At 43.2% G+C, this 55,431-nt stretch overlaps 2 protein-coding genes across 3 annotated transcripts; one reads left to right on the plus strand and one right to left on the minus strand.

The window, feature by feature from the left end:
- Positions 1-11,203: 11,203 nt before the first annotated feature.
- Positions 11,204-44,130, minus strand: PRCP (prolylcarboxypeptidase). Of its 2 annotated transcripts, none has more exons than XM_074149127.1 (9): positions 43,954-44,130; positions 26,702-26,842; positions 25,491-25,592; positions 24,987-25,168; positions 24,090-24,247; positions 22,682-22,854; positions 20,309-20,473; positions 18,358-18,545; positions 11,204-13,728 (listed from the first exon to the last, which is right to left on the minus strand). In XM_074149127.1, the coding sequence occupies exons 1-9, from the start codon at positions 44,071-44,073 to the stop codon at positions 13,524-13,526; spliced, it is 1,434 nt and encodes a 477-aa protein (XP_074005228.1). In that variant the 5' UTR covers positions 44,074-44,130; the 3' UTR covers positions 11,204-13,523. The 2 variants fall into 2 exon arrangements, with proteins under 2 accessions (XP_074005228.1, XP_074005238.1); XM_074149137.1 differs by lacking the exon at positions 43,954-44,130 and adding an exon at positions 31,262-31,288.
- Positions 44,131-46,651: 2,521 nt separating this feature from the next.
- On the plus strand, positions 46,652-54,194 carry DDIAS (DNA damage induced apoptosis suppressor). Its single transcript, XM_074155999.1, has 4 exons — positions 46,652-46,774; positions 47,515-47,676; positions 49,544-49,661; positions 51,463-54,194. The coding sequence occupies exons 1-4, from the start codon at positions 46,662-46,664 to the stop codon at positions 53,950-53,952; spliced, it is 2,883 nt and encodes a 960-aa protein (XP_074012100.1). The 5' UTR covers positions 46,652-46,661; the 3' UTR covers positions 53,953-54,194.
- Positions 54,195-55,431: the final 1,237 nt, after the last annotated feature.

Consider the following 55,431-nt stretch of genomic DNA (forward strand, 5'->3'; position numbering starts at 1 on the left):
AACCCAGCAATTAGCAACGGGAAAACGGCAACAGTTTTAAAACGGTCTCTTCCGGATTGATGTGGAAGGTTATTTCATGGTAAATGAATAGCAGCAGGAAAGAAGATGAAAAGGGAAAAGAAAAGGAAAAAAAAAAAAAAAAGAAAACCCACATAAACGATTTTTTTAACTCTGAGGTCTTTTTTTAGGAACCGGCTCAGCTGTGGCTTTCAGGGCAGAACAAGCTGCTCGGTCTCAGCACCGGGCAGACGGGAGATGCCAACGGAGCAGCGTGGGTGATGGATCAGGCCCCATGTACCTCCCACCCAGATTTGGTCACTCCCAACAAACATCTCTGGCTACCTTGTGGGCTCAAAGACCACAATATGCAGCCAGGTCCATGGGCTCAGCAGATTCAGGGGACCTTGAGCCCCTTTGGTGGACCCAAGTGGGGAAGCAATTGGTGTCCCTCATCCCTGTATGCACTTTGCCAGCCCTTTGCTTGGGTTTAGGGACATCCTTAACACTAAGCCCATTGCAAGAACATTTCAGTAAGCAGGAGCTGTTCATGTGCTCAAAGTTAAGTGTATATTGAAGCTCTTGGCTGATCCAAAATACATAGGAGGGAGAGATGGATCCTGACCAAGCCGGCGGCTGTGCCTGGCAGCGATGCTCAACCCAGGCTTGCAGGACCTGCAGGCTGCCTTTTGCTAGAGCTGGATTTTGATGTCTCTTTTTAAAGATTTTTAACTTCTTGCAGTAATCCTGTGTGCATTCTACATCACCCACTGATCTGTTCAGCTGTAGCTTTACATGCCATTAAAAATAATTTCTTTTAAAAAAGTCAAGGGACCCTAAGGGCACCAAGAGTCTGCATCCATCTGAAATTTGGGCACAGAAGAAAATGTGCCAACTCCAGAAGAATAAATGGCAGGCATGGCTTTGACCCAGCAGCCTAGTCTACTGGCAATTTGTAATTTTAAAAAAATAGTGCCTGAATTTTCTAAGTGAGTAGACACCTGCTTCAGCCTAAGGGTGTAGAGCACCAGCTACTCTCACCAGCTGGTTAAAATCCCACTTGCTCAAATCCCACTCATGGGGCATTTAGGACTCTCTCATTTAGGTATTTTATTACCTAAAATGCACTGACCTATTTAAAGTGATGGGAAAGTTCAGAGCCACCTTTTACCCCTCATCTTGGCTCCCACAGGTGTGATCTCCTACTTGATTTTTATCTAAGAGATGAAGCCTGCTCAGAGGCAGCAAAGCAGGAACATAAAATGCCCAAATGTTCTCATTGGTGTGCCCCACCTGACCATTATTTTAGGGAATTTGAGCAAGTCCGGGTTTACTTTTAGCCCTTCAGCTCTTTCTGCTTAATAAACTAAAAGGCCTTAAACAAGTTGGGCAACAGGAGGAAGAGGAGGAGGAGGGCCGAGGTGTGGGAACAGAGCAGGTCTCTGACCTTCCTGGGGACCTCGCTTGGGACACACCGGCTAAAGGAAAGGGAGGAACAGAAACAAGTGAGAAAAGACCTGCCAAGGGATGCTGGGCAGCTAGGAAAAAAAAAAAAAGAAAACAACAAAAACCAACCAAGCCAAGGTTTACCGCCGGGGGTTGATTTGCATTTGTATCGGGCACTTGGGGAATACGGATAAAAACCCCTTTATTTTTCAGGGGAATTCAGGGAATATCAGCAGCAACATCCATGCATCAGCACAAAAGGGAAAACAGAAGTATTTTGGCGATCCCGCTCTTAGGCAGCGACAATGATAACGTCAGAATAACACACCTCTTGCCCTTTTTTCATGGGTCCCACCAAGAAAAGCAGCTCAAGCACAAAATTGCAGTCGCTTCTGGTGGTGGCACGTGTGGGAGAACTCAAGGAGGGAGGTTAGATGGGGGTGGATGTCACTAGCAATGTATTGTTAAATTGTGAACAAGAGTCTAAAACTAACATCAGAGCCCTCTGTATCTCCTGCTACCGATGTCCATGGAGCTCCGTGGCTCTCCCGCCTGCCTGCTGGGCACTGGCAGTGTCAAAGCAAAGCAAAACTGAAAATTGTAAAGAGCATTGGCCAAACATTGAAAAAGAGACCTCTCCCCTGGAAAAAGGCCAGTTGTCATTTGTGGCCACTGAAACATTTTCTGTGGCTGAGCTTCTTCTCACACCTCAGGCTGTGGCTGCTCACTGTGGGTGCAGGACACGCTGGTCGATCCTAGATCCCACCAGCTCCCAGCTAGAGATCCCATCCGCATGTGTTTCATAGAACCACAGAACCACAGAATGGTTTAGGTTGGAAGGGGCCTTCAAAGATAATCTAGTCCAATCCCCCTGCCGTGGGCAAGGACAACTGAGCTTGAACACTTCCAGTGATGGGGCATCCATCCGGTTATGGAACTATCTATCTCTGTATCCCCTAAATACATTAAATGTCTTCCTGCTGAACTTCTGGAGGTCTCCAGTCTGGTGGCTTTTCAGGTTCAGGGGCACCTCTCCTGGGCAGATGAACATCTATGAGCTGCTGGACCTCTGCTCTAATTCTGATTTAGTTAAACAGCCATCTGAACTCTACCTAAGCTGTGAAAAAGCAGTGAATTGGCCAAAGTTGTGACAGATGGGAAAAGGGAGCCACTCTCCACACCTGGTTTTCCAATAGGAGATGTGAAGACTGGTCCCAGACACTGCTCTACTCTGTCTCTACTGGGGAGGTGACAGCCTTCCAGACCATGCTCTGGCAGCTCCCAACCCAGTAATACAGTTATAATTTGTTTGTCACTAGAGCCAGTGACTCTTATTACAGCCGTAAGTGCTTTGCTGGATCACAGACCCAGACAGCTCTGCAGGTAGACCCGTGTTCGCTTCTTGTGCCTGGCACTCCCAGTGAAGGAGGGACTGGTTCACCAGTGCACTGGTCCAGGGCATTGCCTACCACTGGGCAGCTCCACATGGCCAGCTTCTTTCTGCTGCACAGTTTTGTGGAGATTTACTCATTTTGCAGTTTTAAGGACCAAAGAGAATCACTGAGCTCCTCTCATACCCCAAGTTAAGGTGTTGATGCTACTTCTCCCATAACAACCTCAGCCTCGGTCTGTGGCCGGAGTGATGCTGTAGGAGGGCTCCATGCACAGCTGGTTCAGAGGAATTGGGGACAACAGTTGCTTCCAGGTCACCGGCAGTGACATCTCTCCCATGCACATGGTGGATCAGGTGAGGACATGGGTCTACCACCTCAGGTAGTGCCTGAGGCCACAGCCCAGCTCTGTTACTGTGTTACGGGAACAGCTCTGAGGCAAAGTCTCTTCTGCTATAAACCAATATCTGCTGTTCATCCCTGAGATAATGGCGGGGAAGCCTTCCCTGATCCTTTAAATGCCCTTGAGAAACATTTTTCCCCCTGCTTAAATAAACAACGTGATCCTCTGGAGACGGAAGGGTCAAAACCAGGATGGTTTTGCTTGTCTGTTTGTTGGTGGTGTGTACCAGACCAAAGCAGTGCAGTACGTGGCCCTCCGCTGCCATTTCCCAGCTGAGGAACAACTCACAGGTAACTTCGGGCTTGGCTCACTTCAGGCTTTGCCCACATAATTCCTTATTGCACCTTTGCAGCAAACTTTAGGCCATGTAGAGCTTCAGTTGGGTGAGGAAGGGTCACAAAAAACAAAGCGGTGACATAAAATGGTTTAAAATTGCAGCTGTGGCAGCACTAACCTGTCGACACCTGCATCTCCTGGCACCCATGTGCCGGGGGTTGTTGGCGTTGCAGAAGACATTGCCCTCTACACTCACCATCGGGTTTTATATACGTCCTCTTCATCCAGGAAGTCTCCATTCACAAAAAGAAGCTCCCAAAGGGAATTTGCTGCCATTTCTAGATGTTTTGGAGGATGGGGGGGGTGGGAGGAGAAGGGAGGGACTGAGATAGCAGAGGTCGAGCCCCTGGCTTACTCTGCTGATCAAATCCCGGGCTGCGGCATTACCTTCCTTTTCAGCTGACCCAGTCCCAGCGCTGTGACTGCCTATTCCCACGCCATGTCAAAGGGAAGGTTTACATTGTTCACTGGATATTAATTTAAATTATTCTGGGGCGCTTGGAAACCACCTCTCTTCCCTCCCCCCCCGCCCCCCGGCCCCTTTCAGTCTCCATGGGGACTATCGCAGAAGCTGGGATATATCAACGGGCAGCCACCGACACACCAATCTTCCTCCCCTTCTGCCGCAAACTGCCGCGAGCCATTTTCACTGTCAGCATGAGGGGACACACTCATATTTTGCTGAACGACTTGCTAGGACAAGAGGGATAGAGAGAGAGAGAGAGAGATAGATAGATAGATAGATTTTTGCTCATTAGGGAGTAGTACAATAACCTATTAATACCGGTTTCCATTTGTTCCTGAGGTTCACACACTTGTGTTGTGGTTCTTTTCTTCACACCAACATCCTGCTGCTTGTTGATGGTATTAATAATACACCCAGCGGGAGGCTGTGCCCCCTGGGGTCCGGGCTGTCTGAATAATTATTGAATGACATTAGGGTTGTTCTGTAAATTACTTTGTGACCCAGGAATTCAGCAGGTTACCGCTATAACTCAGGCTCTCGCACTTGATTGCACTCACCTCCCGCTGCCCCGACATTTATTAGTCTAGTTTGCGTAGCAAGGACTGACTTCATCCGTGGGGAGGAAAGGTGGGAGCCTCTGCTCTCCTCCAGTGTGACCTGGGAGGGCCTGGCCTCTTTTAGTGGTCCTGTTTGTGGTGATTGAGAAGAGGGGACTGGTCTTTGCAAGGAAATAACATCCTTTGCTTCCTCTCCGGCACATGCTGAAATGTTATGGGGCAGCTGAAGAGCCCAGTTTGCAAGGCTGGACACATCAGCAGGCTGTAAGCAGGGAGGAGGAGGTCGTTCCTTTCTTTCTGGAGGAGGAACACTGTTTTTTCCCCCCGCATGCTCATACATATATACACATTTCATGGAGAGGGGACCACCGTTTTCCTCTTGGACCAGAGGAATGGGGCTCCACATCACCAAAGCCTGCCTCAGCCAGGAAGTTAAGGGCAGGCAGTGGATGAGGTGCTTGGAGGAACACCAACAGGCGTTAAACACAGCAAGGTGTTGAGCTGCTTCCTATCAGATTGATGCACGTGCAGGTGTGGAAGCAGAGCTCTGGGTGCTTGGAGAATCTCAGTGTTGGAAATAGCGACCCACTGGACCGTGCCTGCCATGACTCCTGAACACCCCCCCCAGCATCTGCCCAGATGTACTGGAGAACTTCCCTGGGAGCGGTGGGCAGCCATGGAGCACTGCTCAAGACTAGGACAGTGATACCACATTAAAAGGCTATAATTCCTCCTGCAGAAAAACAGTCAAGACATGTCTGGTCTTATTCTGGTTCAAATTCCTCACTTATGAAATGGTGATAAAGTATCTGCAATATAACAACAGTGACCCAACGCATAGTTCTCTCAGACTCATTTGACCATATGAAGCATCCTCCAAAAGAAATCCTTTGCTGCTTTCAAGGAGGCAGCCCAGGCAGTTCTTTTGCCCCATCCCAGCTTTTTTGACAGTGCATAGCTGTTAAAAATGCTCCGCAGCCCCTCACAGAAATGACTGGGTTCTGTTTTCACAGCAGCACGGTGGCTGTGGTCACTGAACGTCACTTCTAAAGCTCATCTGTACGACAGCATTGTAGCAAGGCACACCTAAAGGCCCTGCTGCACATCAGGGCTCTGAGGGCAGAGCGGTGTGGGGCTTTCCTCCCTTGTCCTGGCAGCCGGTCAGATCTCAGCTGCAGGATCCATGGCAGAATTGATGTAGGGATGCAGACAGCAAGAAGGTGATCAGAAAAGATGAAATCCTTTCAATGTTGCAAGTATTTTAGAGAACAAGTGCTTTCAAGACTAGTCCAAGCATATCTTCTACACAGAGACCAAAAAAGAAAACATGTTCTCAGGTTTCAGGTTCTTCTTTGGCATTTCTTACCCTTGCAGATGACACCAAGTTGGAGGAAAGAGTTAATACACTCAAGAAAGGGCGGCCATTCAGACAGATGTGCTGAAGGAAGGAGACAACAAGAACCTCATGAAATTCAACAAGAGCAAGCACAAAGTTCTGCCCCTTTGGGAAGGTAGGGCTCATTGCAGTGATGTAGGCTGGGCACTGACAGCCTGAGGAGCAGCTCTGCAGAAAAGGTCCTGGTGGACATCAAGCTAGGTACAAGCCAGCTGTATGTCCTGGGAGCAAAGAGACTAACAGGAGCAGAGCCAGGAAATCCAGGGAAGGGATCATCCCCCTCTAGTCGGTGCTTGGTGACCACAAATCAAATGCTGCATCCAGCTTGAGGCCTTGATTGTCTGGAGCAAGTTTAGGGGAAGACCACGGGCATGGCTGGGGCTGGACCTCTTGGCCTGTGAGGAGAGAATGGGGGAGATGGCCTTGTTGAGCCTGGAAAAGGAAGAGCTTTGGAGGCACCTAACAGCTGCCCTCAATCCCTATGAAGGTCATCAAGAAGACAGAGCCAGGCTCTTCATAACAGTGGCTGGTGGGAGGATAAAAGAGCATCTAAACTGAAACAAGAGGTTCAGACCCGATGCAAAATTTTTCCACCACGCCAACAGTTGAGCACAGAGAGGCTGTGCAGCTTCCATCCCTGGAGGTTTTCAGGACCCAACTGGATACATCACTGAGCATCCTGGTCTGACCCCGTAGACGACCCTGCTGTGGGCAGAGGGTTGAGACCAGAGGCCTCCTGAGGTCCCTCCAACCTAAACCATCCCATGATTACTGGTCGTTCAGCAGCCTGCTGAAGGCCTCGGCTGCACAAATTGCTTTCCCCTCCTGAAGAAAATCCAGAGTTTGACACAATCTGGGACTGGTTTTTAGGTTGTGCACGAAGTCCTTGGGTATTGTCCGTCTCCACAGCAGAGATCCCAGTGTCATCTCCATGAACCGGGCAGCCAGAGGGGCATGTAAGGCTCCAGCTCAGCGCCTGTCTCCGTGGAGAGACACTGATGCTGAGGTGCCTCTTGTCCCTGAGGCACAAGGGACAAGAGTGAGAGGAGGATGGTGGTGAGAGGAGACAGTACTTTTCACTTAATCTGGGAAAGGCAGCAGCTCAATACCCTTTTCCTCCTTACATGCTGTTTTGAGGATGTTTGGATAACAAATTACCAAATACAACATGTTTGTGTCTGCTATAAAGCCAAATCCACGTGCTAAAAGAGTCCCAGAGCCACTACTTGATTTTTTTAAACACTTCCACAGGATAGGGGGTTCTACCTATCTTGCTAACCGTTGCAGACAACAGGATTTCCTAATGTTTCTAAGATCCGTGTATCCAGATGGACACAGGGAAATGGAAAATTCACAAGCACAGACCTACGAACAGTGGAGGAGCTGAGTAACGCCAGGCTGGTACCAGCCAAGGTCCAGCCATGGCTGCATCCCGCAGCATCACCCCTCGGTGCTGTCCTCCCTGTCCAAGCACGGCCGTGTTCTCCCCTGCTCGGGTGTCACCCTGCCATAATTTTTCCAAACCTTTCCAAAGGGTTATAGGGAAAACAGGACCTTCGGGGAATTCCCCGAAGCCCAGGATCCACCCAGGAAGGGCACAGACACAAAACCAGGCAGGGTCCTGTCACCCCAGCAGGCTCAGAAAGGAGAAAGCGCTTCTGCGTGTCACGTTGCGGGGGACGTGATTTTGCAGGAGGGCAAAAAGGAGGATCCCTCTATTCAGGTCGCAGTCAAAGGGAGCGGAGGGTGCTCGGCCGCCTGCCGGAATTGGCCTCGTATTGGTTACACCCCCGGCTATTCGAGGAAAAACTTGGCCTCTCAAAGCTCTCTGCCTCTCTCCTGCGCCTTTGTATTCTCTAGAAGGTGAAGCATAAGGGTATAAAAAAGCTGCAAACAAGTTCCTACCTCTGGAGACCAGGCATTTACTCTAAGAAAGAAAGACCAATTGCTTCCCAGAGCATTGTCCACCCACATTAGAGAAAGGATTAAGCAGATACATTCAGCTATTCTAACAGATTTTCTTTAAACCTTGAATACGCCTCTCACACTCGGTAAGATAATCACATTAGTTTTGTCATTAAAAGATCCCTTTTATAGAAAGTACCTAAACCGCTTAAACCACCCAGAGAGGTCGCATACATTAGAAAACAACAAGACAAACGGAAGGGATTTGCTATTCCCGGTCTCAGTGTTTCGCTGCCCTTACTTTCTAAACTGGGGGATTGAACTAAAAGATTTTGCAAATCGCCAGCGGAGGGGAAAGCCCCCGAGAGCTGGGCAGCAGCAGCCGCCCCCTGCCCTACCCCACCCCCTGCCCCAAGGAGCCCTCGCTCCCCACCGGGGAAACACTCAGATACAGCACTGACACCTTATAGAAACTACAACTCCCAGTACGGAGATGCCCACGTTACACCCAAAGCACCTCAACCGCCAGCCGGCACCCAAAAGTTCACATCTGGCACCCAAAACCCAACTGCAAGATAAGCAACGGCTGGTTTAGCTCATTACCACCTCGGGGAACACAAATATGGGGTAGTCACCCTAAAGGAACGTGCTCTCGCTCTTCACTGCTGTGGGCATTTGATGTCTCCGCATCGCGCTCCAGGACCATGGGGACCTCCATCGTGGGGGTGCAGAGGGGACAGAGCGGGTCCCCGCCTCGGCGAGGCTCAGGGGAGCCATACAATTAGCTGTCAGCAATGTAACCCAGGCTAGAAAGCAATTTCTTCACTGGGCCTCAATTATTGAAAGGACACAGAGAAGGAAAGTGCCCTAAAGCACGTGGATCAAATAATTTCAGATTTGCTGGTGAAATTGAGTTGGGGGGGGAAAAAAAAGAAAGGTTGATCCGGGGCTCCAACGCTCATGTCTCTGCAGCCAGAGGCAGTGCTGGGAAATCAAGGAATCAAAATAATATAAGAGCATAAAGCTAGTGATATCAGCAGAAGCTGCAACCTTTAAAGAAGCCCAGCATCTTTAAAATGATAAAATAGGGATTTTTAACAACAGAAGGGGAATTTTGAAAAGCACTTAAGCACAGTGAATTTATCCCAGATATCATCCTTAGTTCGGATCTTTTGCTGTTTCTTCACTGCTCAGGTAACGCAAGGTAACACATTTTCTGCTATCTGCACTGACAAACCAGACCATTTTAGGTTTTTTAACATGGACTTTGAAGAAGTTGGACTTGTAAAGAGTTATTTTTGTAAGATCAAGGTTTTGGTTTAAAAACACACAAAGAAGCTAAACTATAAAAAGAATCTAGACGCTACAGTAGTAACACCTAGTGACGTGCTAAACATCAACACCGATGACACTATCAGGGCAAATGAGAGAGACAGAGGCGCGACGGGATTCAAAGCAAGCTCTCCAAGTGATCATTTATGAATTGTTCCTAGGGAGTAAAAATGCATGGTTTCGACTTCAGAAAGATTTCTATTTTAAGGAGAAGCTGCATATTTCAGAAGTATGAGATGAATGTGTTACTTACACAGCTCTGTGAAGACCTATTTTATTGTTCCAACACCAGCACAAGTCTGTCCGCACAGTGGTCTTTTAGTACAGGCAATTCCTTCAAGCTGGTCAAGGCTGTGCATTCGAGTATCACCAGGTCACAAGTCTGAGCAGTTTCAGATGTATTAACTCAAACTACCATAGAAATCTTCCTTTTTTCCCCCTCTAAACACGTGAACGCACGCCCCCAGTCACAGCACAGCAATGAGTTCTGAATCAACAGGGGAGAGCAAAAAATGTGGGTCTGGAGCACGCGGTCCCCTGTCCTCTCTCAACCCCCTGCTTATGGGCTCCAGAGCATCCTCCTGACCTCGGAAAGACCCGATGATTCCACCATGAGTCCTGGAAGGAGCTAAAGCGTCTGTCAACGTGCAAATTTTTAGCATGCAGAAAGCTCTTGAGGCCATTCAGGATTCTTTCCCACTCCTTAGAGATTAGATCCACAACAGCTGAACATCCTCTTTAAGAGCAGAGGTAGAAAAAAAAAATTATCCTTTTATTTAAAGCATACTGACATTCGTCTGCAACACGGTGGGTGGACAGCATGGGAGACAAAACTTGAGTCTCGCTTTGCATACACCTTTCCTGTGATTTAGAAACCATGTTCCAGGTTCCTGGAGGGACTTCCCTTTCTACAGACTCCTTTCACGATGCAGTATTTGATAATCTTCGGAATTAAAAATACCTACAAACACAACAATTTATTGGCAGAAGATACTTAGCTCCCTCCCAAGACTACACACCTTTTACCCTGCATGATTAACTCTTTGGGCTACACAGTTAAAACCTCCGCTTGCAGGGTCACAAAGTGCTGCAGAGCCATCCACACAACCTTCATCCTCACCATCTGACATCTTGTGCGTACCTTGGGGACTACCTCAACTAGTTTTCCTCCCACTCCACCTGAGTCAAGCAGAAACAAGACACCATATTTGCAGAACTCCGAATCTGCCAAGGGATTAAAATCCACATCCTTGCAAAGCAAAATCCAGTTCCAGAATCTCACATTTGATTATTTTATTGCATTTTTATTGAAACAAACTGCAGTTTCACCAGTAACATTCATGTTTTGGGCAAATCATTCATTTTCTTTCCTTCTGGATTTTCCCCAGTGAGTAGGAAACATACATTTTTAAATTGCAGTCATTCATGACCCGTGCCAAGGACACACAAGCCCGAGATGAAGTACGGCCCATCATCATACGCCCAGAAGGAGGAATCAGCCATTACCCGTGGCCCATTTTGTTCTCACCACGAAACAAGCAGAGAAGCCAACGTTCAGATGAGGTAGCCAAACACCACAGACAGCCCCTCGGTAGCATACAGAGGTGTCTACACAGATTTTAAGATGAAGTCTGAATGCTTAAGGTAAATAAGACCTAAAGTTTCAACTACTCAACTTGAGGGGTAAAAAAAAAGTAGAAAGGAAGAACAATTAAGAATAACAGCACGTCAGTCATCTAATTCAGAAGCTGGTCCAAGCAGTAAGAACCTGATCCAAAGTGCACTTGAATCAGAGTCTCACTGAATGGAATAGTAGGATTAATAAAAAATAATAATAATAAAAAAGAACAACAATCCACACAAAAAAAAAATCCACAAACAAAACCACACTGGACAACTTCTGTTTTAAATGCAATTTCTCAAAATTCAAAATTGCATGTTTTTTTTACTAAAATGGCTTTTTTTTTTTTTTTTCTGCTTATGGAAGGAATAAAAAAAGCAAGAAAAGAAGAATAAAATTTTAAATTACTTATGCGGATCAAAACTAAAAAGCACTTTTCAAACAACAAAGAAGCTATTTCCTGAGACAGTAAGTCAGCCAGCAGGGGAGAGAGAGCAGACTCAAGCTGATTACAATATCCAGTGGCTGTTAACAGCCCAGTGCATGGATATCCCCACATCCTCCTCCATACAACATGGAAATGTTTATCCCAGGACTTGCACTTGGAGCAACACCCTGAACAACCAGTGGGAGCAGCTGGACCAGGCTCTTGCTTGCTCAGTTAAACCATTTGTGATTCTCAAATTTATATTTACTCTTGCAGATTCCATTCCTTGCAGTAAAGCAGGACATCACCATACATCTATTAACATGTAAGAAGATACAAAGGTATTTCTAAAAACTTGACTGTAATTCACTTGGTTAAAAAAGATTTGTTTCCAAAAACTCAAGGCCACCATGTCATTATAAAGTACATGAGCCAGAGACTGCAGTGTATTTACAGCAGAATACCAAGATCTGGAATTACTTGAAAAGGGATTGCCAACAGCTTTCAGTCAAGAAGTTTCAGGCAGGTTCTACATAGCTCTTCCTTCTCCCCACGTGGCTCTTCTCTGGCCTTGTTCTCTACAGTCTCTTAAGAAATTACCTTGCTCAAGAGCATGAGAGGTTCAGATTGCGGAGTATGAACATAAATGCCATGTTTAACATAAGATGAGGGAATGCCAGGAACTCTGTTGGAAAGAGGATGCACAGGAGTGTATTAAGTGATAAAATTTCAGTGTTGGGTTCGCTTTGTTCCCAGAGGATGGGAGGAGACTGGGAACAGAAAAGGCCACCTGGCGCCTTGGGAAAATACTCCACTATCAGGCATATCATCAAAGCCGAGAAAACTTTTCAACAGAATTAGAATTTTAAGAGTCTGGGGACAAGAAGCCTTCCCCGACTCTTTCTGAAATGGGGTTGTCCTTTAAACTGCAAAGAATCCTTTCTGAAGAAGGGCTCCAGTGTGAATGAAGCCAAAGCTGGAAGACGAGGGGACTGCCCCAGCCATTTATTAATGTCAAATATGCTGTCTCATGAATCAGGGCAGTTTGTCTGGTTTGGAAGCCTTACAGAAAGCCCAGTGCACCTGGCTTGTTGAGCTCAGCATCAGGCTTTAGGCTGATCCAAGAGGATAGCTGCATTCTGTGTTTTGAATAGTTTGTCCTGCAAACAATTTTTTTTTTTTTTTTTAAAAAAAAGGCTTTTATTGAAGAGCCATCAGCAAACAGATCATGCAGAATTTGAACAATACACAGAATGGAGGGGAGGGGGGAATCCAAACAAGGCACAGCCCCAATTATTTGTCACTTCATAAGATCTCGCCAGGACAAGTGTCACATTCGCTCTTCAAGAGAATAGCTTCGAAAGCTTCCTGATTTGAAAAAGCAAAGTGTTTGGGGGGGGATACACACACATACAAAATACACGCAGAGTTTTCTTTGGCAACCATCATCACAGTGGCAGGTATTTTGGGATTAGGACAAACAGCGGAAGAAGAAATAAAACCCTGCTGCAGATTGTGCATGCTCAGCCAGCTATCAGCACAGTGAGTCTGGGCCCAGCCCTGACCATTCAGTACAGCGCAGAATGGAAAAGCCACCTAAGGCAGCTTTGATTAATAAGCTGCCAGAAAACTAAAGAGGGAAAAAAAAAAATATTTACTTCTTTTCCAGCATCAGTAAGGGCTGGGGGTTTTTTTGTTTGTTTTTGTTTTTGTTTTTTACAAACGGCACAGCTGGTTTCCCCATGCCTTCCCCACCTCTCCACCAAGTATCACAGTAAGATGTGATTTCTCTTCCCCCACCATCTCCATGCTCCTGCCGTGACAACTTACACCAGCTGAGATTGTCTGAAATTCAATCCCACTGAAGGCAGCAGGATTTTTCGTCATTAACAGCACTGCCATTTAATCCACTGTATGTACCAGCGGTCAGGACAACCACCCAGCACAGCGAGGAAGGCATCAAGCCTACAACAGGAACTCTATGGTAAAATACAGCATTTAAGAGCAGAAGAGGAAAGCAAGCCAGAGCAGGCAGCTCAATCTATGCGCTTTGACTAGTTTATCATCTGGGAAATGCTCTCCATCCATCTGCGCCTGCTTCTCTCAGGGGCACAAGCAATGGTTAGCTCTGCAACACAGGCGAGGAAGCGGGAGTGAAATGCTCAGACGACCGTGTGATAAGGCCCGGCCCTGTTCCCAGCAAAGCCAACAGAGGTACAATGGCCACAGTTGTTGCAGTACCACCTTCAGTGGCTGTGCCTGGCCTTTTCGATCCACTGCTTCATGTAGCAGATTTCCAAGGCTCGAGCTTGCTGCACAGATTTGGGGTCCGCGGGGTTGCGGCTGCGCAGGTCCAGGTGATGGGCTCCATCTGGGATCATGATTGCCACAAGGGAATCAGTGATGTTCTGGGTCACCCCACCGGCAGACCATGGGTCCAGGCCACCATTGCTGTAAGGAAAGAACATCTCATTAGGGTACATCTGCATGGTACAGGGTAAGGTACAGCCCCACGGCAGTCAGCAGTGGAGCTGCAGCTCACATTGACGTATCCCCATTGACTTTCAACTATTTTTGCGCATAATACAGGCAGAAACAGACCTCAGCCCTGTCTTGATGTCTTGTGCCCACCCCTCTGCTGAGAGGAGCCTTCTCAACAGAGGTATGGAGCTATTAGCAGCTTAAGCAAAGCTATGCTGTCATTAATTATCTGCTAATTCAAATAACCTATAATAGTGCCACAGGCTCTGGAAATAGATCTGCTGCCACCCGTCATTGTCAAAAAAGGTCCAAGTTCCCCTGTACTAAGGCATGTCCAAATTCCCAAATCAAAGCACTTTGCTTCTCTTCTTCACAGTCTGCCATAAATGAATAACCAACTGGGACCCTTTAGAACTGAATTTTCAGGAAGTTCTACCTTTTGCTGTCTCAGCTGGGTGCCAACCTGATTTTGCAAAGAAATGCTTGGACCTTCCTTTACACAGAATCTTCATGGTTGGAAGGGACCTTTGAGATCGAGTCCAACCACAAAAAAAAAGAACCAACACACCAAACAGACAAACAGTCCCCATATTTCTAATAACCACCATATTAAAGCTTTTATCCCTCAAGAAACTGTCTACAATGACTCTTCCTCTGTGACAGGGTAATTTAATGCAATTTACTTCCCCCTCCTCCCTCACCTCCAGTCAATGAAAGGATTCCTTGTGCTGTAGATCTGGCTCCAAATAACGCCTGGCTCATGGAGCAAACCAATGGCTGATCGGGGATGAGAGTTTTGCCTCTCTCATTCCTGGCTTTGGACTTCACCCAGTAACCCCTACTACCTCTTATTTTCCTTTACTGCAATCTTTTTCCCACACATGGTCCATCTTTTCATGTAGAAAGCAAGCAGTATCTGTATATTTATGGAACTACACAAATCTAGATCTGGTCCTCTTGTAAAACACTACACCTACCCGCAAAAAGAAACACTGGAGATGGACTGTTGTATGTCAGTGTAAATTTCTAGGAGGCTCTAAGAAATTAAAACATCCTTGGGCGATAAGAGGTATGCAGCTAGAAGAATACCACAATGGCAGCTCCAGAAAATAACACAAAGAAATTATTTTTTAAAAAAAGTTCTGTAGAAGTAACTAAGAACCTGATGGGGCCTGAACTAATACTTTTAGTTTTGCGTAAAAAAAACCAAACACACACCACCAAACCCCAACAAGTATCTTGAATTGCTGTAGTTCTTTATTTTCAGTGGTTCTAAATATGACTTGGGAAGAGAAACATTTTGTACCTGCAAAACAAAAAGCATACAGAGCTGACCAATAAGCAAAAAGCATTTGATTTAAAAGGTCGCCTGAATCAGCAGAGCACCTTGGCAACAGGGGGATGAGTTGCTGAGAGACTCAAGATGTACATGAGCTTGGAGCTTTTGGTCCCAGTCATGTGGAAACTAAGCATGCCACAAGAAAACAACACTGCCTCTGGCTTCTCTGGGAGCTTCTGGCTGAGTCCTCTGCAGCTCCTGCCAAATGATGGCACCAGAGGCACTGACGCAGTTTGGGAAACTATACTTGCTGGAAGGAGGGGGGATGGAGGGATCACCACAAAATAATCATAAATCTTAAGCAGTTTTACGGAATAAAGCAAGTCAGTACTAACTGGAATGGGCTATTTATGTGTTAGAGCTAAGCATGCATGTAAGTACTTGTTTGCCCATCTTACAGGGCAGGATCTTCCCCGATGTAAACAGAAGTAGTGAAAGGAAAGAAAAAAAAAATAAAAGAGTCAGCCCTTCCTTTCTAGCTGTGGCCAGGCAAATAGGGCTTCAGAAAAAAAAACTAATGCAAAATACCAGCACACTAGTCCTGTTTAAGTCATCGTATTTCCTTGGCAGCACAAATAGGGTCCCAGAGCAAACAGTTCCCTTTCCTGTCACCTCTTCAGAGCCTTCTCAGCCCTCCAGTCCTGCCCAGAACAAGGAGGTTTTACACAATCTTAACAGCACTGTTTGTACACCCTTTAACATGCCCACTCTCCACAACTACCAAATTTCCTTTTATTAACTTTTTTCCTCTCACCTTTTCTCTTCAGCCAGCCATTGTTCTGCCTTCTCTTCTTTTCCTCCATTCCCTTCTTTTATGCTAACAATCCTCCCTTCTGCACATAGCTCCAGTGTCTCTCAAAACAGAGCCTTCACTTTCTGCCTCTCCCCTGCCAGTGCACAACTGGATAGATAAGTGCCCTTAGAAGCACACAACCTAGGTGTGACCCATCCAGACTCAAAATTATCAGTTATTGGACTGTGCACACTAAATATCATAACATCTGATATAACCTGAGCTGATTTTGACTACCACGGTATGTTGATGACGAGACACTACCAACTCTCCGCCACCACATGCATGAAAAGCGTTAAAATGCTGTTTCCACCGCTGTGAGGCACTTCCACACCAAGCACACAGCGTGTTCCAGTAAGCGCATCAGGAGTGGAAATTGCTGGAAGAGAAAGGGCAAACAGGGTTCTGAAAACCCCAATTTCCTCAAACTAGTGTTTAAATAAAGATGCACTGCCCAGGACAGGCAAGTGATGTCTGCCTACAGCCTGAGTAACCACACACTCCATAACTCCAAGAAGGTACCAAGGTGGCAATGGAGATTCCTGCGTCGATATCATACAATCTGTACAATACAGCGTGAATCTGCAGAGCAATGCGCTGCTGGCAGAGGGAGAAGCAGCAACACCAGTTCAAGCATCCTGGCCAAATCCCACTGTGGCTGGATAAATCCACCCTACAGTGGATCTGGTTAGATGGCGCATGCTTCCCCTCCTGCGCTAAACTCTTGTGGAAGTTGCCCGACACTTGAAACAGTGCTTTTTACCCCACAGGGAGCCGCATCCCCTGGTAAACACAGGGATATTTTTTGTAAAGCACTCCGCATTGTTCGAGGATAAAAGGCTCTTATATAAAATGTACAGTGTTGACAATGTATTTGTTTGAAGAGAAACAACCCAGCTTGAGATCCAAAGCTTTGTGCGTACAGCACTACTTCTTCATTCATTTGGTTGCTTTCAAGCTTTTCTCATTTCAAGCTCCTTCAGCTGGCAGAAATTCTTAAACACTTTGATTTGTTTGCTTGTCTATCGCTTACAAAGCGGATTTCTACTGTACAGAGCTGTGAAGCCTTGGAAATAAGCAACACTGCAGAAATTAAGTTAAACCAACAAGATATTTTATTTTTTTTTATTAAAAAGTTTTCCCAAAAAGGGTGGAATTTCTCACTCTAGAGCAGATATCCTGCTGGGACAGAAACAGCAAGAGACAAACAAAAGGAAAGCAACAGGCCTTTGGAGCCAAACGGACCAACACTAACAGCTGAAAGCCAGAGAATAATCCCCAATTCAAGTGAGGACTTTCTACTTTTAAAATACACACCTATTTACCAAGTCCAACAGGCTAATTTTGTTTAAAAAAGTGGCAGGATGCTGGTTTTTGTTGTGTGGGGGTTTTGGGGGGTTTTTTTTTTTGTTTGTTTGGGGGGGTTTGGGTTGTTTTTTTTGTTTGTTGTTTGTTTGGGGTTTTTTTTGGGTTTTTTTGTTGTTTGTTTTTTTTTAAAAGGCCTTGCACAATTTTAACCAGAGCAGAGAGGAATATATATCCAGGAGCTGCCTGCAGCGGGCAATCCGTACAGCAAGTCACAACTCCCAAAGCACCGGCTTCAGTGGGTTTATTAAACGCCTCCCTACCACGTAACAACCTGATGAACAGCCAGTATTTAGCTGGTCAAAATTTTGTATCATCTCACAGCAGGAGTACAGTTACGTGAACCCCCCCTTCAAAGAAAGCAGAGTTAAACTTTAAAGCTAAGGAAAGTGAAGACTGAGTAGAAACAAGCAGCACGAACTAGTTTTTGCACTAGACTGAAACATTTCTTTCACTTTTTGTCCATATACAAAGGTGTTTCAGAGAAACTTCTGCTGTATTACCAGGATGCCTTGCTAGAGTGGAAACATCTTTGTATTTGGATCTTACACAAGTTTGTTGAAACTTGCCTAATTACCACTAAAAGAAAAGGGTAATTGGCAGACAGGAAAGCTCCCCAAGTTACTTCCCTCTCTTTTCTGTATCAAAGGGAAAAAGGAATGTCACGCCAGCCCCTCCACAAGGCTATCACCCAGAGCAACAATTTTAGTGACCAAGATCCTGTGTTATAGCTAGAGCTCGTTTAGACTTTCCTTTATGTGGAAGAGACAGTGCTTTGGCTTCATAAAAGCTGAAGGGATTTACCAGCATGGGAAACCTGGACTTTGGCCACAAGATAAGAAGGAATCCACATGGAAAGAAAATTACATTTGGCAGAATCCCAACCAAGATTCTTCTTTTAGAGGCACACAGTGACAGAACAGTTGGCTTCTTTGGCTACTGCACATTGACCATTTTACCCTCCAGAGCTCCAGACACAAAGCATGTCCATCATTTATTCAACTGGAGTGTTGGAGACAGTTCTTTTTGCTACTTAGGACAGGTTCCCTGCACCAACAACCCAAATTGATGAAAGACTCCACTCTAGAAGCTGAAGGCTCACCTGAAGACAATGTTGCTGTGTGAACTAATGTTTTTCCCTCCGTACATAGAAAGGATCCAAGAGGGGCGAGGCCTCACTCCCCACAGCCTGTAACACTCTTCTGAAAGTGCATCAAAGTCCCATTTCTGAGGCTCGAACATGTCATTGACACCATCTGTGCACATGGGCATCACCATCTCAGTGCAAGCCTGAAAGAAAGAGCAGGGTAACAAGATGTATTCCCAGGAGACTGCCCAACAGGTGTAAGAGCAGTATTTAAATAAAAAAGCTCTGATCAAGACAGCATTTGATTAGTAATTACTGTCAAATTATCATAGAATCATTTAGGTTGGAAAAGAGCCACAAGTTCATTGAGTCCAATCCCTAACCTAACACTACAAAGTCCACCACTAAACCATGTCCCTCATCACCACATCTACACCTCTTTTAAATACCTCCAGGGTTGGCAATTCAACCACTTCCCTGGGCAGCCTGGTCCAATGTTTGACAACCCATTCACTGAAGAAATTTCTCCTAACATCCAATCTAACCCTCCCCTGAAACAACTTGAGGCTGTTTCCTCTTGTCCTATCGCTTGTAACTTGGGAGAAGAGACCAACACCCACCTCTCCACAATCTCCTTTCAAGGGAGTTGTAGAATAGCGGTAAGGTCTCCCCCTCAGCTTCCTTTTCTCTAGGCTGAACAAACCCAGTTCCCTCAGCTGCTCCTCATAAGACTTGTCCTCCAGATCCTTTAATAGCTTTGTTGCTCTTTGGACATGCTCCAATGTCTTTTTTGTGGTAAGGGGCCCAAAACTGAACACAGTACTTGAGGTGGGGCCTTACCAGTAGGGGGGTGATGATCACTTCCCTAGTCCTGCTGACCATATCGTTCCTGATACAGGCCAGGATGCTGTTGGCCTTCGTGGTCACCTGGGCATATATCCCTGCTGACCAGGCCTGATCACCTGGTTGTCCTGTACCTGCCATGTGATGGCACTCAAGATGATCTGCTCTAAAACCTGCCTCAGCACCAAGGTCACAATGACAGGCCTGGAGTTCCCCAGATCCTCCTTCCAGTCCTTCTTGTAGATATCAAGTAAAAGTTTCATCTTTCACACAAACTATTCTCTGACACCTTAGTGATACTAGCAAAAAAAAAAAAATTAATTATATGCTGGAAGCAATATAGATTAATTGCCATGGTGGAGGTTAACTCACAATCAGTTCTATTTGCCCCCTTTCCCATGTGCCTTCAGAAACAGGCAGGGAACAAGCTGCAGAGTTGTTTTGATGAGCCCAGCTGCCATATTCTTTGCTACCCATATGGTGTTTCCCTCCTTTCCAAGAGGAGAATTTACAAAGCCCGCATATCTCCTGAGGCTGTGCAGAACAAATACATAGGAGACAGCAGCCAAGAGCAGATGATCAACATCAAATTCTTAACACCTTGCTTCTAGAAGCAGCTGTCCTGCTCCTCAGAAGAGGCTGCATATAACTGTATTGCATGTGCTTAGTAAATGGGATGGGGAGAGCAGAATGATCTGGACCCCTTACCGTAGGGATTTTATTACCTAATTCATGGGAAAAGTTGGATCTCGGTGAGCTACAGGATAAACAGCTTTAGTTGAGAGAAATCAGTATCAACATATCCTGATATATTTGCATGCACAAATTGGGGTGGACAGCTGGGATGGGGGGATTAGAAGACCAAGATAGTTTTCCACTCTATATAAAAATCTGAAACTCAACAATTAGCTAGATAATGAAGAGACAACCTAAATCCTCCTGGGAAAGCTGCTTCTCTTTTCTGCCTTGCCCTCTCCTCTACAACCATACTCATTTTATGATTACATTTGTGATCAATTACATCTGATGCAATATATTGACAGCTAAGTGACCTGACAATTCTCATCAGCTCTAGCTCAAAAAATCTCACTGAGTTGCAATTTAGAAAAGATAGAGCGCATACCTGATAGTACCAGCCCAACTGGCCGAGATTTTTGGTTGCCGTCTCAGACATGTCTAAGCATGAGGCTTCTCCTGAATAATTGTAGTATAAATTTACTGCCTGGAAAACATTCTGCAGCAGCAGTTTATCAGAGAGACTGGGATCCTTCAAGAACTTGCAGACTTCCTGCAACAGAGAGAAGGAGTATAAATCTGTAAGAAATAAAGATTCATACATGATACCTGATAGGTTATCAATTTCTTTTCAGAGAACAGTCAGACCCCTTTTCCAGAGAGTGATCCTATGCAGTGATATTCCCCAAGCATTATCATAAAAGCAGTATTCCATTTGCACAGTGCAAATCTGAAACTTTATGTGTCCTGATTAAAACTTTAAAAACAGTGCAACATTAACATTTCCCAATCACCAAGCTTTTCAATCCATTTCTCATTCTAATAAAGAGTATTTAGCTCCTCTAATGAAAGATAACTCATGCAAATATACAACAAAGGAGCTCCAGATATAGATTTGGGTTCCCTGCAGTTTGCTGTAATACAAATGGAAACATCCATGTAAGGAAAGCTCAAATATTAAAGTCCTTTTGTACAGCACATTGCTCTTAAGTTTTCATTGGTGAAATAGTGCCTTGTTCCACCACCTCATATTTTCCAAACATGAACAAGTAAGAATTTTGCAATTTCAGGTAGAGTTTAATTGAAAATCTCAACTGACGACACAACTAGTAGAAAAAACAAAACAAACAGAAAACACAAAAGCTACTGCCCCAAAAGTTTTTTCATCTTAAAACATTATTACTTTTTTTAAATTGGCAAGGCTTTCTCCTTGCCCTGCTCTCATGGAGTTGGGACTAATAGAAGAATAGTGAAGGGCAAAAGCTGTGAATCTGAGCTCCCAGTCCACTAGAAGAATCCAAAGTTACACTCTGCAGGGAGCAAAGAATGCACTACAACTCCAGTGCTGTTCAAGTACAGGGGCACCGGGACAACTCACGTGGATGACGCAAACTGTGCATCTTCTGAGAAGAGAACTTACTGTCCTTAACTCCCCTGCATAATCTTTTCTGTCATTTTCATTATGGAAGCTAGGAAATGGATCCCTCCCTTGTTCCCACAGCTTTCACATTTTGCCATTCCAAGTAGATTTGATAGTTTGGCCAGCTCTGCCATCAGTTCTTCACTCAGCAGTTAGAAGTTTGGAAAGCTCATTAATTCACACAAATATACACTGCAGACAGATGGCAGAACCCAGGGCTGCAGACAGCGCTGTATCTGAAGCTCAGATTGGGTGGCAGATCAGTATTTCTGTAGTAGTACTGGCAGCCCGCAATAGAGAACAGGTTAAGCCACATACATCTACATCCAGCTACTCAAATACATTTTCCCCTGCTTTCTCACCCTCAGAGTCAGATTAGAGCTTCTACTTCAGAAAAAAAAAAAAGTATCTGAACAGCTAAAAATCACTCAGAGTTCATGCACTAGCATTGTCCAGACGAGCAGCAGCCTTTTCTATTTTAGGTCGATATCTCAGTCAGAGATAATGTGGACATTGGTGAAAACGAGCACATTTCTTAGGTTGCATCAGATTGATAACAAAGCAGAAATAATCTTCAAGGTGTTCATACCACCCTTTGCAGGCAGCCACATCAGACAGATGAATGTCCCTCCCCTCCTCCATCAGGCAGCTCTACACAAGGGAAATTTTTTATTTTAACTACTGTTTAGCCAAGAATACTACCATTTTATCTACCTTGCCTGCCATACACAGTAACACAAAGCCATACACAGTAACACAAAGCCATACACAGTAACACAAAGCCATGCAGGGAAATCCAGCCAGGGTCCTAAAAGAAAAAAAAACACTCCAAGAAAATAAAAATCTTGGAGAAAGCAGTGCAGATGAATAGAACTGCACACGTGAAGGTTTACAAGTGTGAAAAGAGGTTCTGCTTTGAGAAGTGATCCTGCAAGTAATACATTTGTGGGGATTCCCATTTCCTCTCTCACTAGTTCTCCCACATCAAAAAAGGACATAAGCTCAAAACTTTCTCTTTAATTGCAAGATCCACATTAGAAGCTCTATTTGCATGTGCTTTTTGTGCAACATTTCTGCTCCTCAAGAACAACTCTGCAGGACATCTGAGTTTTTTCAGTCACCCCTGGCACTTTTCTTCTGGGCTCTTGATGCAAACTATTAGTCCCCAGTTGCAGTTAATCAACAAATCAGTTGATGCACAAGAAGATATTGCCCTGGTTCTCCTTTCAGCCACGTTGGTTCTCCAAGGCCAAAAATAAAGGAAAAGGTGCAGGCTAGGAGAGAAAGACAGGATTAGTTAAACCACGTGGTCAATTCTACAAGACACTGGTTCTCAATTACCTTTATAGGCCAAGCTGGCAGAGGCTGCAAGAAGTCAGCTTTATAAGGATAGTTCACCATAGCCAAGTTTATCCACGTTTCACTCAGCCAATTTTTCAATATAACAGCATCCTGACGATTTTTTAATGGGCTACACAAATGAAATGTGCTGGAAAGCCACTGTAAACCTGCATCTTTAATTAAAAAATGAAATATTTAATGTATTGCGCCATTAACACATAGGTCAGTTGTGCATAGCAGATCAAATTTTAGACAGAACCTCTAAGTGAAGGGAAATACAATCTGCATACTTCAGCATATAGGTATGTCACAGCTAAGATAACATTATCTTAAAAAACAAAGATATATTTTCAAGACATTTGGGATTTTTTTTTTTTTTATAGGAAGGAACATCAGGGCACACTTCTTCCAATGAAAGGAAACTTCAAACCACGTAGCTCACAGTGCAAGGACTATTAATATAGATAGATCTCTTGGGACTCTTCTGGCCTTTCCTTTCATTATTTTATCTGGTATAAAACTCCTCCAGTTCAGTTTCCTTGATTTTAATTAGCTAACTCATCATACTTCTTCTTAGGACACTGAACTGAACTAACAAATTATTTATTTTACATTGAATTCTTTTGCTGTACAGTAGCCTCATCTGATATAGAATCATAGAATCATTTAGGTTGGCAGAGACCCTTAAGATCAAGTCCAACTGTAAACCTAACACTGCCACATCCACCACTAAACATGTCCCTCAGCACCACATCTACATGTCTTTTAAATGCCTCCAGGGATGGTGACTAAACCACTTCCCTGGGCAGCCTGGTCCAATGTTTGATAATCCTTTCGGTGAAGAAATTTTTCCTAATATCCAATCTAAACCTCCCCTGGCACAACTTGAGGCCATTTCCTCTTGTCCTATCACTTTTTACTTGGGAAACGAGACCAACACCCACCTTGTTACAACATCAGTTAGGTTGGATAAGACCCTTAAGAACATTGAGTCCAACTCAGTCCCTAGCACTGAATCCATAAGGATTGCAGTGATTTTCTACACATGATTGCCTCAGTTGGTACTTAAACTATTATATTTTTTAGATTAACTACTGTCTGGCCTAGTTTATCAGAAAGCAATACAAGCCTTGAGGTTCTGATCTGGAGTCAGCTCCTATCTGACCTTAGGGATGTTTGGACCTGGATTCTGAATCACACCAGGTGTGAACTAAGCTTGTAATCCAACAAAACAGACATTTAAAAAATAACGTTTAGCTCATTTGGCAGTTTTCAGTACTAAAAGTATAGTTTCAAAAAAATCAATACATATACAGGTGAAAGCCATAACAAACTTGCTGATTTTATGAAGTCATAAACACAATCATGAACTTTACAGCCCTCTGAGAAAGTATTAGTGAGGTCTCACCTGTTGAGGAAAGCTGGTTAATGGCATTCCAAGAATTCCGGATGCTTTCTGAGCAGCCTGTCCCACTCTTTTTGAAATCATTAGTCACTATGCTGAAATAAGTGCCACACGGAACCAAATCACCAAACTGCCAGATTGGGGCAGAGGCTGCCAGAGCTCTGCAAAGGGACATAAAAAGATAGTTTGGAAAAAACACATGCACTCTAAACCCCTACAAAGCGAACTTCCATCCTCTGGTCAATACCCTCCCCACAGCCACTATCTAAGTAGCATTTATAATTCAGCTTGGACACTGAGCCATAGGCAAATGTTGCAAAACTATTGCATAGGTCTGCATGCAAAGGCTGTTGAAGGTTTAAGTCTTGGATACTAGTACAAAGACACCAGTAAATACATAAGGTAGAAATTCAGACTTGCTTACTTTATTATTTTTCGTTCTCATCTAGCAACTAGGTCTTTCTCACTAAGCGTTGTGCAAACTCAGCTGAAGAGAGCCCCTACCCACAAAAATCTACTCTCTAGCAGACAAAAGGGAATTACTAATCTTGCTTCCCAGAAGGGAACTAAGGCATTGAAAAGATTAAAGACCTGCCTGAAGTCACCAGGAAGTCTAGTGACCCTAAAAAAATTAAGTGCAAAGTCAGTGTTCATAATAATTGTTTTTACAAAACTAACAGATAGCTCTGAAAATACGCACCATCCAGTACCTGCTGACCTACGGTTGTCTTTATTAGGCAAACAGTACCTCTTCCCAAATTCAGGGTTACTTAATTCCTCCTCCCAGTAGTGGAAAACTCAATCCAGTTTGAATTATGGTACTTCTCCCAATGCTGTAGTATTTATATCACAGAAGTAACAAATGCCTGCTCTGTGTTTGAGCAGGATGAGTACACTCACCCAACTACCACATGGGGGTACTTCATCCTAAACCAGGCTGCAAGCATTCCTCCATAAGATCCTCCGATAGCTATGACAGGACTGTAACGAGCTCCTGCAATGGTCGTCTTTAAGTACTCAATCAGTACTGCGAAGTCTGCCAGAGCTTGTTCTGATGTCAGATAATTCAGATGTTTGGAATCCTGAGACAAAGAAAGCAGGTTATATACAGCACAGAAGTGATTTCCAGCAGCAGACTTTCTACGGCCAACAGCAGCTGTCAAGTTCTACATCTGTGCCTGACAACAAATGAAACATTCTTTGCAGGTGTCCCTCAAAGTCCTAGAAAATCTCAGATTTTTTTTTTTAATGCTAGAATTGACAATTACAAAAACAGGATGTTTGTGTGTTTCTAACACATCTAAATCTTACTCAGTCTAACAGTCATTGCACTGGCAAGAAGTACAATAGGCAGAAAAATGTTTGTATAGAACACATTTAAGGAAGACAAAAGAAGACACTTACACTGAAAGACTCATTCCCAAAGGGCAAAGATTCTCCATAATATCTATGTTCAGCAAATACTAACATGGCATTAAGTTCTTCAGCCACATCCCACATAAAACCCTGGTTGGAAGAAAACAGACCTTTAAATAAGTTGAATCAATTATTTTCAAAGTCTCTACTTTCAGTCTAGTGTATTCCAACTTTCATTCTTTGATTAGAAAGATATCACTATCAAAATACAACTACAAAGAGTGAAATTTGGTTTTAAAATGTCACTGAAGTAAGAAACCAGAAAAACAGATCTCCACCCAGAGACAGGGACAAGTACAAAATAAATATGAATTTTTATAACACTGCAAAATAAGCAGTATTGTTTTGTGGGTAGACACAGGCAATCCTGCCAGAACTCTTATGGCACAAGCTTAATCTATAGGAAACAAAAAACATGACAGGAAAAAGAGCATGCATTTGAGTTAGGACTACATTACAGAAAACATAAAATTTATTTGGCAATCAGCAATAATCTAGAGCATTGCAATACACTTATTTCAACTAATAAATAACTACAACTTCTTATTGCTTGTTGCCAGCAGCTTGTTACCACCAGTTATGGAAACAGGCAGACAGAGATCACCTGCTGACAGAACAAAGTGTGCAAGCATTCCTTGGTTGCTTTGAGCCCAGCACATGCCACCTCCTGTTGTGTTACTGGACTTTGTATTGAAGTGGCTGAAAAATGCCCACACGCGCCATTCTGCATTCCTATCAGTCAAGGAAGTAAACTTCCACAGGTCTTGTCAGAGAACAAGAATCATCTGTCTTTGATTTCCAGCCCCCTTCATTCACTTCACATTTTTCTTATGGAGGAAAATAAAAGTTAAAACCTCTCATTTTACCTGGGGAATCTAAAGTACTGGGACAGGTGTAATTTGGTCCAAAATTGTGCATTCTTAGCTTCAGGCACCTTATAGTGTTTTCTCTAGTAACTTTCACAAGGAAGTCAATACAAGTGCATTCTTTTGATTTCTATGGGCTTCAAATAGGACCCTGAACCCCCTAAAACTTTTTCCGTGCTTCTGTTCAGCTTTCTCTTCCTCCTATAACAATCATAACCATTACAAATTTCTTCTTAAGTGATATGTGATTTTTGACACTGTCTCCTTGTTCTTCCACTAGTAGGCCACTAGTGGAAAGAAGGACTATAATTTAAGAATTTATTTTCGACATACCGTATTGTTACAGAACCATGTGATGTCTCCTTCATTGCCTGTATAAAACAGTATCGGTCCATTATCTTTCTTCCAGTACTGATCTGCTACTAGATACCGCTGCTGGAATGTAAGATCTTCATCAAATCCAAAGTGATCAACCTGTAAGAACAAGGAACAACATGTTCAGAAAGCTAAAATTGATCATGGAGTCCACTGCAAGTGCTGAATCACTTTGCAGACAAAAAAATAAAGTAAAAAAGTTTTACTAAGAAAAAAATATGACACTGAAGTAATTTATATTCCTAGATTCCCAATACAGCAAAATTTTTCTGCTTTACAAAAGTAACCAGCCAAAATTACAGGTGCATACACTGAAGGAGAAATGTTATTTTCAGCCATAAAAAAAAAAATCCATGTCATTGTAGTATCATACCTAACATGAGATATTCTAAATATATTTAGGAAATCAGACAAATCTGCTGAGGAGTCACAAAGTATCTGATATAATAAAACTGTATCAACAAGTAACAAGAGTCACTTTCCCACAATGTTTTGAGTCTTAGAAAGATTCCTTATTAGCCTTATTAAAAAACAAACAAACAAAAAACACCCCAAAAAACCCCCCAACAAATAATCCCACCTCTTCTCTCCCCCTTTTGGCATAAGATCAAAGTTTACACAGATGCTTGTGAAGAAAATGTTTTGGGTTGTTTTTAATTCTTGGAAAATACTAATTGTCTGTATTTCTTGTGCTATTGACAGTTTCATGGAGTGCTTCTCCTTCTATCCTTGCAATTTTCACTAATTCACATCTCCTCCCCAATTCTTTCCACTGCCCTGCAAGTACTGCAAACCCATACATAACCCAAACCCCATAGTGTTAGCTGTATTCCCTCATTAGAAATTTTTTCTTCATTCCTAAGGTGAGTTTTACAGCTTTTATAGTTTTTACTGGTTTGTACACACTATTCCCCTTGACCCTTCCCCAACCATTCATCCATAGTGGAAAGTTTATCAATTGCTTTTACAAGGTAATTCCCTGCATGGGCATAATCTTATTCTGGAATACCCACACAGGCTTTTACTATAATAAATAAATAAAATAAATAAACAAACAAAACCGAAACACAGAGCTACTCCAGAAGAGCTATGCTGCTTAATTACCATTTATTCACCAATCATCATTACTTTTATTCATCAGTTGAAGATGACCTCTAGCTTCCCTATTTTGACTTCCATCAGCACAAAGTATCACCTTTTCCTTTCATATTGTTTCCTGCTGGTGGTAACAGCCTGACATCTGCTGGCTTGAACATCTCTGCTCACCCATCTGCCTTTACACCAACAATTCTGCCAAATCCCTCAGAAGCTCCAGGAACCAGCCTTTCACATTTCCCATTTTGAGAACATCTGTAAGTTAATGTTAAAAAGCAGCAAATCACACACAAATCCAAGAACTCACTGCTAACGTAGTGCCTTAACTGCAAGGCACATCTCTCCAGGCAGCTCAGGAAAGCCTAACTCTCGACCTGTAGGATCCAGTTACTCCACACCACATACTTACACTTGCTTTGAGTTCACAGAGAGCGCAGGAACTTATTTAAGATATACAGTCTGCTGCAAAGCATCCTTTCCAAACTCTCTCAAAGCTTACTTGACTGAAGCGAGGGGACAGCTGTGCTGCAGCTCGCTGCTGGCAGAACAGCAGGAACAGTTGGAGGTCTGTGCATGGTCTCGACAAACATAAGAGACAAGGTCTTTACACCAAATAAGCTAACTTCACTGAGTGCTTCCAGACCTAAATAAAACTCACTTATGTATATTCCACAGTTTTGCTCTGTAGTACCATTTACTACTTACTCATAAGTACGTGGTGATGTTACCACGCACATACTTAAGGGCTCTTTCACTGAACTGCTAACAAGAGATGCTGGGTTTATTTTACAATGACGACAACTCACCTGCTCCTTTTTCATTTGCTCAGTTATTACTTTTAGTTTCACTTTCTACATCAAGCATAATCAAGAATGACAGCGATTAGATGTAGAAAGGCAGAACAAAGTCAGCAACTGAAAAGGTCTTTGGTGATAACACCTTGGGACAATTAAAGAGAAGGACTAGATAAGGCACATGTAATAAAAATCACAGTGTAGTTTAATAAACTCCAACACTGTTAGAAAGTACAACTAATACATCTTTTGTTCCAGGTCTGTTTGTAAAGGGGAGAAGTATCTTTTTCTATTTAACTTTTGTGGTTAAGCTGCTCGCCAGAGATAGGAAAAAAAATAGGTTCATGTGTCCTGTCTGCCTTCTATGGAATCATCTAAAATTAAACATTTAGCTTCAAAAATTCATTCTGCATCCTTCCTGCCTGAAGCATCAGCACCAACTGCAAGACTACACCACAAGTATTCAACCTCCCTGAACGACAAACATACGTACCAAAATCTTCTCAGTGCAGGCAGCTTAATATGCAACAGAGCAAAAACATACAGTGGAAGGAAAAAAAAAAAAAAAGAGGAAGAAAAAAAGAGAATAGTTTAATGGATAAGCATCCTTTTGGCACCAGGCTGAAGTTATTCAATGTGGTATTGTGCAGAACAGATTTTAAAGCCCATATTATTGTTCCCATTCCACAGGAACCAGAAAATTAGAATAGTAATATTCAAACATGAGTATATTTCCTGAACGACAGCTAATTTTCTTTTTAGAATGGTTTACCATGGTTTCCTTGCGTTGTGATCTGTCAGTCTACTCCCACAAAACAAACCCCAAAATCCCAATGCTCTTGTGAGTCTGCCAAGAGGGAGAAAAGTACAGGAACTGAAGTTTTCTTTTACCATTTTAGTAACCATTTAAGATTAACCAGGTTAATCAAAGTGTTGTGATTCTCCATCTTGACTGAGCCACGCTGTAGATTCACTCACTGCCATTAGTCACATTCTTCTTTCCCATTCCTCCCTCAGTCTGTAAAATTTTGATAGCCCCAAAGCAGCTGAACTGCCTCTGTACATCACATGCATAACACAAACCATGGGCACGTGTAAGATCCCAGGCAAGACAACTCCAGATTTCACCACAAAAAAAAAAAATCACAAGTACCTATTACTCAACTGAACAGCAGGAACATCTTTATTCTTTTATTACTAGATAATGGGGCTTCATACCTTGTAGTAACTTGTGGTTGCAAGGGTAAGACATATAACATGACTAAAAAAAACCCCTAATGCTTGTAAAGCAAACAGAAAATAGAGAGATGTCACAACTGCTGGGTATTGTCAAAAAATTCAAATAAATTCTGAATACAGAACATAAAAATGCAGTTTGGAGGTGTCCCAAGGAATATCTCCTCACAAGAGTGAAAACTGTTTGAAAGTGTACAGAGGGAAATTCAGAGGGAAAAAGCACAATAATAGATACGAAATTGTGAAGTGAGAGGCTGGGACACAAAGGGAAAGCTGTAGTTCAAGAACAGCAGATGGAGCTGTGGTGTAGCCAAACTGCGCTGCAGGAACGTGCAGGGCTGCGCATCAGAGCTGCTGGTTCTCATTCAACAAGCCCTTGCTTTCACCATCCTCTATAGAGCAGGGATGCAAATAACAACCCCCAAAAACTGTGGGAAGGATACTTTACAACTCAAATCACCTAGAGATTTTTTTTTTTAGCTTTTTTTTTTCCTGAAGTCAGATGTCATTAAAAAGTTGAACCAGAAAATTTCTTGTCCACATTTATGCAAAAGGAGTAAGACAAAAGCAATGACACTTGCAACCAGTCTTAATTAAAATACACCACAAAAGAAAAAAGCAGATTAGTACACATTTACAACACCTTAACTGTGGGTTATAAGTAACAAGGGTAAAGGTACACTAGCATATATGAGGTTTTTTTCTAATTACAATTTTCATAATTACAATTATTGCCAGGATGTCAGCAGTAAGTACAAGGTCCTGAGCAACCTAATACAATTTTGAATTTGGCCCTGCTTTTAGTGGGAGGTTGGACCAGATGACATGCAGAGTTCCCTTCCAAAATTAAACTATTCTAGGATTAATCTAAACCAGTTTCACAGCCTAAAATTTTAAGCTTCTGTAACAGGACTGCTTAGTAGGCTTGGTTAAAATAAGAATACAGTCATCATCGGCAATACAACAGCAATGTTTTACAAACAAAAGTATGTATATAAATCACTCTGACATAGAATCAGTTCTTTGATGCAAATAAAATGAAGGATAAAGTAGGAGTACTGAAAGTAATGAGTAAGTTTAAGGGAAACTTGTCAGCTGAGCTAGGATGGGAATACTTGGGAGAGCTACAGCTGTGAGGCAAAGAAAGCAAGAAGCAAAATTGCAGTTCCATGTACAAAGATCTTCATGAACTTTGTGTGGTTAAAAAAAAAAAATTACCTCACATTTTCCAGCACGTCTTTTGAGTCAAAAGACTCACAGAGCTCTTGGGGAAGATGCATACATACGCACAACAGATTGGTCAAGAGGCAGCCAGCTCCAGATGGAAGACTGCAGCCACTTCCCAAAGTTTTTTTCTCAAAGTAGAAGGAAGGGCCAAAACCCACCTCACTGCCTTCTGCCCAAAATACACGGCACAATTCTTTGACTCTACCTTATATGTGCACATGTATCATGTGCTTATGTTGAGCTCTCAAAGATGACTTATCTCAGGGTATTGGGTTGTGTTTTTTTTTTTTTTAAAAAAGTTCTTCTTTGTTGTTTTGAAGTCTATTTAAAATAAAAGAAGTCACTTTGCCACACATCTCCCCTGAGGAAGAAACAAAAAAAGGCACAACAGATGTTAGTTATTGTACAGATGTGAGTTCCTGAATACTTCCAGGAGTATGGCACTGGGTGAAGTACAAAGACAAAACAGGACATGTGGGCTAAAACCCACTTCCTTCTCAGCAGCATCTTAAGGTCATTACTGACTACAGAGACAGGACAGCAAACCCACGCCTTTACCGAAAAAAGACTATAATTCACATAGTAGCTTCTAAACAAAAGCAATTAATGTCATTCAAGCTGGGAAATCAGCACCTGATGGTTTTATACTTCCGAGTTTCCGGCAAGATTGCAAGTGTCTGAAAGCCTGTCATGCCTCAAATTTCAATCTTCTAAACAATAGCTTTATCTTCCCAAACTTGGATATTCCGTTTGAAATCAAGTCAGTTGTTTCACTAGTGAGAAGCCAGGGGATTTTAAGAGGCATGCTCCGCCCTCCAAGCATTCATGGAGTTGTTTTGAGTGCTCATCCTGTCTGAATGATTTCCTGAGGACAGGAAGATACAGGATAGTCTGAGGATATCCTCCTGCGCGAACAGCAGTGTGGGCACCGGCCTCTTTGGGATTTCACCGGTGTGTTTTTATTCCTGGTTTTTCTCCTGACAGTCTGTGGGACTCCAGGACAGTTAGCTGTCCCTGTTAGCTTTGTTTCCCTTAAAAATCTTTGCTTCCTCCATTTAACTTACAAGTTCATGAGGGCATGGACTGCCTTGCCATCTTTGTACAGCATCGTATTCAAGGGGTCCCAAATTTTGTTACAAGTACTACTCCATATAATTAAATATTCAGGTTCATAAAAACCATTGCAGCAGTAGAGTACTACTGAAATATATATACCCACACACACTACTTATGTCTTCATAGCAGGGGAGACAGAACCAGAAATAAATTGTAAAAAAAAAATACTAGTTTTTAAAAGAATTCTCCCTCCCTGACACTATTCTTGTTGCTTTGTTTCCTCCTATTGCACATTTTTGCACATCGTAGTCTGCCAGGACAGAGACTCACAGGCTGCTGGCAAGATTCTCTCACAGTTTGTCCCTGCTCATTTAGTGAAGAGAAGAAAAAAAATTAAAATAAAAAAAAACACACCAAGAAAATCAAGGTTAGCTTTGTTTTATCTTTTCCATTTTACATGCAAGGTGTTTCCTTGCTTTCTAGGCTGATACCTGTGCAAGGGACAGCAGAGACTGAAGATTAGCACCAGCCTGTTGAAGAGAATAATCCATAATAATTTCACTGAATTTCACTGAATTTTTAGAGTTGGAAGGGACCATAGAGATCATCTAGTCCAACTCCCCTGCTGAAGCAGGATTGCCCAGAGCATGTCAGAGCATGTTACTCAGGACTGCATCCAGGCGGGTCTTGAAAATCTCCAGAGACGGGGACTCCACACCCTCCCTGGGCAGCCTGTTCCAGGGCTCTGTCACCCTCACCGTGAAGAAGTTTTTTCTCATATTTGAGTGGAACCTCCTATGTTCCAACTTGTGCCCATTGCCCCTCGTCCTCTCACTGGCAACCACTGAAAAGAGTCTGGCTCCCTCCTCCTTCAACCCACCCTTCAGATACTTATAAGCATTGATAAGGTCTCGCCTCAGCCTTCTCTTCTCCAGACTAAAGAGTCCCAGCTCTCTCAGCCTTTCTTCATAAGGGAAATGCTCCAATCCTTGAATCATCCTCGTTGCCCTTCACTGGACTCTTTCCAGTAGTTCCCTGTCCCTCTTGAACTGGGGAGCCCAGAACTGGATGCAGTATTCCAGTTGTGGCCTCACCAGTGCAGAGTAGAGGGGGAGAATGACTTCCCTCGACCTACTGGCCACACTCTTCCCTCTGCAGCCCAGGATTCCATTGGCCTTCCTGGCCACAAGAGCACACTGCTTGCTCATTGTCATTTTGCTGTCTACCAGGACCCCCAGATCTTTCTCTGTGAAAGAGCACGGAAATGTACACTGCACTGTCTTGCATCGGGCTACATTAACCCACAAACTTGAAAGGCCTACACCTAAATACTGTAAGAAAACTGGAAGAGATGGACTTGACATAATCACAGTCTTCCACATTCCCCCATAATTTTGTTCATTAGACTTAATTTTACTTCATTAATCTGTCACATTTAGCATTTATTCATAGCAGGGGAGACAGAACCAGAAATAAAATGTAAAAAAAATACCAGTTTTTAAAAGAATTCTCCCTCCCTGACACTATTCTTGTTGCTTTGTTTCCTCAAGCATCATGTCACATTTATTTACAGATATAACAATACACATGCCATTTGCCTATTCCAGCTTCCATTCTACCGGTGACAGTTTAGAATAATCGTTACCAGTTTTTCCTTGGTTGGAGTTAACTTTCAACCAAACACTCCCTAAAATAAATCCAAGCTTCAGTTCCTTTTAATGGAGGGATCTCTTCCCTTACCACTATGTCCTTGTGAACACACTGGCCTTTGACTAGAATCATGCTTCATGTATTTTACCGAAACTTCTTTTATGCCGCAGAAACCATGTCACCTGCTCTTGGGAAATTGCAACTGTTTAAGGAAGTCTGATTTTAGCACTCATTTATCACTTCAGTGATTAAAAAGCACTGGCAAGGAAAGCTTCAGACAGGAACTCTACCCCTGCCCTGAGTCACACAGTTTGGACAAGACACTTAAAAGAAAGATGCCAAAGAACATTTAAACAGCTACAGGATGTGCTGTAGGAAAGCACCAGGCTACTCAGGTCAGCCCTTGTTAGAAACAAACAGTTTCCAAACAGTATATGATGAAAGGTTATTTTTATATTCAAAACGTAAGCAGCTAACGAGAACACACATTGGTTTCAACTTCCACAAACCATTAGTGCTGCAACTGAAACTGCAGATTCCCCCTACCATGTAAAGATGAAGTCCATAGACACATGTAGACTTTAACTAATTCAGCATAAAACCCTCTACAAGTCACAGTGAGGATGCAATTCCTCGTTACAACTCATCCAGTTGGAAAGACAGTCTGAGAGGTTCCACAGGCCCTCCCAAAATTTGCTGCCCCAGACTAGAGTGGCAAAGGTCCAGCACAAGGGAGAGAATGGGTGACCAAGGCAGGAGAGGGCAGGAATCACTTCAATCAGCTTTATTGCTGACATTCCTTAACGCCCCTCTCCATTCCCCTGCCACCCTGTTGTTCTTCTCCAAGCAATGAAGAGGCTTGTGCTGCTGAGAGTCAATCAACTACACAAATTTATAACAAACTACTCTGGTGACAGACACACCAAATGTTCACACCATTGATGCTTCCATTCAAGGCATTATTATCCCAGTGAAATTCTGCCACAGGACAAGGGACGGGGCAAGGAGTAGGGAACAGACAGGTCAAAGCTCTATTACCCAAAGCACATTATTTCATAAGGTTGAAATAAGCACAAAGAAGATGATCCCAGCAAAAACAAAGTTACCATTGTGAAAGGTCTCTCAGACCTGTAACAGGCAAAGGCCTGCAATTTTTTCCATCTGCCTTCCAGATTGAGTTACAATTCCATTACACTGGGAGGATTAACTTCAGAGGGGTGGAAAAAATGGTACACGAGCCTCCAACATGTCACAGATTAAGCAGTATAAAAATACTCCAGTTTTGCCGAGAGCATCCTAAAGTTTTGACTAGGGCTAACTGTTTAAACAAAATACTTTACAAAGTAAGTTTGTTCTTCCCTGAAAGGCTTCTGTAAGCTTTTTTGTAAACAAGGAGATGAGGAAGGAAAGCATTTCACATTCAAGAATGTATTTTGATTTGGTCAAATTAAGTATTTAAAATACCTCTACCCCTCCCCCCAAACAGGCTAGAACTTTCTAACTCGGCAAATATTTTTGAAGGTTCAACTGAAGTCGCAATCATTTTACTTCCCAGATTTTTCAGAGCTACAAGGAGATTTGCTTCATTCTATTATTCTCCCAGCCTTAGTTCAAAAACTATTACTTTTATTTTACTTTCTCCATCCAATCCCACACAAAACAGGGGACCCTAGGTGGGGAGAGAGACAGATGGAGTGAAAACTGTCCTGTCATCCACCCAGATATTATTCCAGTTAGATAAAGCATAAGCAAAATGGCAACAGCATTAGAAGGCACTGAATACCTATCAGGTCCAGTGCTAGGGATTTTACACGTGCCACTGTGGATCATTTATTTAATAGCTACCAATTCTGATGAGCATCCGAGAGGGAGGCGGGGAAGACAATTTCAGAAAACAAAGCATCAAAGTAGCAATTAGTCATACAGCCCTGATGCAACAGCAAAAATACCACATAGCAACTGCTTCTCTGGCAAGCTTGCAACATATCTGAAGGCTGAAGAGCAACTGTTTGCTTGCAGGGTTCTGAGACATTGGTAGATGGGATGACAGGGAGACCAGCAGCATTCAGGGACATAACATCCATGGCTCCCTGCAGGTGAAAAGTTTTTTCTACAGATTGCTCTATTGTACAACAGAAACATCCAGGTGTCTTGTCAGAACCATTACAAAAGTTCTCCAGTGGCTGAAAAGCTCTAGCAAACACACAGATAAACAAAGAGTCTTCAAAGCACTGCAGTTAACACCCAAAATTGAGCTGCACCATAGATGCTTTTCTCCTCATAGCAAAGCAACAGTTTTCCCATCTAAATAGAGGCTTGCAGATTTTTATCCAAAAAGGTTTTTCTATTTCCATTTCTGTTTTCCTTTTTCCACTTGAAAATAGGCAAGAACATTTAGTTATGAACTACCCTGTTCAGAACAGACTGAACAACTCCACAGACATTGCTAAAAGCCATTTGCCATCATCTTGTAGGACAGGAGTGCCTGCTTAGGAGTCAAGGGAACTCAGCATTTCCCCCCCGGTAGCAGTGACCTACAGGACTGAAAACTGTACGCTTGTAGGTGGCCTCCCATTTGTCACTGTATAGGAAACACTACAGAAGAGCCAGTGCTTCCAGCGTGGCATGTGGCTCTGAACAGCTTTTGTGGAAGACTCAGTTTTCAGGGAGTCAGGCAGTACAGAAAAGCAAGCTGCTGCTTTGAGGCATAAATCAAATGTTTTGTTAATGCTAGTTTTGCTTTCACCCACTTCCTCTAGTTCAGTCTGGCCTCAGCCCAAGCCCTGCTGAAGTCAAAGGGTCTGCTGCCCATCACTTTCTGTTCCTGTTGTCTTGAAAGGAAGTTCCTGCGTGGAAACTACCATCTAAGCCTACCTCTGACTAGCTTTTTCACACTAAGTCCCTTTGTGGATAATTTTAGAAAGGTTTTTTTTTGCTGCACAATACAAGAAAACTTACCCCCTTTGGAAGTAGAATAAGTTAACTAGGAATGAAAGGAGATGCACCACCAATATCAGCAACCAGAGGGAGAAGCTAGCGCAGTATCATAGCTCTCTGCATATTCACATCCCATGCAGGCAGGCCTTTCAGTGAACCCTCTCCTCTCCTGCAAAGGGGGACACCTCTTGGATCTTGCACTACAAACAGCTTTTCCAGATAGTCTTCACCTAATCACTCTCACTCGAAGCATGACATAAGGGTAAACTTGTACGTAAACTTTGTATCGTGGCTGTAGGAGTGAATTATGGAAAAAGCCGTTATGTCAATTTGAAGATAGAAACAACAGCCCAAAAGCATCGGAAGTTTCATTCTTTGCTCACTAGATGCATTTAGAGAACAGCAACCACAGCGCAACTGACAGTAATAGCACCACTTAGCAGTAGCACTACAACAGTGCTGAGCATTAGAAAATATTCCAGAACACAAGGCCTGAACTAAAGCATAGAAGACAGCAACTATAAACTTAAAAAAGAAAATCATCCCCTACACCATAGGCAAGGAGGAGAATATCTACTGACTGGGCTGAAAAGAAATGAAATTCCCATTCTTCTGTCCATATTTAATTATCTGAATTCACATACCGAGAAAACAAAGAAATGAACCATTTTGCAAGTATATGGAAGATGACTGAGTGCAGCCTGGTTTTCCCCATTAAATTTCTTACAAGTTTCACTCCTTTAGATATCAAATCTAAATATTCCAGAATGTATGAAGTAAAGAACATTAAGATATTTCTTCAGTTTTTGAAGATTTAAAATTAAATAATGAAGTATCACCTCTGGTCTCTCACCAATTTGACGTATGTTACAAGTTACCCACACAGTCTACAACAACTTACGCTGTTGGCTGGTCTTTATCTCCTCAAAGTCAGATGAAGAAATCAATACAGAACACATTAACATCAAATTTCACTTTGAACTTCATTTCCCTCCCTATGTCCCCACCTACCCCCTCTCCCCGAAATAAGCAGGAAATTCAGAGCTAAGACATTGACTCAGCTGCTAGAAGCTCATGGTACAAGTCAAAATAAGTTCAGTGAAGTTAATGGGATTTCTCTCATGCACATCTGGCTTGTAATCAGCTTGTTACTTCAGCCATATGCAGTTTTGTTTATTATTTAGTACTTTAGACTTTCTTTAATCAAGACAGTCAGTCTATTAGAAATCTTTCGGTGGCCTATTACAGCTTTTAATGATTAAAGCTGGTGAGATAAAAAGATGCTTATTTTCAGACAGCGTAGTGATCGTTGATGCTTTTTGTAGTCTGTAGTATTAACTGCTCACTTGAAGGAAGAGACTGCAGGTTGGGAGGAAATTAAATGTTTCCTGCTTAATTGGAGAAGCTGATGTCTGCATTGTGACCCAGAGATAAGTAGTGCATAAAAATAAAAATTCACTGACAAGCTTTAACAAGTACTTCCCCGTTTTCCTGTCCACTGAATAAGAGCTATTGTTTCTGCTTATGGACCTGGTTTAGAGTTTACAGCTCCCGTTTTAAATCACACTATGAAATCACAGAGTAAGAGCTGCCAAGTACTCCTGTACTACTTGATGAGTAAAACATGTATTCCAAGTAATTCACCTCCAAGACAAAACATCAGCATCACTTCTTCTCTAACCACTGATAGAACTTTTAATTGGTACCAAGGGGCTCTGTAAAAAGCACTTTGTTTTTTCCTTCACCAGAAGTTAAAAGTGCTATTGTATTATGGTGCCAGACATGAAAAACAAACCCATCTTAACCATTCCTGTCATCTGTTACTATTCCGAGACACCAACCTGAGTCACAATAAGATGCTGAAAAAAAATGCCAACCAGGATTTAAAGTGCTAATCTCAGTCTGTCTTAATATTTTAAAAGTGAGTTTTAGGCCCATGGTTGAGAATTACTTCATTAACATTACAACAGCTTATACAGTGCTGTTGTATTTATGTTTTTAGTGACACTTATTTACATACAACCATGAAAATTTCAAGGACTGGAAAATGTTGAATTGGATTAAGGTTATCTTGTTCCGTAATTGTAAACTTTCTTGTAAGTACAACAGATGCAACATTTAAGAGCAAAACTGTACCCCTAGTTTGGATTAATTCAAACTTCTCTTATCATCTAATCCAAATTTATCATCTAAAAATGAGAAATTAGGACAGCATTGTCATCAAAAAGGTGATCCAATCTCTTCACCTCATTTTCCTTTATTCCTGCAGTGACCTTAGATTGAAGTTAAATTGGTTTTTTGTTGTAGTACATTTTCAGTTAGAGCAGGACAACTCTCGAGATTCACTGGCTTCCTCTAAATTGGCCATTCCTGTGAAACAGAAAGAACCATGCCTGAAAAATATTATCTTCGCTTCTCCTTTGCGGTGCTTCTCAAATTTGCTTTTCTAGCTTGAAACTTGGAATTTTATTTTTGCACTTTCAATCAAGGCTTTCATTTTCTGTGCCTCAGAACTGCAGTCTGTAAGAAAAAAACAGGGTATTAAAGACACCTGATATAGGCAGAAAAGATCAAATTGCATTATTTTTGAAGCTTCATTACTTTGAAGCTTCAATGTAGCTTCCTTTTATGTACACACAATATGAAGCCCAGATGTGTTTCAGAGCACAGAGATCTGCATATGAACTTACTAAGCTATGAAATACTGACATCGGTATGAAATCTTGGAGCTTAAATGCACTCAGAACCCATCTTCTGGAAACAGTGACACAATTGACATGTATTAGTTCTAAAGACAATCTGATTGAAGGACCAGCCTCAGTAATTTGCTGAATATAAGTTAATTTGTACTTGTTACATGGATTCTTAGGCTAATTCATAGCAGTTCACAAAGCAAGTGATGCGCTTGCAAAGTGTGATTGGAGTGAAGGGTCCACCAGCACATTAAGTCTCATACAGCCATCCATTACCAAATTAAGTGAAAAGACACCACATCGACTCTCTTTTCTAAAAAAGACAGTTTACCACTGAAAATCCTTCAAGTATCAGGAAATTTAAGACATCGTCCTCTGAGCAGTACTGCACTTAAAGCACCACAAGTTCTCAGCCTGTGGTTTTTGTAATGCTGGTACATGCGTTGAAGACAGGAAAGAAGAGGTGCAAGACAAGGCTCCCCCAAGGTCAAAAAAGGCTGCCTGACTCCAGACCCTTCCCACTATGCCATAGAGTTATTTCTACTTGGGCAAAGATAAGTAGCTGGCTCTTGGATACCTCACCAAGTCTTTCCATTGAATTTGAACTGCAGTCACTAAGACAATTGCCTACACAGAAGCCATTCAGGTAGTGGTGGTCTCCCTGCAGCTCTGTACATCCTACACATCATTCTCTCTGTGAAGTTCAGTCTTGGATTAAACACACAAATCACAAGCAACCTTCGAGCGAGCAAGCTACCAAAGCAGAAGTGAGAACAGTCTTGCTTACAAAAGTCACGCTCGTACATCAGAAGAGCTGAAAAGGAGACTAATTTCCCCAATATAGATACAATTTGTTGATGTGAAGATGTGGCAGATGGCAGAGTTTCCCCTTCAAGGGCCACCTACTAACCTAGGTCAGCATGAGGTACCTAACTACCAGGGTAATTTCACTTCTGCAGTGGAGTAGAGAGCCAACAGGCATCAGTTATTTATGAAGGGGGGAAAAAGAAAAGAAATCCCACACCCCCAAGCCAAAAATAATAAAAATTGTTAAGGACATACACAGTCCAGTACGCAATCTAAGATCCTCGTCACACTGACGCAGGCATTGCTTGACCTATTTCTCAATATTCTAGACTTCAGCCCCATCATCAGGCATGTCTGACACTTAAAATGGTAAACAGGAGGAAGTTCAATGTAAATGAGCTTTGAGCTGAACTCTGACCCTGTTACTTCTCCATTTTTATGAAAGCAGACTTAAATATCATTGCTTCTCAGTAAAGGCTGACACTAAATCCTCAAGCAATGCTATAGGCCTTCATGCCAAGAGGCTCCACTTAGAGATTGCAATTTCACATGAAAATTCTCAGCTTCTGAAATTCACTTCTCCAATGTGCAACATTAATGAAGTGTTCACAGTGCTCAAGAGGTATTTTTAAGCAACAGAATTAATGCAAGAAATCTATTAAGACTTTTCAAAGATTTCTTTTGTGGAAGTAAGAAATATTTAAAGACTATTCAAGAAGATTTTTTATAGAAGTATATACAAGCAATTTTTCCTTTGTGACAGTGTAATATTTTGCCACATTATAAAAATCACTTTAATATTGCATGATTTTATATAAATAGTTTAACCAATGCTGAAAACCATCAAAGAGACAAACAAGAATCAAAACAGGAACTTTAGGTAAGACAAAGGACTCAGCAGCACAGAACAGAAGCAGATGATTCATGCCGTAAGCAACTATATTATAAATAATTAAACTTCAACAACCCTGAGAGGTGGCAAAATATCACCACCCCTATTAAATATGTTAATCATGGTATTTGTGTTCCTCTATAGAATCATTATATGATTACAAATTCCCAGACAGCAGCACTCAGTGCATGTTTCATAAGGGCTGAAGAGTTTGCCTATCATGCTATCTGCATGCTAGGCTACTGAAAAAGAGCCCTCTGTGTGATTAGACCTCTTATGCTAACCCTTCATCTTTCAAGTGCCAGGGAGCAGCATTCAAATCTTTGATGAATAATAAAAAAAAAAATGAATATACACACATCTCCCACCACGTTCAGCAACAATACTAAGTGTTTGGACAAGGAAATCAAGGATTTCAAGGCTTGTGAATAAGACCCCTCTTTCGCACAGCAGCCGCTCTCAGCCAACATGATTTTGGTTGAAGTATGAGGGGACGAAAACATGGAAGGGACTGAAGGGAGCAAGTGTGGCATCAACTTTACAACTGGATGTCATGGGGACTCTTCCCTCCCTTTTCTCAATATCTGTCTACCCCTTCCAAAACCCAGAGACCTCAGGTACACAGCAGCTCTGGGTTTTGCTGGCACCTGGAGGGCACATGGGCTATCTCTGCCTGAGAGCTGAGGAGAATAACCAAGTGACACTACAACCCAGAGGCGATGAGGACAGAGGTGTAACAGCACGGTTAAGAAGGGTGGTTCAGACCACAGCACAGAATTAGTATCGCTGATACTGTGACAGCAATGTGTCACAACCGATGTGCCAGAACAACTAGGTGTCACACTTAAGAGTTACAACACTACCACAGGATTGATATCCTGGCCAGTGCTGACCACACATTGCAGAAGGTATCTGCAGTATGTTACCAAAATAGGCTATTAGAGGAATTAATGGAGGGACCCAAATCCCAAGTTACTACCTAAGTGACTGAAAAGCATTAGACGGAGGTGCTTTCAAGACAGAGGAACTCCTTGATTTATGCAGGACCACTGGAAAAGGACCGCTTCTGAACCAGTAACACTGCCTGCAGAAAACCAATCTCAATAGTCAATGCATAATCTCTAATCAATGCATGGATTTCTCACCAAAATTGTTCCCAGTCCATCTCTCACACCTCTAATAACAGGGACCTCGACTCTAAAATTATTCTGCAGCTATTCAGGATAATCTTAAACAGACCTGTTTTCTTCATGTCTGTTCTCTCTGAAAGTGTAACCTTCCTGTTTTGCTCATTCCATCCTAAGTTCACCTTCTACAAAGTTGAAACAGGAGATGTTCAATCCACATACCATCCAAGATGCCTGTGAATTAAACACCTCCTCCTTCCCACCACTTCCTATGTGGACCAGGGCATGAAATTTAGATACAGGCTACATCCTGATTCAAGTCAAAAAGCATTCTCTCCCCTTAGTATACTTCCCAGTAAGGGGAACCATTACGTTACCCACAAAAATCAGGTACGGCACAGGTGAAGAAGCAGACATTCCCCCACACATACAAAGGAACTGTTGGCCATTTTTGTGAAAACCTATAAACAAGCAAGGTTTCAAGTTTTCTGCCAAGGGACCACACCAGCACTTGTAGCCAACATCATTAAGCCCTCTGTTCTGTCCACATGCTATGTATTTTGCCAACAAACTGCAAGGAGAATTGTTGGAGCAGACAGGAAAACAAAGCTCAGGTTAGTAACAGAAATCTGTTCCATATTTAAAACAAACAAACAACAAAATCACACAACTGCTATTTACAAGTATCGTCAGGGTACAACTGAGGTCCCCAGACCCTGTCTGTCAACATGCTGTGCAGTTTGTTTTGGAATACAGACTTTAATGCTAGGATATAGTGTATAGATACAGCAGAGCAGACTACTTGTCACTTTAAATAGTTGCAACTTAATGGAAATAATCAAGACTTGGAACATTTTACTAAAGGGACCAAGCATTGCAACATCTAGAAATCCTCAAAAATATAGTCCTATCCAGTCTGTGGCTAAAGCAGGCATCTGACAGAAGAAAATGCCCCCTGAATCCCCACGGAAACTCCCTGCCTGCAGCTGTGCTCAGTTGGGCTGCAGAAAAACCTCTTAAGTGACAGAAACTGCTCCACAGCACACCAGCAGGGGCAGATTTAGAATCATAGAATGGTTAGGGTTGGAAGGGACCTTAAAGACCATGTAGTCCAACCCCCCTGCCATGGGCAGGGACACATCCCACTAGAGCAGGTTGCTCAAAGCCCCATCCAGCCTGGCCTTGAACACCTCCAGGTATGGGGCAGCCACAGCTTCTCTGGGCAACCAGATCCAGTGCCTCACAGTGAAGAATTTCTTCCTAATATCTAATCTAAATCTACCCTCTATAAGTTTAGAACTGTTACCCCTCATCCTATCGCTACACTCCCTGATAAAAAGAGTCCCTCTCCAGCTTTCCTGTAGGCCCCCTTCAGACACTGGAAGGAGCTGTAAGGTGTTCCTGGAGCCTTCTCTTCTCCAGGCTGAACAACCCCAACTCTCTCAGCCTGTCCTCATAGGAGAGATGCTCCAGCCCTCTGATCATCTTCGTGGACTCCTCTGGACCCGCTCCAAGAGGTCGATGTCCTTCTTGTGTTGAGGGCTCCAACTCCCCTCTCCACCTGCTGCCCCCAGCCAATTTCCCCTCACCCCGGCCCACCACCGCGCTGGGATCGCCCCCCTACAACCAGCCCCGTTATGGAGCGGGGGTTCCCGGCCGCAGCCTGAGGGAAGGTGGGGGCCGCGGCGGCTCCTACCTGCTGCCTGAGGTAGCGCGTGAGGTAGGCGGCAGGTGGCGGCGCGGCGGCCCGGCGGCGGCGGGGGGCGGGCAGGGCACCGGCCGCACCGAGCAGAAGAAGGAGGAGGAGCCGCAGCATGTCCAGGAGAAGAGAGGACAGCCGTCCCGCCCGCCGTCCCGCCGCTTTATACCGGCCCCGCTCGCCCCCGACGGCTGCCCCAAGGGGAAGCCGGCGGGTGGAGGGACCCGGCGGAGCGGGGGCGGTGCCGGTGCCGCGCGTGCGGGTATGAGAAGGAGGCTGGCCTCCTGGCTTTCTCATTGGGCAAGTGGGGCAGCCCGCTCGTCTGGCTGCGTCATGATTGGGTGAGCGCCGCATCGTCCCCGGCCCCTAGCGACGGCCCTTAGCAACGCGCACTTCCGGCTTCCGGCTTCCCCTCAGAGTTGGGGCTGCTGTGGCAGGGGGCCGGCGACACTTCCCCGCGGCCGGAGCTGAGGCCATGGGGGCACGGCCACGGTAACCGACTTTCGGCCTTTGCCTCTTATGCGAGCCTGAGGGCTCCGAGGGGAGGCGGCGCATCCCCTTTCCGGGATGACAGCGCTTCAGCGCCGTCCCTGCGGCCGGGACGGGGAGAGTCGATCCGGTCACGGAGGAGGCCGCTGGTTAAGGGGTAAAAATTGCGGTGTAAGGCCTGTTGCAACTCCTCTTGCGTCTTTTGGGTCTTTTCTTAGGGAGAATTTTAGCTGTTGAGCCCGCTAGAGGGCGCCAGGCACTGATGGAAAACTGGGTCAGGCTGCAGCGCTGTTGAAAGGCCTCGGTCTGTGCAGGTTGGCGGTGGGGAGCACCTGGAGTGCCCCCTGGATGGGTATGTGGGTCCAGAGGCTCTGTTTACTTTGCATATTAGAGAAAATAAAACAGATCTATTGGTACTTTGCTTTTTTTTAACGTACGTCCAGGTAATGAGTACTCTTCTTCCTACTGAAGAGAAATAGAGGTGTAGATGTTGAGTCTGTTTGCTATAAAGCAAGCTCTTACCACGACCTGTGTCATAGACCTATACATGCTATGCTATATCACCCATATTCCAATGGAATATTTGAAGTATTTGCTGTGTTTTCTGCAGTGTGTAGTGATTTTTTTATTTCATTAAAAACTGCAGATAACAGTAAATTGTATCATTCTGAGTTGAAAAACAGTTGGAATGTGAAGTACCTGAAGATTTCTCCAAGTCCGCCGCCTTGGGCAATAACAAAATCAGACTTACTTTTATTACTTCTTTTCCGTATAGCAATATGCTTTACTTGGCCTATTTACTGATATCTTGTACCGTAACTAAAGCAAAACAGTTCCATTTTGTCAAGAATTGAAACCAGGCATCATTTAATGTAAGAGATCAAATGAGCCTCTGTTAATGCGTGTTCTGAAGAGAGATTTTTCTTTTTGGTTGTCCTTCCAGTAAAGCTTTTACCTTTTATTGCCTCTGTTTTCCTGGCCTTTCTGCCATAGGGGATATTTGGATAAGTCATCATTTTTCTGACCTCCAAACTAGTCAAAGTAATGAATTTAGTCACTCGGATTTTTCTAGTACTCATGTTACAGATCTTGTTTCTACCAGAGTGCTGAGAATGGGCAAAGGGATAGCCTGCGACTTGAGCTAGTTTGCGGCAAAATATGAACAAAACATCATTGTTGATTATTGAATGGCTTTTAACATGTAAAAACCATACTTAAGTCTCCTTTATCTCCTTGGCCTTCTGCCTCCCTGAGTAAGTTCTGGGATGAAAACGTGAAATTTGCTTCTTATTCTGAGTTTATTCTGCAGCTTACATTGAGAAGAGATGTATAGTTAGCTATTATTGTGGCAAAAGTGCTTTTACAAAGAAGGGTTTTTAAGGTGGCCTTAAATTCAGCTATAGAGAACACTTTGGTCATTTAAGTTGGAACTCTGAGTTGAAGTATTTTAGAGTATTTTTGTCTAGGCATTTCTAGCGGAGAAAAAAGTTAACTTTCTAAAATAGGGGAAGTTTACTAAGCCGTGGTATTTTGGACAGTACAGTGATTATAAGGGCAAGATAATTCTGCAGGAAAGTAATGCTGAATAAAAATAAATTATTTATTTATTTAAATATTTAGTTTATCATTTGTTTGTCAGTTCCATATGTCCCCTGTGTCAGAACCAGTGGTAAATACTGCTTTGGCTCAAAGGACATAATAGAGTTGCAATTGCAAGCCCTTCTGAGATTTTCTGGGCATTTTTTTTCCTTTTCACAGTCATTGGCATTGAAGGCATTTGCAGAATTACAAGTGTAGAATCATTTCAGTTTTTAACTCCGTGTTGTGACTTCATTCTAAATTAAGGTAAAAAATTAGAAACAGATTTGCTGCAGCGCTGTGCTCAAGGACAGTTCTAATAAAGATTCCGTAAATACAAGTGGGAATTTGCATGGTTTATCTGCACAGGTGTGCATATATCATGAACACTTGCTTATTATTACATATCTTCATGGTTTGTGGTGGTTTTTTTTTTTTCTTTTTAAAGGGTTAATTAAAGGTAATAATAGATGTTGGCTCAATTGGGCTACCATTTTCAAACAGAGGTCATCATTTCCTGAGTGTCACCTTTCGAAATGTTCAAACAACCCAACTAAAAGCATTAGTATTAACATCTCATAAAATGAGAACTCTTTGAACCATTTTGCCTTACTTGTTTCAGGTGATGCTGTGAGCACATGAATAATGTGAGAGGACTCTTGGCTGCCTCTGTAATTTCTGTCCAGAACTCCTGCTTCATCTATCCTGCCTGTCAAAAATGCTTTTCTAGGCTGGTACTGGATTCTAGAAGGTACGTCCTATTTTTGAGATCATTAACTATAACTGTCAGAGGCCTTGGAAATCTCTGGGAGCTTGAATGCAAGTTAAATTGGTGAAAATCCAGGCATTATAGAAATAAATGTTAATTTCCCAGGCATTATAGAAATAAGTGTTAATTTCAGACACTTATGTTACTTACCACTATTTAGATCTCTTTGTATTCCAGTAGCAGCTTGTAGATTGTTATGGATCAAGAGTTCTGTTGTGTCCAGTGCCATGCAATATCGAAGGACAGTTTGAGAGAATAAATAATGTGTGTTAATAACTTCCAAGTACATGCCCTGCAGTCCAGTTCTTCACTGCTGTTCTTAAGTTGGAAAGAATTGATTGAAAGCTTCTCCAAATCAAGTCCTAATTTTTTTATTATTTCTTCTTATTTTATATGTGCAGTGCATTGGGTAGTCCTGTATGACTCTTCCACTTGCTGTGTGTCCAGAAATGTATGGGCTTTCCTTTTTAATCCCACTGTTGTGTGAAATCCATGACACGTAAAAGAACAGTAAATCAATGAATGTCAGCACTAATTGGAAGGAGCTGACTTTGTAAAGCAAGAATATGTGTTGTTTCAAATGCTGAAGATAACAGTGCTGTTGCCTGATGATTTTTTGTTACAGTAGAACTTACGGCTGCAGATGATAACTTCTTACCTCAGCAGTGATTAACAAAAGTTCACATATTCAATCTTTTTTTATCCTTTTACTGGCTTTTCAGGTTTAACTGTCTAAAATGTGGCTGCACAGGTGAAGCTAAGGATGCAAACTACAGATATAGATTGTCCCTAAAGATTGCTGACACTAACGATTTGTTTGACATTACCGTGTTTGGAAGTTGCTTAGATCCATTCTTTGGGGTCACCGCAGAAAATCTCCAGAGGTAAGGAACTAATTGTTTCTAACTATATAGCTGCTGCTTTTTCTTCAGCCTAGAAAGAAATTGAGATGAGCTTGGCTGGTGGGGTCACAAGTGGGAAGAAGCTGTTAAAGTGCTCCCTTCCAGCATTTCCTTGGTACCCATCACCTTGAGAAAATGCTGAAGTTTGATTTCTTCCTGAAATCTTGAAATTTTGAGATGGATTACTTCTACGTAAGAGATCCTCCACTTGTCTATTGAAGGCAGCTACCACCTGCTATGTGAGCTTCACTATTTGGTTGGTTGGGCTTTTTCCTTGCATCCTTCTTCCTTTGAGATGATTGAATTTTCTTTGTCTAATGGCAGATTACTAAATTGGCTTTTCCAGAGATTGAGACATAATTTTTCCTCAAGATTTTAGAAAAGTCTTAAGGTAAAGATAGAGTCTCTACTGTTTATTCTTTAACAGTTTGAATTTGGAGGGGAAAAAAAAAAAAGTGTCCACCTTATGAATGGTCTTCAATGTGACCAGACTTTCCTTTAGCAAGGAGAGATTTCTAAGAAAACCTGTTAGTCCTCAGAGCCTGACTTTCTGATGTGTGAAACTGCTAGGGTGGGATATTCAGATACGTTCACTGCTTCTTTCTCTGTTCTGTTATTTTGCAATGCCCTTTGTTATAACTGGGTCAAAGATGACCACTTTTTAAATCCCACATTAGCAGCATCGATAACATTGTCGTGGCAGGCTTTCTACAGTAGACTGCTGTTCTATTGTTAGCTGTTTCACAAACAAACAAAAAAAAAACAGTGGAAAAACCAGTACAGATTGGGGGCTGACCTGCTGGAGAGCAGCTCTGAAGAAAAAGACCTGGGAGTCCTGGTGGACAACAGGATGACCATGAGCCAGCAATGTGCCCTTGTGGCCAAGAAGGCCAATGGCATCCTGGGGTGCATCAGGAAGAGTGTGACCAGCAGGTCAAGAGATGTTATCTTCCCCCTCTACTCTGCCCTGTTGAGGCCCCATCTGGAGTACTGTCTCCAGTTCTGGGCTCCCCAGTTCAAGAAGGACAGGGAGCTGTTGGAGAGGGTACAGCAGAGGGCTACAAAGATGATTAGGGGACTAAAACATCTCTCTTCTGAGAAGAGGCTGAGGGACTTGAGTCTTAGTCTGGAGAAGACTGATGGGGGATCTGAACGATGCTTATAAATAAAGGGTGGGTGTCAAGAGGATGGGGCCAGTCTTTTTTCAGTGGTGCCCAGTGACAGGACAAGAGGTAACAGGCACAAACTTGAACATAAGTTCCATCTAAACATGAAGAGGAACTTCTTTACTTTGAGGGTGGCAGAGCCCTGGAACAGGTTGCCCAGAGAGGTGGTGGAATCTCCATCTCTGGAGACACTCAAAACCCGCCTGGATATGTTCCTATGCAACCTGCTCTAGGTGGACCTGCTTTGGCAGGGGGGTTGGACTAGATGATCTCCAGAGGTCCATTCAACCCCATACCATTCTGTGATTTGTATGTCTTAATAAGGATGCTGCTGCTGTTGTAGAGATGCAGACAGAAAGCATGTGTAAGCAGTAGCAGCATATCAGCAGCATTATACGGTCATTGTGTTGGTACAAAAATCCCAGTTACACAGGGAACATCCGAAAGCTGTGTATGTAGTAAACCTCTTCAAAGTGGTTGTTTTGTTTATTTCTATTTCACTAACAAATTAAGTGAAGTAAGCAATTGAATTTATAGGTTCATGGTTTCCTGTTTTTCATGCTATATTTAGTTTAAGCTACCACAGTATCTTCTCTTTAGCATGTGTCCTACCTATGCTACAGCTAAAATGCTATGTAAGGCTTCCTCTGTTGGTGCGATACTTCTATATGTTTTTACTCAAGGTGTATCCAAGACTTCAATCAGCTGTCAGGAGAAACAGACATAGATGCGTCTCCAGAAGTGTTAGTTCAAGCAGTGGAAACCTGTTTCATTGGAAAAAAATTTATATTTGGAGTGAAGGTAACTTCTAATGCATGTTACTCTCTTATAATGAGTTTTTTTCATTAGCTTGTAGACACTTGGGGGCATAGACAGAGTTATCAATGTACAACATCTTTTGGGAATTTGAGAAAATTTAGGGCTAGGACACAGGAAGGATTCTGCTTCTCTTCCCCTGGACTCCTGTGTTATTTTAAATGAGTCACATCCAAAAGTCATCTTGAATGGCAGTACTCAGCTTGACAGCTTGTCAGGGCTGCTTTTCAGAGCGCCTGAGCAGTGCCAGCTCCTGTGTGTATGAGTAACAGCTTGGAGTCTGTAAAGAACCACGTACAGTTCAAGCAAGAAGCAGACTGTCTTTTCAAGTGCTGCCCATGCTGCAGCGTTTCCTGGTGCCTGAAATGTAAGGAGAAACCCATTCCCTTGCAGCATTCTGATATTTCTGAATTGAAGAGTGTGTTTTAAAGTGTTGATAAAGTACAGCTGTTCAATATATGCATCTGCGGGTCTTTTATGTGTTTAACAGACTTTGAAATATTAGTTCTTGGTAATATTTCCATAGAATCAGTCTAAGCTCTCTTCAAGAGGTTCTTGTGTGAGTCATTCATATTCTGAAGTCTGTGCACTAAATCCTACCTGGCAGGTGTTTTTCCTCTCACACAGGTACCCTGAGGTTTGTGCCTGAGCTGAGATTTTTCTAATGCACAGCATCTTAAGTAATAGAAGTTGGAGGACTTCAAGGATTAACTTTACTTAACCGTAACTGTTCACCGGGTCTCTAGGTCTGATGCCTTCACAAATAGAAGTAATCCTATGTATTAACAAAAGCCTTGTGGCTGCTCCTGCACACACAAGGACTGAACACACATTTGAGGACCATTAGTTGAGCCTTTGGCTGTAGACATTTCTGTGTGGTTGTGTTCAGCCCTGCATCCAGTTGCGCTCTGCCAGATAAAACTCAGAATCAAGATAACATACTTTTTTAAGACTTACCTAGAGAGTTACTGTCCTTGGCTAACAGCCTTCAGCCTCAACTTTTGCACATACTCGGGGAGCAGGAGGGTTGTGAGTTTAAAGACAGCTATATTTGCTTTTTTGCCTCTCTGGCTTTGCCAGATCTCGAGGGGGAGGTAAAAAAGATTTTATCCACTTCTCAAAACATCAGGTAATTCCCTCTGCTTTTAATGTCATTTTTCACCTGTAATTTCTGTCTAGAGAGAAGCAGTTTCTATAAAGAATTGCAACTGAAGCTCCTTTGAAACACTACTCTCCAAATAAGTCTGAGAAGATAAACATTGTAGTTTATTTCCCTTTCACAGAGGTAGCTCATAGGAAATATCATGGGGCTTAGACAGCTGAGCTGCCGAGTCAGGTACCTGGTACCAGAGTGCTTTGCTTCAAGGACTGCCCAGTGCCTCCTAGATAAAAGAAAAGCACTGGCCTTAGGCAGCTGGCCATTTTCACAGAACTGCACTGGAGGAAGCCCGGAAGCACACAGTGCCCTAAAGGGAGGAAGAAATTTTCTGTGAAGTCTGTTCTTAGAATTCTTATTTGTTTTTCCGGCTCCAAAACTCTGCATAATTGCAGCAAGCAAAGAACCTCTCACTGTGATGCCCTTTATAGCCCTTGCCAGTGCTTATTTCCCAGGGAGTACTGCTTTGTGTGACAGACCATTTTGTATTCTCTTCCCTTCAGATCCTGACAAAAAGTGAGACTTAAATTTAAACCTGACCTAAAAGACGTGTTAATTTTTATGGGTTTTTTTCTATCACAAACTTAAACATTGCAGTAAGTTGTGGGTTTTTTTTCTTCCCCCCTCCAGGATTGTGCAAGGGAGCATGGAGGGTGTTCTGCTGCCAGCAACATCTTGCAAAACTGTTCCAGAATTAATAGAAGTACAAAAAATCTTACAGCTTGCCAGATCTTCCTGCCAAACGCTGCTGTTACTGGCTTTACTGTTATCAGCTACTTCCATCGGCTTCTGCAGTCAGCAAAACTCAGGAGCTGTAATAACAGCTCGTACTTACTTGAAGCATCTTCATCTCCAATAGATGAACCTGCATGTGAGCTCAGCAGCTTGTCAAGCCTGAGCAGAAACTCCTGTTTTGTTCAGTCTGGTGGCAGAGAAAGCTTTTTAGGGTCCTGGCAGCAGTCCTTTAGCCTGACTTCATCTGTTGCTTGGGTAACAGCGGGGGACTTTCCCACTCTGGAAGTGGGAAAGCTGGTGAGTGAACAGCATGAGCAAGAAGGGAGGCCTGTCACTCCGGACTCGTGCAGTGTGAGCCTCAACAAACAATCTCTTTGGGATTCATGGGTTTGCAGCTCTTCTGTGAAGGAAGGGAATAAAGAGGAGGGTAATGAATTTAGTTCACAGCCCAGTTGGCCTGACAGTATCTCAGCAACTGATAAATTAGAGAGAGTATCCCCTTCAAGGACCAGGTGTTCACACAGAAACAGTTCCAGGTTGAATAGTAGAAATTATTCTTACCCAGCAAAATCCCACAACTCCTTTTTTTACAGAGCGGATGCCTCAGCTTCTAATCACATAAATGCAGCTGGAGTCCCTCAGACGGACTCTGTGCTTTGGGAGGAGCTCCCATTCTCAGAAAGCCTAAATGAATTTTTAGCCAGAATAGAAGATGGCAAGAGCGTTGTAACCTCGCCCAGCCTTGATGCAGGCAAACGTGCCTTGCTTGAGAGTAACAGCTTGGGTGTAAATCTTAACAAAGCGTATCCCGGGCAAACCCTGGTAGCTGGTGGTTTGCCTGAAGCAAGTGTTTCAGGGAGGTTCTTCCCACCAGCAGACAATGATCCTTGGGAGAACGTATTGTTTGCTTGTGTTCAGTCGAATGCAAATCCTCCGAGGGATGAGGTGTCACAATGTGAGTCTTCCTCTAGTGATTTATCTTCAGCTGACAAGGAATGTGGAGCATCTTGCCAGTCCTTGCCACAGTGCTTGCCACTTACATCAGAGCCTTCTGTTTCCGAGAGCAGATACGTGCAGTCCAAAGAAGCAAATGTTGACATTTCAAAGTCAGCTTGGTCTTTTATTAGTCAGCAGTGTACTGCTGAACATGGAGAAACCTCCTGTTTCAAAGAAAGCAAGGCAGCTACCCGTGTGCGTTCCACACGTGACAGCTGGTCAGCTGGTTGTGAAAATAAAGAAAACTCTTCTACGCCAAGCCAAAGAACAGATCTTGCATTCGCAGGGGCATGGAGCTCTGATCCAGCAACTCCCACCAATGCAAGAAGGATATATAAAAGAGAATTAAAACCCTTGACAGAACTGACAGAAAATACCTTCAAAAGTGTTAATAGGAGAGAGATGCTGTGGAGCAGTATCTTCCCTGAAGGCAGCTACGATGCTTCTGCTGATCTCTTTGATGCAACTGTAAGAGAGGTAGCAAAACCTGCAGAATTCTTAAATAAATCATGCAGTTCTTTATCACAGGAAGATACCTTGACAGAAAAGGTCACAACTCCTGAATCGGTGCTTTATCTTGGAGGTGTTCCCTGTAACAGTTCAAAACCAAGCTCACCCCTGCGTCGGTCCCCTCCTGCTTTTAGTAAGCACAGTACACCAGGAACCTCCTCCTTTTGCGATTCAGAATGCAATTCAGTCAGCGCTCAAGATTTTGTTCCTTATTCGCAGTCAACTCCTATGACAAAACCTCTCCAGAAGCGGTGGCCTGTTGGGGAAAGAAGCTCTTTTGTCACTACCTTCACCCCTAAAAATCCCACTAAAATCCATTCCAAATGCAAGCGATCCAGGTCTTCCTTCCAGAACACTCTGCTGCAGCAGCTCACCGGCAGGTTAGTGAAACGTGAAAGGCCAAGTAACGGGGAAGGCAGAGACAGTAACAGCTCTGTTTCACAGCAGCTCTTTAGCAGCCACCTGCTTGCCGGCTTTGAGACATGGATCCCTCCATCTGCTAACAAAAGGTTGAAACCAACTGCATCTTTAAACTTAAAAAACATTAGCTGGGCGATTGACTTGCAGTCGACCTGTGGGCACGCCAGCAGGAACCCCGTTTCCGAAAGCAAATTGAAGAGTGAAAACGGTGTGTGCTCTAGAAATGAGAGATCAACCCCTGGGAATACAACCAGGATTCTGACAACTCCTGTGTCTGCAGGTGTCACCGAGGCCTTTGTTTTAAACAATCCCATCCTGGAAACTTGTTCCCCTTCAGAAGGCAAGAATCTCCTCTCAAGTGCAAATTATTCAGGGGCTATGTTGGAAGGGGCAACTGGATGGTCTCCTGAGTTGTTCTTCCAAGCACGGACCCCTTTTTCCAGTAAGCCAAAATACTAAAAAAAGATATTTCTATGCCGTGTCCTTTTTAATTATTTTTAAGACTTTTGGGAAGGAGCCTGTGGAAGAAAAGAGCTATTTAGCAATTAAATTGTTTATACACCTATTGGCGTATGTCTTCCTAAGGTGAGTTATGTTCGTTTGCAGGTCTTTGTACCACAGAGATGGTGGAAAACAGAATTTGCAATTACTATATTTTATTGTAAATTAACTCTAGAACGTGCAATAAAGACTTTTGTAAATGTGTGAGTATTTAATAGATCTCACTTTATGGAGCACAGGTAGGTGAAGCGTTTTAGCATCTTTTCATCACAAGAAGAGTGATGGATCTGGAGTCCGTGTCCACTCACGATCCTTAGCTGGTGACTCTGTGCAGAAGGGCCAAGATTTCATCGAAGAATTTCAAATACCTTCTGGGAGCCTTGTGTTCGCGGCCACTTGGGATCCTATGACAGAGTTTAGTTGGGTGGAGGGGGCAAACTTAGAGGTTGGTGGCAGCTCCCAGCTTTCCTGTAGGCTTTATTCAAGTTACAGACTGCTGGTGGTGGATTCCTGGTGGTGTCTTTCCTCGTCCTTGCTTTGGGGTCTTCCATAGGCCCCACATGAAATAGCTGCCTTTAGGGTCATTGAATAGAGAAACCTTGGAGCTGCTGCTGCGAGCTTGTGGGTCGGGTCCTGCAGAAGGATGTGGGAATCAGAATCAGCCTGAAAATGCTGACTTGTAGAAGCAGAAGTCGGCTTAAAATTAACGGCTGTGGGTTTTTTTGGAGGCATAGAATGACCATGCACCATTTGCATTGTGGCTGGTGACAAGGTGGTTCATTCACAACACTTGGTTCATTCTCTGCTACGAGATGGACATTACTACGTTTCTACGTTTGAGGCCTCGCTTCGGTTCTAATGAACCTGCTTAAGGCCCAGGCTCGGTGTTTGCTCAGAAGGGTTGTGTCTGAGGGCGAGGAACAGACTGTGTCAGTGCTGGCAACTAAAGCACTTTCAGGTTATAAAGATGCCACCTCTGCCTTCGGGAATCTGAGAGGCAGAAGTTGCCGCAAGTTAGAAGAGTATTGTGGGAATGTAGGGGAACCAACTATCTGTTGTTGGTCACTGTTGCAGTCGGGGCTAAAAGGACTCTGAAAGGCTTCTCTGACCGTACAATCACTGGGTCTCACCAAAGGTACCTTCCTGGGGCACACACACCCCAGCGTGCTGAGGCAAGACCTGCCAAAAGCAGCCGGTGGAAACCATGTTTGGGATGGATGAAAAAAATCAGGCCTTTGGAATCTGAGCTGTAATCTTTGTGTGCCTTCATACCTCCTCTATAAAATAAATATGTACCTGCTCTTTATTTTCGTAGAATCACAGAATGGTTCAGGTTGGAAGGGACCTTAAAGATCATCGAGTTACAAACCCCTGCCATGGGCAGGGACACCTCCACTAGAGCAGGTTGCTCAAAGCCCCATCCAGCCTGGCCTTGAA

This window comes from Numenius arquata, chromosome 1, assembly GCF_964106895.1.
Source record: "Numenius arquata chromosome 1, bNumArq3.hap1.1, whole genome shotgun sequence".
Lineage (NCBI taxonomy): Eukaryota > Metazoa > Chordata > Aves > Charadriiformes > Scolopacidae > Numenius > Numenius arquata.

Coding starts and splice junctions, on each gene's coding strand:
- PRCP (XM_074149127.1), bottom strand. CDS start 44,073: ATGCTGCGGCTCCTCCTCCTTCTTCTGCTCGGTGCGGCCGGTGCCCTG. Junction 25,593..26,701: donor CATGGTTCTGTAACAATACG/GTATGTCGAAAA, acceptor TCTTCCAACCAG/GGTTTTATGTGGGATGTGGC. Junction 13,729..18,357: donor CACAGCAACATTGTCTTCAG/GTGAGCCTTCAG, acceptor CTTTCCTTACAG/CAATGGTGGCCTGGACCCAT.
- DDIAS (XM_074155999.1), top strand. CDS start 46,662: ATGAATAATGTGAGAGGACTCTTGGCTGCCTCTGTAATTTCTGTCCAG. Junction 47,677..49,543: donor ACCGCAGAAAATCTCCAGAG/GTAAGGAACTAA, acceptor TTTTTACTCAAG/GTGTATCCAAGACTTCAATC. Junction 49,662..51,462: donor AATTTATATTTGGAGTGAAG/GTAACTTCTAAT, acceptor TCCCCCCTCCAG/GATTGTGCAAGGGAGCATGG.